This window comes from Cupressus sempervirens, chromosome 4 (assembly GCF_028749045.1).
Source record: "Cupressus sempervirens isolate cs-2001-9-10 chromosome 4, ASM2874904v1, whole genome shotgun sequence".
Lineage (NCBI taxonomy): Eukaryota > Viridiplantae > Streptophyta > Pinopsida > Cupressales > Cupressaceae > Cupressus > Cupressus sempervirens.
The window spans coordinates 321,457,699-321,529,787 of NC_143121.1; the positions used below are offsets into that span (position 1 = coordinate 321,457,699).

General features: G+C 33.6%; 1 protein-coding gene and 1 pseudogene across 1 annotated transcript; one reads left to right on the plus strand and one right to left on the minus strand.

The window, feature by feature from the left end:
* Positions 1 to 13,346: 13,346 nt before the first annotated feature.
* LOC149561330 (65-kDa microtubule-associated protein 1-like) lies at positions 13,347 to 34,494 on the minus strand (annotated as a pseudogene).
* A 3,942-nt stretch (positions 34,495 to 38,436) lies between these two features.
* LOC149561331 (type I inositol polyphosphate 5-phosphatase 4-like) lies at positions 38,437 to 42,145 on the plus strand. The gene is made up of 4 exons (XM_089827798.1): positions 38,437 to 38,528; positions 38,699 to 38,800; positions 40,134 to 40,617; positions 41,999 to 42,145. Exons 1-4 carry the CDS (start codon positions 38,437 to 38,439, stop codon positions 42,143 to 42,145), a joined length of 825 nt encoding a protein of 274 aa, XP_089683924.1.
* The last annotated feature ends 29,944 nt before the right edge of the window (positions 42,146 to 72,089 follow it).

Here is a 72,089-nt window from a genome sequence, read left to right on the forward strand (position 1 = left end):
CACCAACACCATCAAGGGTGACTAGGCAAAGAACTAGGGTAGATACCACTGTAGTTGAGGTTGAGACCAAGAAAGGAGTGGAAAATATCATCAAGCCTACTCAACTCAAAAGGCTCATAAAGAGGAAGATAACAACTAAATAAGAGGCCAACCCAAGCAAGCATTCAAAGAAGCCAAGAAGAAAAGTAATGATGGAAAAAGATGAAGAAGAAGAGAATGAATATAGGATTGAATCTAACAAAATCAGTCAGTTTAGAGTTGTTATACATAAGCCACCAAATATCATTGATGAGTTATGACATAATACTAGAGGCAGTGTTGGCTTATTTGATTTTAAATTTATCAAGTATGAAAAGTTACAAAAAACTTATAAGGTAAAGATGACAAAGCATTGGTTGAGGCAACATTAGCTCAATTTTTGCATGAATTGACAAAGAAGAAAATCACTAAGGCAATGTAGAAGTGTAGGGAAAAATTTGGGCCTAAGGCAAGAGCATTCTTGGTACTAAAGAATAAGATTGAAGATATTATGTAGAAAAGTAAAATAATCTTGAAGAAAATCAATGGATTAATGCTTGAGGGTGATAAGAATGATGATGATGAACATGAGGAGAGTGAACAAGTTGAGTTGGTTAATAAAGAAGGATATTATGATGACATTAGGAATTTGGAAGAAGCAATATAGAGGAAGTTTCAAAAAATTGAGCAATAATAAGAACTTAGTATTGAAGATGAACCTATCAATAATCCAAAGGATAAGAGAGAATTGGCAGGAAAATAATTGGAGGAAACTCTTATTCATATGCCTTCTCATAACGAGCTACAAGACCCCAATCTAGTATTTGTATAAGTCAAAGATTATCTAAAAATTGGAGGGGAAAATGTTACACAATAGGTAAAAAATACTATGTTAGATATATATCTACTATTATATTTATTACACATGTACTATTGGAAACAATTCTTCAATTGTATGTTTCCATTGATGTTCACACAAAATGTCACTATTAATTGAGCAATGTAGAGTTTGTAGTATTAACCTTGTATATCTTAGTATTGACCGAGTCGTTAGGTAAAGAAGAATTTTCCATTATTAATTGAGTAGATGGTTAATAAAGAGATTCATTCTTGTAGAATTGACTGAGTGGTCAGGCATCAAAGGAATTTTAGTATTAACCAAGTGTTGAATCCTAGTATTGACTAAGTCACAACAAAATGTAATTTTCCAATATTTAATTAATTAAGGATAACTATTTGGATGTTTATTAATTGTTTTGGAAGGACATTCAAGATGAATTGTATAATCTTATGATATATAAGAAATCTCATGTGGTGGAGATTAGACGAATAATTAGAATATGAAAAAAGATAGAAATGTAAGCAAATGAAAAGGTAGAGTAGGAAAGTGTGGAAGATAAGCTACAAAGAACATCTAATCAAGAAGGATACCAAACTAAAGCCAAAACAAAGATCTAAATCTGCAATAGAAGTTTCTTCATCAATTAGGTCAAAATTGTTGTTTCTTTCTAATCATTGTAGTAGTAATGAAATCTTTTAATAGAGTTGGATTAACAGTCAATCTGTAAATCCTTTAACAAGGTGAAATTTCAAGATTCAAGTGTTTAAAGACCTCTAACCAAGCCATTTCTAAAAGGGTGATCTAAATCCTCTAACAAGGCCATACTTAATAGTATGCTTTTTAACCTTTAACAAGGTTGGATCCTAATAGGGTTCACTTCAAAAGAGTGAAAAAAAATTGTGACTAGTTGCATGGTGGTTTTTCCCAAATTGGGTTTCCACATTAAATCTTGGTGTCATTTGTGTTCATGTTATTTTCTTATGCTTTATGTTACTAAAGGTTAAAATAGATTAATAATCATAAGATTTCTTTTTTAACTAAGTGCAAGTAACATTCTAGTGTTAATCAAGTTGAACAATATTGCATGATGAGTTAAAGTTTGTATTGATATCTAAGGGAGAAAGGATGTGTTTTTGTGGTAACTAATTCACCCATCACCTCTTAGTTACTCTCTTACATTTCCAACAATTCGTATAAGAGCATTTGATGCCTACAGGAAAGGTTTTAAGGACCAAAGGTCAAGATCAAGATGTCTTATAGAAGGGAGATCATAAGCTTAATAGAGATGACTTTTTAGGATGGTAGGAGTTGATGAAGTTTCATCTATCAAGCATCAATGATATTTTTATGTTTTACTTGAAAAATAGATATGTGCCAACACCTAAACCTATGACTATGGAGTAGATGAAAGAGATAAAGGATCATAATATAATGATGATTGATATAGCTTCCTCTCTAAAATATTTTGAATTTGATGAGGTAAAAGATTTTCCTAGATTGCATTTAATATGTGGGAAACATTGTAGAGTTTCTATGGAGCTGATGAAAAAATACAAAGAGCCAATATAGAAATCTTGAGAGGTAAGTTTGATCAAATGAAAATAAAAGAAGGTGAGAACATTGTCCAATATAGTGAAAGAATCAAGGAAAGTGTGAGCATAATTAGAGATGTGGGAGGGAAAATTGATGAAGAAAAATTAGTCAACAAGGTGCTAAGAACACTTATTCCTACTTATGCAATTAGAATTTGAGAAATTCACAAGATGAGATGAAATCCTAAAAATGATATAACCTTGGATGCACTTGTGGGAAGGTTAATTTCTTTTGAGTTGGATAACTAACTTTTCTCCTACTTTTAGCAATCTTGAATCTACATTCAAAGCCAAACTAACCCTTGATAGAAAAGGAGGAAAGTTAAAAGGGAAAAAGGTTTATAGTGATGAAGAAGATGATTCATATGAAGACCTTGAAGTCATTGAAGCCATACTTGCAAAAATAGTATCAAAAGAGAAAGGAAAATTAAAAGGAAAAATCCCATTGATTTGTTTCTCATGTGAAGAGGTTGGTCATATTGTTGCAAGATGTCCAAACAAAGAAGATAAAGATAAGACAAGGTTTAACAAGCTCAAAGGTAAGAAAGACTTCAAAAGCTACAAGGACTACAAAGAAAAAAGTAAGAAATCATGTTACATTGCAAAAGATTCTGATAGTGATAACGATGAAGATGAAGTAGTTTATATTTTTGGTAAGGATGAATGTGATAATGAGAAATATGAAAAGATGACACTTATCTCTCATTTTAGCAAAAATGATACATGAATCGTAGATAGGTGTTGTTCTCATCACATGACTAGTGACAAAACTAAGTTTGAATAATTAGAACACTATGATGGTGGAGGTGTTAGATTTGGAAACAATAAACCATTTTATGTTAAAGGAAAAGGAATCATAGCATTAAAAGAAGGAATAAAATATGAAAATGCCTATTGGGTTGAAGGATTAAGACATAATCTACTAAGTGTAGCTTAGCTAAATAATATAGGATACAAAGCATAATTCATGAATGACAAAGCTAAACTATTGGATGGAAAAGGAAACCTAGTTGGAACTAGAAATCAAACAAAAGGATTTTTTTTTTTTTTTAGATATCACTTAAAGTACATGTTTTCTAGCTTAGATGGAGGAAAGTTGATTATGGAATAAGAGAATGTGTCATGTTAACTTTGATAACCTAGTTACCATAAACAATAAAAAATGAGTAAGATGCATACTTTATCTGAAGAAACCTGAGATGGTAATGTGCGAACAATGTCAAATTGGAAAGATGAGAAAAATAAGTTTTGAAAGTAAATCCCACAATTCTAAAGAAGTTTTGGAACTTGTCCATATAAATATTTGTGGGCCGATAGGTGTGGAAAGCTATTTTGGAAACATTTATTTCATTCGATTTGTTGACGATTACTCTAGAATGATGATTGTAATTTTTTTGAAAGATAAATCTAAGGGTATGTGCAAGATCATGGTCAACCAAACCATGCCTTAAGTGGCAATGAAAAATTAGCAAATCAAGGTTATGTCAACTTCACGTACAATTTTAAACTTGTTATGAACTTTCAATCAAAAATTTGTGAAAAAAGAACCTATAGGAAATTAAAATTAGTATCTAAACTACTAGGCCTTATCTGAAGAAAGAAAACATTGATTGGTCAACATTTTGAATTTTAATGCAATAGTACAAAAATAAGAAGTAGGTGTATGTCTGAGCACCTTAATCAAAATCAAATGATAATATTTTAAAAAAAAATTCTAGATATAAGAAGTAGACTTATGCTTGGATTTGACACATATTTTTGGGTATTTTTATTTCAAATAAATAAATAATTATAAATTTTCTATTATAGTATTTTTGGAATAAAAGAACTCTCATGTTTGACACCTTAACTAATTGAAAAAATTATAGAATTTTTTTTTCTTTTATTTTCCTTATAGTAGAAGATGTATATAATGTGATGCATCTTTTAGATTTCAAAAATGTTATACCATTTGAAAGTTACATTTGTTTTTAAATTATTGTGTTAATCAAAATTTTATGGGTAACTCCATTAGAAAATGAATAATAATTACTTACTATTTACTCTTTGAATGCGCCGAGTAAACTTTTTAACGTGACCGGTAGCACTGGCGTGACACGCCCACCGGTACCACGGGGATAGGGGAGACTAGAACCCGTGACCAACCCCCTGCAATAGGGAAGATTTAGCCAACCAAGCTAGGGCCCCTGCCCTATAATAATTACTTACTAAACTTGTAATTTGATGGACATTAAATTTATGGAAAGATTAGAACATTCTTAAGAAACCCTTTTTATTTCATTAAATTTGGGCAGAAAAAAGTCATCAGACACATGTTTGAAGTAAAAACACACAAGAATAGGCCAAAAACATGTTTTTGGGACATTTTTTAAGTTGACCATGTAGGGTTGGTATCCAAAGAAATACTAGGCCTTATAAAGATATTAATATTTTGGTTTGGTATTAGGAAGCTTGGAAAAAACCCAGAATAGATTTTGAAATTCTTTGAGGCATTTCATAACTACATATTTTTAGATTGCCACTTTTTGGCATGCCATGATCCTACACACACCCCTGATGCTTTTCATAAGTTCAAATGGCATTTGGGTAGAGTTGAGAAAGAAACATGGAAGAACCTAAAAATCCTAGGATCACATAGAGGAGGAAAACTCATCTCAAATGAATTCAATGAGTTCTACGATGAAAGAGGAATCAAAAGACAAGTATCAACACCAACAACTCTAGAGAAAAATGGAATAGTAGAAATAATGAACAGATCCATCATGGAATGTGTAAGAACACTAATGTCTGAGAAGAATGTTGCACCAAAATACTAGAGAGAAGCAATCATCAAAGTAGTTCATACACTGAAATGAGTTCAATTGAAGAAAGGTACAAACAAATCAGCTTATGAATTGTAGTATGGGTATAAGCCTAATGTTTCTTTTATCTTAGAGTATTTGGAAGAAAATTCTATATCCTAAAAGATGTAAGGAAAGGAAAACTTGATGCAAAAAGTGAAGAAGGTATATTCATAGGTTACTCCAATAAAAGAAAGGCATATAAATATTCGAGTCTTGCTACTCATAAAGTCGTTGAAAGCACACATGTGAAGACTAATGAGTATGCAAAAATAAGTGAAGAATAGAGAAGAAAATAACCTAAAAAATACATAAATTTTGTATACTATGTGGAGGAACCAAAGAATTTAACATAGTCAGTTATAGTCAATCAATAGTTATCAATACAACCCAACTCACAGATACTTCAACTCGAGTTATAGCCAAAAGTACTAGAACTCAAGTCACAAGTAGTACAACCTCAGACACACATAGTTCAAGATGAGTTGTAGCCTTGGGTAGTGCAACCTAATTCATAGGTAGTGCAACCAAGTCATAGTTAGAAGAACCCAAATTACAACTAGATCAACCAGAGGAGCCCAAGTGGAAGACAAAAGATCATGGAGAAGTAAGTGAAATATCCAAGACTTGCCAATTATATTAGAAGACATCATGCAACAGAACAAATAATTAGAGGAGACACATAAGGCATATTGAAAAATTAAAAATGAAAAGGTACATGTTTTCTTAGAGAATTTGAGCCTAGATCTATAAAATATGCATTAGAAAATGAAGGTTGGATAGAGGCAATGAATGAAGAAATTAAGAAAATAGAAAAGAACAAAACCTGGTCTCTTGTACCTTGACCTAAGGATAAGAATTTGATCAGAAAGAAATGGAAATTCAAAAATAAGTTGAATGAGAAATGAGAAGTAAAGAGGAACAAGGAAAGTCTTATATGCAATGGTTATGCTCAAGAAGAAGGTATTGATTATGGGGAAACATTTTCCCTTATTCCAAGACTTGAAGGAGTTAAAATACTTCTAGCATATGCTGCACAAAAGGGATTTAAAGTATATCAAATGGATGTTAAAAAAAAATTCTTGAATGGAGTCTTGTAAGAAGACATCTATATTGAACAATATGAAGGTTTCATTAATCTATGAAAAACATAAATTGTATGTCACTAGTAAATTTGGACCTATTTTTTGATGTGTGGGTAGTCTAAATTTTGACACTTAAACATCAAAATTCAACATCACTAGAATTACATCAAAAGTTTGATGCACTCCACGGTTGTCAACTTGTCAATGGCTCAATCTATCAAACATCATCCCCATATATGTCACATGGAAATGTCAGACAACTAATTCGAAATGTCAAACTATTGACACCAGCTAGAGATGATTTGATGGGTTTTTCATACCATCAACAATAGGCCACATTGAGATATCAACAACAACTAGAGTTTAAAAAATAAAATGAAATAGTCTCATTGTATATCAAGATAATAACAAGCTAATAACATCATTACTAGACATTTTTAATTGCTAACTCTTTTTTTGGTTTTTGATTTATTGATTGTTGTGTTGAAATTGTACTAGTGCTATTATTGTACTATTAATAGGTTAATAATCTATTCCATGAACCAAAACCCTCTTACTCTTTTTAATGATTAAAAAACATGACCTGACTCCTATCAAATATTAGTAAGTTTACTGAATTTTGAACTCCATTATTTCTTAATTTTAAAGTGATTGGAAGATAGTTTTATTAAGTGATATATAAATTTGACGATCTTAAAACACTAATGATATGACTGCACTATGGAATCTCAAAAAATTAAAGAAAAAGTGACTAGTGTGATCAAGTATTCCTCTCATTGTGCTCATATTACCTTCACATCCTTTATATAATAAGTCTATCAAGTAATTCATCTACATATGCAATTTTATTATCTTGGAAAACTATATTTGATCCTGCTAGTTGGGAATAACTGATTGTTCATTTTATTGCACCTAATTTGATGATAGTTCTACAAGAATTATTAATTAACCTAGATAATTAGAAACTAGACCAATTTATCTAAGTTATGGCTAGGACATGTTCTATTCCCATTTATCATATGGTTGCAATGTTGGAGGCAACATTTTTTATTTGTGTAGGACATGGAGGAAGAGAAGTGGTGTTGAAAAACATGACAATTTAATAATGCAAAGTCACCTTGAGGAAGTTGTGTATGATCTTGGAAAATATGTCATAAAAAATGTTCATCATGACCCTTTTTGCTTCTAAATGTTTTTGCATGGATCCTTTACACACCTAGTGCTCATAAATGTCTACCTAAGAATGTATGTGAACTCGCAATAAACTGCTACGTGGTGAAATATGTAGAAAATCATATAATCCTTCATCACCTTGGTGTGCTCATTCATTAAGTTAAGCACCCAAGTTTGCATTTCAAATCATGATTTATCTATTTTGGGCTTAAGAACTAGTACAACAACCTAGAACATTCATCCTTTAACATTCTTTTGCAATAGCACATAAACACATAACATTCAATAACATCTGAAATTAGGCATTTAAACATTCCTCAACCAATTATGATTTAATTTTGGATCACCTACCTGATTAGTTTGGAATTTTTTTCTCACCAAAAATCATAAAATGTAAGAACAATTGTGCCAAAAAAAGTGAAAATTATGATTATCATGCACCAATCATGTTTTTTTAGCTCTTTTGGCACAATTGTTCTTACAATTTTTTTGCTCAATCTCCAAGTGGTTAGTATGTGTTTTGAAAAATTATTCTTGAACTATGAGTTAGGAAAAAGAGAAATATCAAACTTAAAAAAGATGTACATAAATGCAATTAATTTTTAAACTTCAATTTTATAAACTTACAAAGAGAACCATATAATTATAAGAAGCTATTGTGATTTGTACTATTTGAAAATTATAGTTACAAGTGATAATGTTATATACCTTTGATTCAGAGAGCACAAATAATGGAAATGAAGTATTGCCCTCAGATGCCCTCCATCATGTGAATAGCAATGTTAAGTAGATAATAGTGACATCCATACATGCATACACACATAAATACATGGTTAAGTTCTATCTAACTATGTCCAAGGCTACCTAACTATGTCCAAAGTGTCTACACACTAGAGGCATACTTCACCTACTAGGCTGCCTACATACCTATATCCACAAGATCAAAACCCTTGAATTACTCAATCTAACAAATATTTAGTTTTGGTTTCTAATTTTTTTGATGTAGCTATATTCCTATAACCACTGGTGAGCTTTACTCACATAATACAACTCTTCATTATCATACACCCACTTGAGAGAATTGGGTGGTTTTATATAATTAAAATATTGTAATACCTTAGTGCAACCTTTTTTTGTTGTAGTTTACAATTAATGTAAGGTTAACCTATATACATCCTAACTCACTCCTTATATAGTTATGTTTAAAATCTTGTGGCAATAATCAATTGGTCTAAATAGACAAGTCAAGTTAATGCTAGATGGGAACAACTGATTCCTCATTTTATTGTACCTAATTTGATGATAGTTCTATAGGAAATTATAATCAACCCAGCTAATCAACAACTAGACCAATTGAACTAGGTTATGGCTTGTCACTTAGCATGGGTTGAGTGAGTTTTATTATTTTATTATTTGGAATTTCAGAATTTGTATGTAGTTGGAAATTTGTTTTGTTGTGCTAATAACCTTAAAAAGTATCTCTCTCTCTATATATAAAGATTAAAAGTTTTGTAATTTTTCATGTATTGCATTTGCATGGATTTTTCCAATTTTTAATTTATAAGAGTGTTTCAAGGTTGGGAACTATTTCAAGATCCTTTGCATGGGTTAGAGATAATGTCATTGTGCCAATGAGAATAACTTCAATGAAGAGTTGGGTGTAAGGAGTTACTACCCTGAACATTCAAGAAACATTCAATAACATGTGAAATAAGGTATTTAAGCATGCCTCAACCAATTATGATTTAATTTTGGATCACCTACATGATTAGTTTGGAATTTTGTTCTCACCAAAAATCATAAAATGTAAGAACAACTGCGCCAAAAAAAAGTGTAAAAAGATGATTATCGTACACCAATCAATTTTTTTAGCTCTTTTGACACAATCATTCTTACCATTTTTTGGCTCAATCTCCAACTGAATAGTATGTGTTTTGAAAAATTATTCTTGGACTATGAGTCAGGAAAAAGAGAAATATTAAACTTGAAAAAGATGTATATAAATGCAATTAACTTTTAAATTTAAATTTTATAAACTTACAAAGAAAACCATATAATTATAAGAAACTATTGTGGTTTGTAATATTTCAAAATTATAGTTACAAGTGATAAAGTTATATACATTTTATTTAGATAGGAAAAATAATAGAAATGAAGTATTGTAGAAGGTTCAAGCTTAAATGCCATGCCCCCCATGTGGATCGCATTATTAAGTAGACAATAGTTACATACATACATACATACATGGTTAAGTGCTATCTAACTATGTCCAAGGTGTCTCCACACTAGAGGCATACTCCACCTACTAGGTTGCCTACATACCTATATCCATAGGATCAAGACCCTTGAACTACTCACTCTACAGAATATGTAGTTCTAGTTTCTCATTGTTTTGATGTAGTTGTATTCCTATAACCACTAGTGAGCTTTACTCACCTAATACAAGTCTTCATCATCATGCACCCACTCAGGTGAATCAGATAGTTTTCTATAATTACATTCCTATAATACCCTAGTACAACCATTGTGTTGTAGTTTATAGGTAATGTAAAGGTTAACCTATATACATCCTAACTCACACCTTATATAGATATCTTTAAAAGATTGTGACAATAATCAATGGGTCTAAATAGACAAGTCAAGTTAATGCTAGCTAGGAATAATTGATTGCTCATTTTATTATACCTAATCTCATGACAGTTCTATGGGAATTCGTAATCAACCCAGCTAATCATAAACTAGACCAATTTAACTAGGTTATGATGATTCCTAATAGTGCTATATTTTCATTAGCCTTTTACCACTTACATCTCTCACTTTTTTGTCATGAAACACCATTTCTGCCAAATTATTGATAGGAAAGTAAAACATTTGGTACCTCTTTAAAGATGGAAGAATAATTCCTAAAACCTGTCAATTATATGAAAATGATATATTTTGATTGATGGTCCTATAGTAACTAAGGATGCATGAATGGATATGGAGCCAAACACCTAGTTGGAGAAGTAGTTTGAAGGCTGTAGTTTTGCTATGTTATTTTGGGTAATTAGTTTTGAATGTTTAAAAAAATCTATGTAAGGCCTTGTGTTATATTGGCCAAGTTGTTTTGTAATCAAATATTTGTGGCCAATGACCAAAACTGTAATATGGATTCATGTATGTTTAGGATGAAGGCCATCAACCATTATAACTTAGTTATTAGTTAGTTAGATATTTTGAACCTATATAAGCAAATGTTAGGATCAAAAAGACAATGAATGTGTGATATATGAAAAAGCTCTGTTAAAACTATCTCTTTGAACTCTTGGCATTAGAAATGTGGAATTTTTGTAGAAACATGTGTTAATTCAATTCTCACCACATGAACTAGAGGAAGGGCCCCCTCTTGGGAAACTTGGTGATATCATTTTAGTTAAGATGTTTGTTTTACATTTACTGTACAATTTCTTTCATTGAATTATGAATGTGTGGTTATTAATTGCTGTGAATATTATTGCATGCAAGAAATTGAATTATTCCTTTGTCATTAAGATTAAAACACAAGACTTTATTGTTTATTCTTTCCTTTCTCTACTCCAAATGTGTTACAGTCATTCATTCATTATTATACTATCATCCATTGTTACACCATTCTTGATTGCCACAATTCCATAATCTATCATAAATCCATTAGCCATGTTACAGAACAAATAATTTCCTATCACAAACTATCACTCTATCTCACATAACTACCAAGCTCTTGCCATAATTCTTCTTACCTCCTATCACAAATCATTCTATTTCATAGAGTTCCTACCGCAAACCATTTCCTATCACAGTGTTCAAACTTCATTATTGAAGTCTTGATTCCTATGTTAGTGTGAGTATTTGGTTATATCTCTTAAGGAATTTAAGTGTAGTGATTAAGATAGATGTGTGATTATTTTATTAATGATTTAATCATAAATGAGATTGATAATGTTTTCTTAGAATAAACTCTTTATTACATATAGATTATGCTTTCATGTGATGCATGGTTTTACTTATAGTATTCATTCATACATATTTGGTTTGTGTAGTTTCAATTTAGATATTTTCTTTAAATTGCATCTCATCCCCACTTAACTCGTTATCTTCATCCCTTTGATAAATTACCTCAATATCTTTCAACAGTCTACAATCCTAGATTGACATTCAATAGGAGTAAACCGAACATCCAAAGCAAGACCAAATCTTAATTTAATTTGAAACATGGTTTTACCCAACATTTTTGGCACCATTTTCAGGGAAAGATATTAAAGGTGTGAATTTGTAGCAAGTTAAGATAGGAATAGTGTATCTATGGGAGTGACTGATCAAGAGTCGGCCTTGCTTAGCTCAATACCTAGGATTTTCACTACAATAAATCATTTAGGTGCATGACTAGGCTTAGAGATAGTCAAGGTAGGTTTGTTAAGAAAGAATCAGTAGGTAGTTCAAAAATTCAAAAACTACAAAAAGAGAAGAATCTATTGATCATCGAAACCTAACCAAAGAACAAAGTTAGAATCTATCCATCTTCTCAATCCACCTCATCTACTATACCTTCTAAAAATTTTCAACAATTTAAAATTTCATATGACACTAGGTGTAGTAAGCCTCCAAATTCTCAAGAACAACCCTTTAAGAAATACTATACACATTGGGTAACCAAAGTATTAGAAGATATCATGGTTGATAATACTAGAAATAACAACACAAGAGGAAACAATCCTAGAAACAATGGTAATGGTATTATTCAAAATAATATGACCTTTGACTTTCCTATTCAGCCTCCCATAGATAATGCCCCTATGAAAAATATACCTCACTCAGTACTTCCTATATTTCGAGGGTCAACCTTTAAGGATCTTGATATGTTCCTATTTGAATTTGGTTTCCTTTGTGATAGCTTATCAAAGTGATACAAAAAAACTAAAGCTATTTCCAACTATTGTGAAAGATGTTGCATTATGATGGTTTATGAGTCATAGGGACATTAGAACATTGGACTAAATGAAATATTCTTTTCTAGAAATATATTGGGAGTTCTATAAGACCAAGGAAGTATAGGATGAAATCTTTTGCATGACTCAACAAGAAGATGAGTCAGTAGAAGATTTCTTAGAACATTTTGCCTTTAGCTTACAACGCTCAAGGCAACCTAATTTAACTGTAGAAACCATCAATATGATTTTCTTAAAAGGGATTCATGATGAAACCATGGATGCCTTAAATCTAATTGGTAAAGGTGATATTTCTAAAATGTCCTTTGAAGATATTTGTGATATATGTAGGAACTATTCACGGTTTCATTGATCTATTCATGGGAACTCAAGTAAGTTTTCCACTATGGGTAAAGCATCAGGTATCTCCAAGTGTGAAATTTGTAATTTACTTGAAGATCTTAAAATTGACTTATTAAATCATATGGGCAGACAAATCGACACTTTTTATTCTCGCAGGAAATATGAGGAAGTTGAAAAGGCCTTAGAAATATATTTCCCAACTTGTGATAAGAAGCATGGACTAGAAGACTACCCTTATAATTAGACTCATGTAGCATCACTCGAGGAAGCTAGCAAGACTTTGACACTATGACCTCTTCCTAAAGGGATGATTCCTATGGAGTATACTAAAGAGAAATTTTACTATATGGCTCCATGATGCTAGTTTTTACCTAGAGTGTTCTCCAATGAACATTTTTTTGGACCTTCTCAATAATTCTCTAACCAAGGTCCATGGTATGGAGGTTGGCAACAACCCCAACCTTATTAGCAATGGTCCCAAAAGTTTCAGCCTAATACACAACCATGGCATCGAGCATGGAGGCCACAATATTTGTATCCATCTCCACAACCATTGTATCCACCTCCACAATATCATACACAACATTATCTTCCACAATAATCATTTCCTCCATCGCCGATGATAAGCCAACAATTTCTTCCTCCCATACATCCATCTTCCTCAAATTCACCTTCAAATCCACCACAACCACCTAAACCCACATCTATGAAAACTCAACCAAATCAAAATCCTAATAATAATCCCCCTTAATGGCTTTATCATAATGAGATGGCTAACTTTCCATCCTATCCCATCAACACAGTTGAGTTGGATGGTGTACACCTCAGATTTGGGAAGGCTCTTAAAGGACTTACTATCAGAGAGGTCCCTGATGAACCTAAAGAAGAGTTAGAAAAAAAACCTCCCTTTCCTAACTAGTTCATTCATAAACCAAAGCCTAAAGAACTAACACATTCAGAGTTTGAAATTTTAAATGAATTATACAATGTTAACATCAAAGTTCCTCTTTTTTATGCTCTTAAGGATATTTTGGTGTACAATAAAATGGTATGTGAGTTATGCACCTGATGATAGAAAAAGAAGGAGGATCCAAATATTTTTCAAGTTATTGGACAAATAGTAAAATTAATGTGGGAATATCGCCATTCCAAAATATGCAGATCCTAGTAGTCCTGTCATCTAGCTAAGTATTGGTACAATTGTTATTTCTAATATACTTGTAGCTTTAGGTGCTGCTATAAACATGATGAAAAATGAAACAAAATTAAAATTATTCCTGGATGGACTTAGACCTACTCCTACAATGCTTCAAATGGTTGACCAATCCTTAGTCAAACCAGAGGAGGTTATAGAAGATGTTGTTCTTTCCATTGATAGTTGGGATTATCCAACCATTTTATGATTTTGCAACCAAAAGATAAGTTGGGTGGGGTATCCTTTAATTCTAGGGAGACCCTGGTTAGCTACTGCTAATGCCTAAATAAATTATTGGTTTGGTAACATGGTTATTTCTAATGGAGAACAAATAAAACAATTGAAACTCTATCCTCCTAATCAATCCTTGTTAGATACGAAAGATCATGTATGGGTTGAAAGTGATCTAGAATATTTTGCACCAGTCCTTACCATCGAACAAGCAAAAAAACTTGAGGAACCTATTAATGACAACATTCTAATGAAATTTCTTTAGAATGTGTTTGAGTCTATCGATATCCTAGAAACTATGGTTTTCTCTTCTCATGCAATTTTTGATTATCCTTTTGGGAATTTTCCTTTAGTTTGCAATCCTAAATCTATTCAACACTTTCTCATGTTACATTAGCTTCTACCATATTAGTGTTTGTATAGTCCATTATTATCTTTAAAAAAATTAGAAACATCCTCAAGATCCCTCCTTAGTGCTCCTATATTGTTAGAACCTATGGAGATCCTACCCAGCTGTACCCTCAATATTAATCCACAATTAACACCAGCTCAGGTTAAATATCTCATAAGTGTACTTAAAGAACATAAAGATGCATTTGCATGGGAATATAAAGACATGGAAGGTATTTATCGAGACTATTTTACCCATCATATTTACATAGAAGGAAGTTACCCAGTTTAACAACCACTAAAAAGGCTCAATCCTTCCTTGTGCAATATAATCAAGGAAGAACTCCAAAAACTCTTGAATGTTGGTTTCATTTATCCAATTTTAGATAGCATGTGGGTATCTCCTTTGGTTTTTGTTCAAAATAAAAATGGTAAGTGGCATATTTGTGTTGACTATCAAGCTTTAAATAAGGCTACTAAGAAGGATCACTTTCCATTACCTCTTATTGATCAGGTTTTGGATACTCTCGTAGGAAAATGATGCTTCTCTTTCTTGGATGGATTCAACAAGTACCATCAAGTCTGCATTTCCCCCGAAGATCAAGACAAGACATACCTTTACTTGTCCACGGGGAACCTTCGCATACAAAATTCTCCATTTTGGACTATGTAATGGCCCTGCTACATTCCAATCCATAGTATTAAGCATATTTGCTGATCTAGTTAATGATTGTGTAGAAGTTTATATGGATGATTTTACTGTTCATGGAAATACCTTTGATGAAGCTAAAGATAAATTGGAGAAAGTATTAAAGAGATGTATGGACACTAACCTATCTCTAAGTCATGAGAAGTTTCATATGTTAATGACTAAGGGAATCATATTAGGCCATTTAATCTCCTAAAAAGGTATACAAGTTGATCCCAAAAAGATCCAAATAATCTAGGATCTCCCCATACCTTTGACCCAAAAAGATGTTCCGAGTTTCCTTGGTCATGGTGGTTATTATAGGAGATTTATTCAAAACTTTAGTAAGATTGCTTCTCCTTTGTTTTATCTATTATTTAAAGATTTTTTCTTCACTTGGGCCCTTGAGTGTCAAGAAGATTTTGAAACTATTAAGACCAAGCTTGTGATTACTCCTATTCTTAGAGGCCCTAATTGGAAATTACCATTCCAGATTCATACCAATGTTTCTAATTTTTCAATGGGAGAAGTACTTGGAAAAAAGGAAGACAACCTCTTCTATTCAATTTAATACATTAGAAAGAACTTCACTAGTGCTAAGGTAAACTATACGGTAATTAAAAAATGTTTTTATCTATTGTTTATGCTATTAATAAATTTTGACAATACATTACTAGTTATAAATTATTTGTTCATACTGATCACTCGACAATTCAATTTGTAATGAATAAACCCATAGTAACTAGTAGTGTTATTAGATGGTTGCTTTTATTACAAGAATTTGATGTTAGTATACTTAACAATCCTAGTCAAGAAAATATGGTTGTAGATTTCTTGTCCCCATTACAACAGCCTAATAATGAACCTATTCCTATTGATGAATCATTCCTTCATGAACACCACTTTTACATTTTTGCCAAAAGTCTATGGTATGATGACATTGCTAACTATTTTGTTATGTGCAAGTTTCCACTGCACTTTTCTCCTTGAGAGCACTGTAAGTTGGTAGGCCTTAGTGGACAATATACTTGGATCAATGGTCTTCTATTCTATACTGGCATTGATAACATCATGTTTCGATGTTTTCTTGAGGAGGATGTCTTTGATATTCTCTATGCCTATCATACTGAACTTTGTGGTGGACATATTTCTACTCAATGGACTTCTCAAAAGATTCTTACTATAGGTTATTACTAGCCTACTCTCCATAAGGATTGCCAGTGTTATGTTCAACATTGTGACTAGTGCCAGTGCATGGGTCATCCTACATGATCCGATGAAATACCACTCTAGCCTCAGCTATCTTTTGAACCTTTTGAAAAATGGCATCTCAAATTCATTAGACCTATCAACCCACCTTCTAACAATAACGAATATATTCTTGTTTGTATAGATTATGTTACAAAATGGGTTGAGGTGGTTGTGCTTAAGCATGCTTGAGATGCCAAAGTTGTTGAATACTTGTACTCCAAGATCTTCACTCACTTTTTTTTTCCTTGTGACATTTATACTAATCAAGGACTCTAGTTCACTTTAGACCTCATTGCTACATTAATCATAGAATATGAAATTTTCCATAGAAAATCATCACCTTGTCATCTTCAAGCCAATGGACATGTCGAAGTCACTAATTGGGAACTAGAGAATATTCTTAATAATAAATTGTTGTACTTCATAAGTGTGATATGGCCATTTGGCTTCCTGAAGTCATGTGGGCCTATTGCACCTTATGGAAGACCACCACTATTTTGACCCCTTATGAAATTTTTTATGGTAAGAAGGTTGTCCTTCCTATTGAGTTTGAGATTAAGACTCTTCAACTCAAATTGAGTCTCTTTGATGATAAAAAAGAACACACAATGCAACTCTACTCCCTTGATGACATACATCAAGAAGCACTTCTTAACATTGAACTTGTTTAGAATCAACAAGCACAGTGACATGAAAAATAAATTCTTCAACATTCTTTCTAGCCTAGAGATTGAGCACTTTTATATAATTCCCAATTTTTGGATTTCAAAGGTAAATTTCATACTCGTTCGCTAGGTCCCTATGAAATTTCTCATGTATGTGATAATGGCACTATTCAATTCTACATTATGGACTCTAAATGTCATATGCTATAGGCTAATGGTCATCATTTAGAATAGTATCATAAGCCTTTGTCAAAGGAAGCCTTCTTTCTTGTTGTGACCTTAGAATTCATAGTGGCTCCTTTTGGATCCTTTGGACATGATGATCATTAAATTTATTGTAGAGAGAGAGAGAGAGAGAGAGAGAGAGAGAGATAGAGAGAGAGATAGAGAGAGAGAGAGAGAGAGAGAGAGAGAGAGAGAGAGAGAGAGAGAGCAAAAGAAAAACCCAAACTCGATCTGCTCTTCCTTTTCCTTCATAGGATAGGAGCTTCTTTATCTTCTTGTCACTTTTCTCTCCTTTTCTACTTACTTCTTTCTAGTCCTATCACCTACCTTTTTTCAATGGCTCCTAGTCCTACTCTTCATTATTTTTGCAGGCACATGTTGCTTGCTACCTTACTTTTCTATTGGTGCTCCTTGTTTTTTTTTCTCCACGTCTGCCTCCTCTAGTGTACTCTATTTTGTGCATCATCAGTCATGAATGCTCTTTCAAACCATGCAATGTTAGCATCTAACATCATTAGATGATCACCCTTCTACTTTTTAGGGAGTTTTTCTTACCTTCTTTCTAGTTGTACTTTCTATTTCTATTTTTCTTATCTCTAGTTTTGTCAAAATTGGAATGTTTTCATGCTAAAGTTGGGGGTGTCATACCTCTAAGTTTCCTTTCCATTTAATTATTTCTACCCTTACCACTTGTTATTTATGACCTTTCACATAACTTGAAGTCCCATCTCCATTCATCATTATTTTCCTTTCTGTTACCATTAATGATCGTTTTAAAAACACTCCATTCCTCATCTGTTCACATAACCTTTCTAGTGTGGTTCAAACATAGTGTTCTATAAATACTCTATCTCCAGTTTCCATGGTGGAAAATGTAAGTAGTTTGAACTTGATTCCATGGACAAGCTAATAGAAAGCAATGAAGCCTATGAAATTTTTCACCACGCAGGATGACATCATTACTTTTGAAGATTGCAGGGTTATGACCTTGCCATTGGCAAAGAGTTTTCTCAAGCATTTGTCTAGGCCGATGTGACAATAAGGGGCATTACATTTTCAGTAATAGTGTAGATAGTGGCTGTAGTAGCCGATTTCCCCCAAATTGGAGAACTGTATTTTTCTACTGCAAGCACAAGGGTTATAGAATTGAAAACTGGTAGAACCAACTTCTTACAATGCAATGAGTATGTGGAAATCATTAAAGGACAAGGATCTTGATGCAAAAATCTTCCTTCTCCATGGGATACAGTAGCCCATTTCATAGATCAGTATATTACATGTGAATGTCATTTTAATTTCATCCATGCACACCATTTGTGGCTCATGGTTCATCTAAGGTTAGGGCATCTCATTAATCTCCCTTATTACCTATATCATTCCATGAAACAAGCATGTAATCAATTTAGGGAAGGCTATGAGAATTATATGGCACATCATGGTTTGATCAAATTACTAGTTATACATGGTCTTCAACTTCAGGAACCCCCCATTTCATGGGATACATTTGTACAACCTAGTTTTAATACTCCACAACCCCAACTAAAGTAGTTTGGAACTATGGATGAAGAACAACCCTCTATAAATAGAAATCTAAACAAAATCCCTGCTAATAAATTCTTTGAAACACCAAAAAAAACCCAAGTACTCCCTCCAACACAAAAACACCTAGCTCCTCTTTAGTACGTTGAAACCCTCCACGATTTTCTAGTTTCTTATAAAAATTAGCCAATGATGCCCAAGCTACCACAACCATTGAAGTTAAAATCCTAGCTAGTAGTTCCAATAAGAAACAAAAGGAAAAATAGGTAGAGAACACCAACAACAAACCAAACACATGAAGAAACAAAGGAATGTGTCATTCATAGAAGGTTTATCAAACCCTACTAATGAAAAGGACAACCCTAAAAATGATAATACTATTGAATAGAGTAACCCTCTTGATGCAATAGAAAATTCAAAAACAAACAAGGAAGTGGAAATCCTTGTATATACAACTCTAAATTCCAATAAGGAACCTAAATTCCAACCTATAGAACAAGTAAGTCTTGATAAAGGTGGAAAATTTCAAGAGGACAATATTGATAGGGAAGCAAAGAACATTTTTCAATAGACATCTGATGTAAGGGATAAACTTGACCCTAGTGTTGTGTGGAAAGATGATATTATACAAAGTAATATCTAGAAGGCCTATGAAAAAGGTGAACACCATCCAAAAAAAGATGTGGAGGACATTGTTGAAATACCTCAGAAGGAAGATGTTCTAGGAAAAACTATAGATAATAAGGAAAGTTCCTTTTGCCTAGATCTGATGAGGCCATGTCATCATAGTATTTGGTTATTTCTGAAGCACCCCAAAGGAACTTTTAAGTACTTCTAGTATTCTTATTAATCCTATTCCATTGACAATGGAAATACCAGGAACTCCTATGGTTACTATCAATGAATTCCTCCACACTTTTATTTAGCTTCAGCAAGAGCTTCAAAAACTCAAGGCTAGGGTAATACTACATGACAACATTAATAGTTAACCCAGTGTAGCTATTGTTTTAAGAGATACTAGGGAGAAATTAGAAAACAATACTCTACTTGGTTTGTATACATGTTTTGCATGAGGGGATGCAAATCCCTCAGTTGGGGTGAAATTGTGAGTCCTAATAGTGCTCTATTTTCATTATCCTTTTACCACTTACATCTCTCACTTCTTTGTCATGAAACTCCCTTGTTTCCAAATTATTTATAGGAAAGTAGAATATTTGGTACCTCTTTAAATATGGAAGAATAATTCCTTAAAGTTGTCAATTATATGAAAATGATATATTTTGATTAATGTTGCTACAGGAACTAAGGATCCATGAATGGATATAGCACCAACCACCTAGTTGGAGAAGTAGTTCAAAGGTTGTAGTTTTGCTATGTTATTTTGGTTAATTAGTTGTGAATGTTTGAACAGATCAATTTACAACCTTATGTTATTTTGGCCAAGTTGTTTTGTAATCAAATATTTGTGGCCAGTGACCAAAACTATAATCTAGATTCATTTATGTTTAGGATGAAGTCCATCAACCTTTATAGCTTAGTTATTAGTCAGTTAGATATTTTGAACCTATATAAGCAAGTGTTAAGATCATAAAGACAATGGCTATGTGATATATGAAAAATCTTTGTTTAAACTATCTCTTTGAACTCTTGGCATTAGAAACGTGGAATCTCTATAGTAGCATGTGTTAATTTAGTTCTCACCACATGAACTAGAGGAAGGGCCCCCTCTTGGAAAACTTGGTGAGATCATTTTAGTTATAGATGTTTGTTTTATATTTTTTTGTACAATTTCATTCATTGAATTATGAATGTGTGATTATTAATTGGTTTGAATATTGTTGCATGCAAGAAATTGAATTATTCCTTTGTCATTAAGATTAAAACATGGGACATCATTGTTTATCTTTCCTTATTCTACTCCAAATATATTATAGTCATTCATTCATTATTATAACATTATCCATCGTTACACCATTCTTGATTTCCACTATTTCATAATATGTCATAAGTCCATTAACCTCGTTATAGACCAAATAAATTCCTGTCACAAATTCTCACTTCATCTCACATAACTACCAAGCTCTTGCCACAATTCTTCTTACCTCCTGTCACAAATCATTCCATTTCACAGAGTTCCTACCACAAACTATTTCCTATCACAATGTTCAAAATGCATTACTGAAGTCCCATTCCTATGTTAGTGTTAGTATTTGGTTATATCTCTTAAGGAATTTAAGTGTAGTGATTAAGATAGATGTGTCATTATTTTATTAATGATTTAATCATAAACGAGATTAATAATGTATGCTTAGAATAAAATCTTTATTACATACAAATTATGGTTTCATGTGATGTGTTGTTTTACTTATAGTATTCATTCATACATATTTCATTTGTGTAGTTCCAATTTAGATATTTTTGTTAAATTGCATCTCATTCCCACTTAACTCATTATCTTCATCCCTTCAGTAAATTTCCCCAATATCTTTCAACACTCTACGACCCTAGAGTGGCGTTCAATAGGAGTAAGTTGGAAATCCAAAGCAAGACCAAATCTTAAGTTAATTTGAAACATGATTTTACCCAATAGGTTATGGCTTGTCAGTTAGCACAGGTTAAGTGAGTTTTATTATTTTATTATTTGGGAACCACTTCAATGTTGGGAGTCACTTCAACATCCTTTGCATGGTTTAGAGGTAATTCATTGTGGCAATGAGAATAACTTTAGTGAAGAATTGAGTGCATCCAAAATTAAGGAATACAATATGATTATGTCCTCAACGGAGAATTGAAATAAAAAATTTCCAAATTTCACTTAGTACATATTTAGAATGAATGTAGATATTGTTGAAAATGAAGAAACATATAATGCTCTTCTACATGATTAGAAATTATGTCAGAGATGAGCTCAAAAAATTGAGCAATATAGGAGGTGCTCAACTAGATATTCTATCCATCTTGGGTGATTTGGTGAGAGGCTTCTGAAAGGGAATGAGCCTTGTGAGTTAACATATAATGTCATAAAATCGTTAAGTGCTACCTAACTATGTCCAAGGCATCTGCACATTGGAGGCATACAATACTGCATGTAATACCTTGTGCAAACTTTGTGTTAGAGTTTACAATTAATGTAAGTTTAACCTATATATGTCCCAAATCACTCATTATATAGTTATGTTTAAAAGCTTGTGACAATACCCATGGGCATGCTACTTGTTGAGTGAGTTTTATTATTTTTTGTTGTGCCAAGATCTCTCTATTTATATGCATACATACATACATATAGACATATATATACATATACATATGTATATATGTATACATACATACATATATAGTGATCACAAGGGCACAATAATGAAATCCTAGATCTCCACTGATCTCCATAGTCCACATGATCTCTCTCTCTATATACATCTATATCTATACACACACACACACACACACACACACACACACACACACATATACATATACATACATATATAAATACATATACATATACATATGTATACATACATAGACGTACATATACATATACATATACATATGCAATATTATCACCTTGGAAGGCATTTGATAAAAAATATGGAAAAGTTGTAAAAATTGACAAAAAGTTGTCATGCAACAAATTTGTTATTGAGCAACTACTTTTTTTCAAATTTGGAATGTCAATAGTCAGAGTTTTGTTTTGATCAAACAAGTAGGAATGAATATGTAAGGTCAAGAGACATAGCCTATAAATGAATATTCTTCAACCTATGAAAGGGTTGGAGTTGATATGTATAGATTTGAATCAATAAGAAAGCAATTTTGGTGGGAAAATATGTGCAAACAACAAGTACAATTTTATGACCTCCTTGTAGTTTTACAATAGGTACATGCTTATATTATGAAAAGTTGTATTTTTGATTTCTAGAAAAGGTGCTAATTAGTTTGATGCATGTAGGTTAAGCTTGAAGTACTTTTGATCTATTTTGTGTTTCTTGGTTACCTTAATTTATGATTAGGGTTTTAATTGAAATGGAGTCTCCTTCCTAATCCCCATGGTAGAAAACCCTAATTTTTGTTGTGTAGAAGGGCTAATATAGGATGGAGATGAATGTTTTAATTTTTATTTTTAGAACACCCACCTTTTTGGAGTACCTAGTTCAAGGGAAAGTAAGTAGAGATAGTGCAAGAGATGAAGTCACTAAGATGTTTTAAGATGCTAGCTTGTAAAGACTTATAGTTCCCTATAGTCAAAATTCTTATGAAAGGATGAATTGCAAAACCCATTAGTTATAATGATAGATTACTTATATAACAACTAGAAATGAAAACATGTAAAATTGGAACTCTTACAATGTTGTATATGCAAGATATGGCTCCAAAAAATAAACAGTTCCATTATGCACAAAAAATTCACACTACAAAATTGAGGTGGCTAGAGATCTAGACTATTGTGACCAATATGAGTAGATAGAATAATCATGTGTGTAGGGAAACAACCAAGACTAGTCAGGGGCTTCAAACAACCTACGTAAAAATTATCACTTGCCGATAAAATCTCAAACTAATTATGTTAAGATAGCACAATAATTACACCTACCAATGGAACATGTTAATTAAAATGTCAAATGTAGGGATCTAACATTGTGAATGTAAAGTTTACAACCTATAAAAATCCATTTAGGTTTATATATTTTGACAAGTTAACTCTCCAAATCCTCACAAATATGTCTAAATGTATTGTCTAGGTTATTGCATCTTTCCTTGATCTCTTGCAAGTGTTGTCTTCCTTGGGCAATAACTAGTTTGGCCTTTTCATCTTTTTGTGCCTACACATACACATATCTTGTGTCCTTTTAACATCTTTGACAATATGATGAAAAAATCATGACCTTTATGCCTCGAGTACACAATATATATCTCATGTGCACCACTATAAAATTGAGTACGAACATAGGAAGACTCAACCATGTTATTGAGTTCATGTGAGACAGATGCCACCTCATGATCAAAATTTGTTTTTACAAAAATTAGAATAAATGTCATACCTTAGTTACATGTTTTCAACAACTATAATGGGCTAGGCCATGATTGTAATTTGATCCTTTTTTTTATCAACATGAAGTCTCAATTGTGTACTATATGCCTCCTCTTGAGGTTCTTTTTCTTCTTTAGGGATACCACATGATGCTTAATTTTTACATTGATTTTGAAGAGTTGTAGTTCACAATTTGCAAATAGGTGACCCCTTTCCTTTCCTTGTTCTTGCATAATTAATTATTCATTTCTCCCAATGATTCATTTCTATATTTATAATTATGTTTAATTTTTACATTTGATTTGATACCCAAAAAATTGTGTGAATGAAAGCATGTCTTGTATCTTGTGAGGAAGGGAGTGATACTAATCATAACTAGCCACAATTTCTTTATTAGTTGGTAAAGCTATGAGGATTAGCTATTTTTGTAGATGGAGATGAAGCATTACTGTGAATAATTTTATTATTATTATCCTATTATCTATTATCTTATATTTACTAGAAGATATAACTTTATAAACCATTTTAATTTTTTGGCTCATAGCATTAGACTATCATCCTTCAGTACTATTTTGTGGTTGAACTTGTTTATTTAGTGCATACTATGATTAATTTTGTTTACATGGCTAGAATCTTTATAAATATTTGTACAACCATGACCAAGTCTTCAAACATAGGACAAAACCATAAGTTAACCACCATACCATATCCCTACACATGTAACCAAACCCATATAATGACTGACAGCTTAGCTAGAAGAGCTTCACATCATAACTAAGAAAGGTCTCACAAAGTTTGAGGTGTAGGGATGATTCAATATTGTTATTTAAGCACTAAAAAAAGAGGGAATTGGTTGACTCAGCTGATCCTAGATGAAGCTTCAAGGTCTTGTGCATAACTTCTATGATACCTCCTTTTCCTCGTGGTCCCATGCAACTCCTTGCCACTTATTTTTCACTCATAAGGTATAATGTCAAATATTCTCCTAAAAAGTGGGAGAAACAAAATCTTAGGAATTAGAATTAATATTGTGGGTGAATAGGGGCATGTTGGAAATATGTAGCTAGTGCTTAATCATTCCATCCTTTTTTAACATTTCACTCTAAATTTTACTTCCATAAATATAGGTGATTCAAAATATTTACCTAAAAGAAAAGTGTGTACAGATAAGAAGAGAGCCATAAATATTATGGGACCATTGGCACAAAGAATTTAACCAACATCTGCTAAAAAATTCTTTTCTTGCTAGCTAGGCCATTCACTTAGGTTGGCCACCAATGCCCTTGAATTAACAAGAGCATAGGTTATTCCAAGGTTCAAAGAAGGATATTAATAGAGATAAAGTTAACTAAGGTATTGGTCAACCCCTTAATGGTCCCTATTTATCACCCTAATTTGAGCCTAAAATATTGAATCTTGTTTACAAAGTTCCAAACATTTGTATAGAGGGTCTATGGAAACCACTAAATATGGATGGGCTATGAGAGAAATTTAATAATCAGTGAACCCAAAACATTCTAAGAAAGTGAATGTGTTGATTCATGCTCAAAGATATCTGAAAAGTTAATTTTTGTTAAATATTGTAGGGCATGGGAGACATTCTTGATTGTGCTAGTTATTTATTCAATACAAGTTTCACCATTTGAATTTTCTTTTATTGATACACCAAGTTGAAGCTTACAATGTCGTATATGCAAGCTATGGCTCCAAAATAAAATAGTTCCATTATGAAAGATCAAATCACTAAAAAATCTTACCTTGAATGACCCTTTGTCATGTCTCTGAAGGCTGTTACCTACACTTTTTTGCGTGAATAAATGAAGTTTCACTTTTGTTTTTGTTTATATCCCCGACAACATTGAAATTTCAACGATAAACTTAATTGATGTCAAAATTTTGACATTAAAAGGATCTTATTTAAAAAAAAAAAAAATTGACAAGCAAAATTGGTTTGCTATCAAAAATTTAGGTCAAAAATGAAACCCAAATGTACTAGTGTCTAAACTTCACAGAGATTTGTATGGATTGAAGCAAGCTCCTAGAGCATGGTTGGTGTAGGAGCACCTGTGTAGGCTAATGGTAGACACTTAGGGATTCTTTGATGTTTTGTCTTGTAGTGATGCTAGTCATATCACTAGATCGATAAGAGGACCAACTTGGTCCTAGAGTGTGGGTAGATAGGTTGCAAGAGCCCAAAATGGTAATGTTGCCCTAGTTGCTCAAAAATTGCTCATTTGGCTTAATAGAGCATTTTTGGGTTTTGAGGGCTAAATAGGTAAAGTAGGTGTTTGGAGAACCTTATTAGGTGTTCTATACCTATCTAAGGCCTTTTTAATAGTTTGGTAACAACTACAAAAATTTTGAGAAGTAGATATGCAAAATTGAAAAAATTACTCAATTCTTGCAAAAGTTGTCATTGATAACTTTGTGCAATTATTTTCTTGAAAATTGAGAAAAATTTTCATGAGATATCTTCAACCACTTAAATTAGTTGGGATCATTCATGAAAATTCTATATAAGATGAAATCCCACCTGTTCCAAGGGTTGGAGAAAGTGGATTTGCTAATGTCCGACCTATGCAACAACATTTACTATAAGTTTAGTGTTTTTTGTGTTCTTGAATGTGTATGGATTAGATTTAGTTTTTTCTATGTTGGAAGTGATAGTAGAGATTATTTTTCAATTCAATACTTAGTTTTTTTACTACTTTAAAGGGTTTGGTGTGCTCAAAGTAATTATTTTGTAACCTAGAAATCTGTTGTTCTCAAAAGAGTTCACTAGTACATTTGAGACCATTTTTCGACCATTATTGGTCAAAATTTTGACCCAATTTTTGACCAAACTTCGACCAACTTCGACCAACCCATTAGTCAGAATTTTTTTGATCAAAATTTTGACCATCCTTCTGGTTGGTCAAAATTTTGACCAATACGTTGGTCGAAAAACCTCCATAGCCATGGTGCAAGTTCTGCCATGAATTGGTCAAAATTTTGACCAATGAAGGTAGAAAATTTCGACCAATAAAGGTAGAAATTTCAACCAAAGAAGGAAAAAATTCGACCAATAAAGGTAGAAATTTTGACCAATGAAGGCCAAAAATTTTGACCAATAAAGGTAGAAATTTTGACCAATGAAGGTCAAAAAAATTGACCAATGAAGGTAGAAATTTCGAACAATGAAGGTCAAAAATTTTAACCAATGAAGGTAGAAATTTTGACTAATGAAGGTAGAAATTTCTACCAACAGGTAGGTGTAAAATTTTTTTTAGGCATTCTATAAAACAGTCACATGCCTTGCATATGATATGACATTTTGCATGCATCCTGCACTCTCTCATCCGGCTGCTGATGGATTACAGAGAGTAATCTGAAACCATGATGCTAAAAAACAAACACAATCAAATCCAAAACGAACTTGCATTACAAATGGATTGTGGAAATTTGATATTGTTAATTTTGCATGCATGTCTACTAGGACAAATATATGTTTAAGTTGTGATTGTTCTGGTAAACATGCATGCAATTTTACCAATATCAGATTTCCACAATCCATTTGTAGTGAAAGTTCATTTTGGATTTGATTGTGTGTTTTTTAGCATCATGGTTTCAGATCACTCTATGTAATCCATCATTAGCCAGATGAGAGAGAGTGCAGGATGCATGTAAAATGTCATATCATACGCAAGGCATGTGAACTGTTTTATAGAATGCCTGAAAAAAATTGACAGTAACTAATATGAAAAATATATAATTAGTTATATGATTGAGACAAATCATGTACCAGTGAGTTGGTCAAAATTTTGACCAGATAAATTTTGACCAATGGGTTGGTCAAATTTGGTTGAAAATTGGGTCAAAAATTTGATCGATGAAGGTCAAAAAATGAACCCAAATGCACTAGTGCAAGTATGCTCACCAAGTTGACTCTTTGAGTTTAGTCATCAAGTCACCCCACCAAAGTGCCTCATCAAGGTCAATCTTTAGGTCCACTCATCGAGCTTGCTCACCAAGTCAGTTCACCATGTCATGTCTCTAAGTGGCCTTGCTAAGTCGACTCACCAACTTGCCCCACCAAGTTGCCACTTTAAGCCCACTCACCATGTTAGATCGCCAGGCTGACTCCCCAAGTCAGCTTGCCAAGCTAACAATTGAAGTATGCTCACCAAGTCAACTCTCTAAGTTCGCTCACCAAGTTTCCCCCCTAGGCCAACTCTCCAAGTCAGCTCACCAAGTCACCCCCACCCAGTCACCTCAACGAGTTGACTCATTAAGTCAGCTCACCAAGTCTACTATTCAAGTATGCACGCCATGTCGGCTCGCCAAGCCAGCCCACCAAGTCATGTCACCAAGTCAATTGTTCGAGTAGGCTCACAAAGTTGACTCTTTAAGTTCGCTCATCAAGTCACCCCACCAAAGCACCTCATCAAGGTTAGTCTTTAAGTCCACTCACCAAGTCAGCTCGCCAAATTGCCGCACCAAGTTGACTCACCTCTCGCCTCACCAAGTGGACTCACTAAGTCGGCTCACCAACTTGTGCCACGAAGTTGACTATTCAAGTATGCTTGCCAAGTTGACTCTTTGAGTTTGGTCATCAAGTCACCCCACCAAAGTGCTTCATCAAGGTCAGTCTTTAGGTCCGCTCATCGAGCTTGCTCACCAAGTCAGCTCGCCATGTCGCGTCTCTAAGTGGCCTCGCTAAGTTGGCTCGCCAACTTGCCCCACCAAGTTGCCACTTTAAGCCCACTCACCATGTTAGATCACCAGGTTGGCTCCCCAAGTCAGCTCACCAAGCTGACAATTGAAGTACGCTCACCAAGTCGACTCTCTAAGTTCGCTCACCAAGTCTGCCCCCTAGGCCAACTCTCCAGGTCAGCTCACCAAGTCACCCCCACTCAGTCACCTCAACAAGTTGACTCATTAAGTCAGCTCACCAAGTCTACTTATTATATTTTGTATCTCACAATGATCACTCTGTAAGAGAGCATATTGCCTTTGGCACCCATTCAGTGTAGGCATATAAAGTCTACCATCAAAAATGACATCATCTTTGAGTATATTTATAATGTCATATCAGACAACTTATCACAATATTTAGAGCATAAATATAAAGTTATATCAGAGATGGCCTACATATTTGCAAATTCTTACTTGTATATCAGACACAACGAACAGTATAAGGTACTGAAAATTTCCTCAGTCATTGCATGTAATTTATTGTATATCAGAAATAGAAAATATATATCATCTTGATTGTTATGCAATCATAATTATTTTGATCTGAACCATACTGTATATGCATTTGGAATTAAGAATCATTCAAATATTACTTTAATACAAGAAACTATTTCTATATTCATTGAATTGTGAAGAATTCAAGTAGTATCTCATAATAAAAAACATAAGGAAATTGCAACCACCAAATTATGTGACTGAGAAGTGAGTCTATAGAGTCTGCAGTTGCCCATTTTACTATAGAAAACATTTTCCTAAGAAGCTTTACCCCAGTCAGGAATTGATACTCCAATGACACATACTCACAACCACTAGTTTTCTGTCCACCAGGGTCCCTGCCAATATTTGAAGGTTGCATATGATGCATGACTACTACTAGGATTTTCTCCACAAAAAGAAATTCATTTTGTCATAAAAGCTATTGTCTAGTAACATCTTGGAAAATCTCATGCCTTTAAAAATCTAATGATGTCTGTATATGTCAGATCCCAATTGTGACGGTCGCAAATAACACATTACATATCTTCCTAGAATGTTCTTGACAGGAAGAGATCCCCTATTTTAAAATAAGAAAAATCAGAGTCAATCCATTTAAAAGTCAGATATATAAATATAGGTGGCACACAATCTATTAGAAACTTAAGCTTCCACTCTACTTACCAAACATGAGAGTCACAGTTGTTGTTCCGGTTATCGCCCATCACAAAAACATAGCCATGAGGCACATGCTGCAAATGGATATAACATGAAATGTAGAAATTTTAGTTAACTTGTTTATTGATCTTGTAATTAATGAATAACAAAAGGATATGTGATGTGTGAAACCTCTATCTTTATGGAACACATTCACACAATCAGCAAGGTTGGATTTTTAATTAGTTCAATGTTTGGTTTGATATGAAATTTCAAAGTCTGGAAGGAATTACTCTAGTAAGAAGCATAATTCTGATTTTCTTGAGAACATCCACAATCAAAATCAGAACTACAAGGTTCTAGTGATGAATCTTTTGGTTCATCAAAGCTATATGGTGAAAAACTTGTATAGATGTCATAGATAAGCAACAACATCCACTGCAATGTCATAGATGTCTGAGTAAACAATAGTTGATCCTGGCAGTGAGCTCTCCAAGTTGGAGAGAGCAGGTGCCCGGTTTCTGTTGAAGTAGAGTGATGCATCATTTATTCTTACATTGCATGGCCTCCCTGCCATAGCAAGAAATGCTCTATTTTAAGGTGAACATCCCAAGATCGACAACCCTGCTACTATGAACTTTCTAGCTCCAGCATTGTACAGATCCTAGCACGGTTATTGTTAACATTTCCTATATTGAAGAAATAACTAACACCCCAATCAGCATTCCCTGCAGCCAAGTAGTAAAGCGCATTGCTTACAATACTCAAAGCACGCTTTGCCCCAACAATGGTTGTTATTCAAGATGTATAGTCCCTAAAATACTGTACTTGCTTCCACAATGCTCGTTTAACAATACCTACACCAATCAGTAGACACCAAAGAACCAGCAAATTCAGAGCCAGATGTTACAAACACATTGCAGATCTAAGTCTTATATGACAAAGCATTATCTACAAAATTTGTGTTGGGTTCGTTTAACAGAATTTGGAAAGACTTTAGCAAGAATATGATAAGGACCAGACTTTTGCAAGAATGGGACCAAACTTTGGGCTTGCCAATGAAGAATTTGATAACATAGTACTCAATGAAAAATTCCTACAAAATATATTCTTTCAAAAGAAATTTTGACTAGAAAGGCACCTGATAAGTTGAAGGTTCAAGACAAAATGTTGTAGGAAGATCAGAGCGGAAGACACCACTTTCAAGACATTCAACATGGCCTCCAATATATGTTTCACTCTCAAGTAGATGCCCATTGTAAAACTTTTCTGGTTCAGATTGATGCTTGTTGGAACAAATGATGTTTGCCTTGAATGCCTGCAAAGGTTCATACATTAATAAAAATCCAACAATAATACATGCATGTATCATATCCCTGTTGGATTCATGCATAGCATTAGATAAAAGCATCGTACTATTGTAAATATAGAATTGACTATTTGTTATATTATATACCTTGTTATAATCCTCCAGCCAAACCTCCTCTTCACATGCAAATATCCATTTTTCAACTTTCTCAAGGATTTCCTTCTTGCTAAATGCCTCTTCTTTAGTCAAAGCAATCTGTTCTTCAACAGTTTCAAGAAGTACTAATGGATCAACCAACCCTGAAAACATTAAGAGATGAAACCAAAATCACATCAGTTGTCTGAGTGAAAATAGATATCTTTGGTTATATTCTAACATAAGAAGCAAAACAAGCACTACCAAAAATTTACCAGAATCCAAGGAGGCAATTGCTTCATCCATAGCAATATTACTTTCTGAAAAAAGATGAGTTCTTCTACAAATTTCTTCCAACTCTATTCGCTTCTTTAGAACAAGTTCCTTCATCTTGCTTCCTTTCAGCTCCTCTAGCCTTGCAACCTCTGCTTCAACCTGTAGAATCATAATCATATTACATATACAAAAAGAAAAAGTGAGCTTACATGCACATGAATGAAACCAATATATGCAAACATCAGATTGGATATAGGTCAACCTACATACATTTTCAATGAATTCCTCTGACAAAGAATTGGGAGAGAAAATTCCATGCTCTGAAGCTACAATATTACAAGTAACACTCTGGAACATCAGTTGCTCTTCAACAGGTGTGTCCATTAAATTCTAGAGTTCAAGCATAGTAGTAGCCAAATCTTGAAGTTGTAAACATCTGTAGTAGAAGAGTTTTAGCACTGACACAGATCACAAAACACACAACTTGCACAAAACAATACAACAAAATAAAATAAGTTGTGCAATTAAAACAAATGCCCTATAAAAGAACCCACCTTTTGCATTCTATTTCTTTGTTCTTCTCGCAATCTATGAATTGTCATTGCTAGTCTTTCAATAGTATCATCACTAATGCTCTTTGCCTGTTCTGACTCATCCAAGCTTGGATGCACTTCTTTCACAGTGTATGAGAAATCTATTGCAAGGACCGAGCATAATTCATTAAGGGTATTACAATACTCAATTACTTTGAACAAGTGATTATTTTGGGGTAAAAACAACAGAGAGTGAGAACAAGGAAATGTGGAACAGAGACAATGAATGTAATAAAGGTGTCAGGACACATTAAATGAAATGATGTGGTAATCAAGAGGAAGTTTATGGTAAATTAAGACAAAGCACAAGTAGGTTGACATATACAGTTTAAGAAATGGTATTTTGACACATCTTATGTTACTGGCCATCAAAATTCATCAAATGTTAGCAAAAAATAAATGAAAAACAATCAATCTAGCGTCTGAAAAGAAGCCCCTCATAAATGAAAAATAGACATCAATGACAACTACCTCATAATATGTTTTCAAGCCAGAATCAGATAAGAATAACTGGGGTCACATATTAGAACTTTATATGCAATCTAGAGAATAAATATTTTAAAAGGATCTCTACATATAAAACAAGACTTCAAACATTCAATAAGATGGGAGAGTGAAGAAAGCATTAAAAGCCCCTCATAAATGAAAAATAGACATCAATGACAACTACCTCATAATATGTTTTCAAGCCAGAATCAGATTAGAATAACTGGGGTCACATATTAGAATTTTATATGCAATCTAGAGAATAAATATTTTAAAAGGATCTCTACATATAAAACAAGACTTCAAACATTTAGTAAGATGGGAGAGTGAACAAAGCATTAAGATTAAAGCAACATGTCATTGAAAAGTAGGGAACTGTGAATTAATAGCAGGAAAAAGTGATTGAACTGCAATGATTACAATTGATCTCACGAGTAATAATATTACCCAATACTTGCAAACAATAATTCTATATTGCAGATTGGCCATTGGACTAAAGAAAGTCTAAATCCCTTAAAATCGCCGACATAACATAACAAAGCCTAGATGTTTGAGCAAAATATGAAATGAATCAGTCATAAAATCCTTACCTTCTCCTCTTGAAGTGCTTGGATTTGACTCTGGTATTCTTCAAGCTTTCTTATAGATAAATCGCTATAGTCTACACTAACAGCAGAAGGATTGAGCTGCATATATCTAGTAATTTCATTTGAAATCCTTTGAATTTTTGTCTTAACATCCACAATCTGCTTAATCTGGTCTTCCTTTCTCCGTCGCATTTCTTCTAAGTGTGGAGTAATAGCTTAGAGTTGTTCCTTCAAGCTGCCTGGCTTTCTTTCTCCCTACATAATCAAAGTGTGTGCACATGTTCTGCTTCAAAATTTCGACATAAAAGGTAATGATACAAAGACTCATAAATTCCATTAATCTAGAGTGGTCTGAAGAGTCTCTCATAATGCGTTTAGGAGATTGTTTATCTATAATAATTAAGTAAGAAACATTTTATTGAATCTTACAGTGAGTTATTACTGAACTTGCTTGAGCAGAGGGCGATCTCCAAGTGCTAAAATTATGGAAGCAAGCTCTGATTCATAATTTGCTATCATCTGATGAAGCTGAGCCCTCAATCGGTTCGCTTGATCCACTTTGTGTGTGTATACCTCCAAACACTCTTGTTCGAGCTGAAGCAACATTTTATCTCTTTCATCATTCGGTTCCCCTATTTCATCCCATATCAACTAAAATCAACTAACTGCTAGTTAATATCTCACCCAAATCTCTTTCAGGCTATTAAAACATTATGATTCATAAGCTTCATTATGTTATCATCATCATAGATATCATTATACCCAAAAAAAAACCCGTGTAAATCTGCAAATTCTTTTATCAGAAACATATTTCGGCTGAAAGGAAATAGACTCAAAAAGTTAAAAGAAATTCAGCAAGGCGAACAAACTTTAAGATACAATTCCCCAGTGGGAAAATCAGCATGAATTCAACTAAAATAAGCACACAATTTATCCATTTTGTCAACAAAAAGAAAGAATCTCATATAAAACAATTTTACCTGCAACTCGTATAGAAGAGAACCACAAGTTGTTTCCAAATGGTATAGTTGATCCCGTTGCATGCTTGACATTTTGAATACGCTACTAGGTGATTCCAAACTATTCTGTATCTGCCAACAAGAGCAGCTTTATTAGATCAGGAATTTATGTAAAATAGATTTAAACATTTGTAAAATATGAAACCCTACTTAATTTGATTTCCATGAAAATATGCTTATTGTCAGGCCCAAACTTCTGGGTCTGGAAAAGATAAATGCTTGGTAATATTAATTTTCTGCCAAATACTTGCATATTTTTTATTCATTGTCTATAGCTTAAAACATGAATACATCTACTAAACAAAATACAAATCACTCAACAAATTTGAATGTGGTAGAAGAGTGATCAACAACATAGTGAATCGAGTCTATAGGTTTGTGGCTTTGACGATACTTGCTGGTTTGAGAAGAGATTCAAAAGGAGGCCTGGTTGAGGATGCATTTCAACAGCAAGCAAGAGCGAAGACATGATGCATGCATCACTTTGATGAAAAGACTGGCAATGAATAACATGCAAACATATGCTTATTTTATAAACTTCAATGAAATCTATTTTCTCCTGATCAGATCAAAAGACTGCAAGACATCACTCAAGGCATTCGCATCATGATCTTAGCCAAATTACAGGAAGTCATTGTAATCAAATTACTTTCTTTCAATATAATGGGAGGAATCTACTTTCACAACAATTCACCAAAAACAAAAAAATCAAAACATGTAGAAAACAAAAAGTAGAGAATGCCATTTAAAAAACTTTTTCAGTGTGTTGAAGAAAGCTGGTAGGCAATACGTACAGAACTAGATTAAACATATACCCACCATTTTAATCTCAAACAAGACATCCACTGAATTGTTATCCTATCTTAAAACAAAATCAAGATTCATGAAACTACCAATTTAAAAGGTTCATAGTGCATTCTATCCATTAAGCAAAGTGCAACTTGAGATAAAATTGTTTGAAAAGTAACCTTCCAGAACACGTGTAAAATGAAACGTACACTTTCTACCAAGTTTGGATAAGGGATGTTCTACTTCTAGATGAAGAGGTTCTGCAAGTCTAAAATAAAACTACGGCTCCAAAATCAATGACAATTTTTCTGTTTATAGTGTTACTGCTACCACAAACATAGGAAATATACATAAGAATATGCCCACTATTTAGAAACATCAAGACAATAAGACACGAGATCTTGAAGGGAAAAGAAGAGGAGGTTCATAGAATTAAAATTACAATTAATGAAAAAAAATCATTTTGGCATGTATGTGAAAAAGGAAAACTTGCACAGTCTAAGCCAAGGATAAATTCCATTTTAATTTTAGGCTAGGCATAAAATGCATTCACCAAGCACAAATGATTAAATAATATCCAGAGAAAGTCTTGATCTATTTCTCTAAATTTAAGCTCCTTCTAAACATAATATAGAAACTCTAACAAAAAGCTATTTAACTATTAGAAGTTATAGTGTTTTGATAGACAGAACTAACACCTTCAGGCCCTAGCTACGTTGTGGTAGATAACTATCACGCTTGACCCAAGAAAAAAAATCTAGGTGGAATGCAAATTTAGCACGACATTCACCTTGAATTTTATCACAATGGAAGCCAAGTTCTTGCAGTCAACCAACAATAATATTAGAATGATACAATATCTTCACATAATGCGAACAACTTTAGGATAATGATTTACTGGAGATGAAAACTTATAAGCAGCCAAACAAAAATTAACAAATCACTTTGATAGGGTCCAGGTGAGAAATTGCAAAACCTTCTCCTATTTGAAAACATAAATTAAACTTGAATTTTAAACTATATTAGTTTAATGAAAAAGGGGACTAGGTAAACAGCATTAGAGTGCTAGTCTCAAATAACAATCAACTGGAAATGATATAAGAAGAGTTGTTCCTAGAGCAAGAGAATAAAATAAATCAAAAGAGAGAAATATACATACAACATTTTAAGTTTTAATTTTAATTTTAATTCTATCCAAACATAGGAAAAGTTAATTCTAAAGCTTGCACAAGTCCCAGCTAAAAATATTTTTTGTAAAATAGACTTAATTAATGAGGTCGTGAGACTGAAGCCTAAGAAGCATCAATGCATTCAGACCTGGACAAATGAGGTAAGAAAAGAGTAAAACATTCTAACCATAATTGCAAAACTTGTTTAGTACTCACAAGCTAGATTGCTATGCGAGTTGTTATTAAATTCATGTTGATTCTTCCCTATAAAACTGATTTGGCAGTAGGGAAAAACACAATTTTTGTGCTAATACTTGTCCAAATCCACATTAAAACCTTTTTCTGCCTACAGTTTTTAAGAAAAACACTATTTTTCACTTCATTTCCAAACACAATTGGCAACTTAGTGTAATTAATCTTTCATATTTTACTTCATTTATTAATTTAAGTTATCTTGGCCATGCATTTCATATTTTATATTTTAGTATGTCAGCAACAAAGGGTTTTTTATCAACAAAAGTATGAATAATATTTTGTCACATGCTTGTCCTAAGGTCAAATGGGATAAGTAATGGAATATACTTCTTTATACATAAGAACATAACAAACACTAATCTATTAAATAAAGAAATATCAACTTTCATGAATTTAAGATATTAAAATCTCAATTCTTATAATTTCAATTTCAATACACTGCTTACTTACAAATAAATTGTTTACTTTTAAATACTTTATAGAAATTATTAACTCCATTCAAAGTAAGAGATGCTTCTAACATGCACCATCTAGTTTCAAATTTTAAATTGGGCAGCCATTATTCTTCCCATATAATATGATTTCTATCAACTCTTAGTAGTTACTAAATTTGAATATAAAATCAAATGTCAATATGATACTTCCACATGTCAATTTCTAAGCTAACACATGATTTCATAACGTTTGCCCCACTCAACCTATTGCTCAAACTTTTAGATCTTAAACTATAAGAAATCCACGAAAAGAGAAGCTCGGTGTAACCATGTGATTAGTTCAAATCATACTTTAAAATACATAATACTTTTTATAAATTGTAGGCCACGTAAACCTTGACATTCCAACTAATACTTCAAAATCATTCTTCTCCATTGCCAAAGCTTTCTATTCTGGTCTTTTGGTTGGTTGTCAAAATAGTGGTTCTCCATTCTTATTTACAAATATATTTCTTCTTAGCTATGATGTCAGCCCATAGCTAAGCAGAATCTTTGTAAATAAGAAAAACGTTTCCATCCATTCTCTGCTATCTATATAAAAGAGTGGTAGGGTTGCTAAACTCTTAAGACCCACATTTCTGGCTACATCATCATTCTATTCAACTTGTCTCTACTAATGGATGAAAAGAAGAATAAGGCATGTTTCACCGAAACACTCTTTTAACATTACCATATACATTGATCGACCCATATTTTTTAGACAATGAAGTTGATTAAATGATCTTGCTTGGTTTTTTGTATGTGCAGTATTCATGGCCGAAGTTGGTTGCCAAGAAATGGCTAAATATAAAGTCAAAACCTGAAAAGTTTCAAGCTGATGGATTTATTGAAGGTAATCCCATTCTCACAAGGAAGAATGTGCACCTGATTTTTATAACTGTGGTTCAGTTTGTCCTTGTTTTGGATGTTCATGGTCATATTGCACTATTGCTTTTACTTTTGAAAACTTTCTAGCTTGCTTCAATGAAGTGTAGTTTATCCTAAGATATTTCAAATTTCTCAAGGAGACCTCTAATACTACAGATCAGTGCTCTTAAAAAAGGTTAATTTTTCTAGTATAAGGTCAAATATTTTGGTGCTCAAATCACTATTTTGAAAAGAATGATAAGTTGGGTGTTAATTTGATACCTTACCAAAAGACATCAACTCATTGGGAACCACTCTTTCCTGTCTTTGCATTGCTGTCAATTGTTATTAGATTTTCTAATGAGGGGAGGTCTATTTAGTGGCCAAGTAGAATTCAAGTTTTCAAGTTTTCATACTTGATACAAATAAAAATGATAAGTTGGTACAATTAGATTTTGTATTAATCAACATTTTGAATCAGGTTCCATGATCCTATTTGTATATCTGAATTAGCACAGTTGTAATTCTTACTACTTTTCTCGAACATGACAAAAAATTTGGTGACCAGACCTACATATGACACACCAGAAAGACATGAGCCATATATGTCTCAGGATACAAACGTGAAAGATCTAAGGTATATCACTCATTAAAGTGGATTCAGATAAATTCAGCTGAGATTTGATAAGGTGTTACTGTTTTGCCACTGCCTATAAAATCTTTTCTTCTAAAACACTGAGCTATCAATTTAACCCATGTTGCATTACAAGAAAAATATGACTTCAATTTGTTTTTTTGGGGTTGCAGGGTATTTGTGGGAACATGGAATGTAGGAGGTGAAGTGCCCCACAGTGGCCTCAATTTGGATGAATGGGTATCATCAACTCCAGCAGATATCTATTTTTTTGGGTAAAAACAATATCCTCTCATCTCATTCCAAACGTGTTTACTCTTCTTTTTCTAGTCAATTGGGTTTCAATTCATGGGTAAGTCATTTTGTTAGGTGCATACAGGTAATCCTATTCCTGTTGGGCCAAAGTGATTTCTCCTTTGGCTGAGTGTTCATCCAATCTTTTGATTTGCTTGGAAGTGGCCCTTGATCAACTATCTTCTAGAGATTATCAAGTGGACTCTCATCTCACTATCTTTAATTGCAGGTGTAGTATAACAACTGTGCCTGTGTAGTGTGCATTTGAGGTCTACAGCTTTCATTTTACTTTTTTCAGTTTGATTACCCCAACATGCTAGTTAGTTGATTTTACTACATGCTGACCATCAACAGCTAACAATAAACAAATCAAATACAAACTTCACAAGCATAGATAGCAACTGCCAAAAGATTGAATTTCTTGGATAAAAACCCGAGTCAGACTAATCAAAAGCTTGGTGTCTGAACAAAAAGGATATCATGAATGAAGTGTATATTGAAAAATGTTGGCAATAGGAGCTGTATTAAATGTAATTAGCTTGCTGTCAATCAGTTTCAATTAGGAACAACAACTTTCTCCTAAATAATATTCTGTTGCATTTTTTCTACTGTTCATTTTTATAGTTTAAAAAATAACTACTTAAACTTAGAAAATTATAGATTGCACCGACAAAACTAAGTTCTCAATCTCAAAATCTGAACCTTTTTCTCAAAAACTTGGAATCTGAGCATTCAATATACTGATAAAGCAACTAATAAATTATGAAATTCCATGAACCTTAAGAAGTGTCTTCCATAATGGGAATCTTAGTCACATAAAGCCATCAATTTGTGGATAAAAAGGAAAAAGCTAAAAGTCATGGTAATACTCTTAAAAAATGATAGAAACATCATTGATTAAGGCTTCACAATCCCTGAATCCCATATTTTAGAAAACCTCTCTTTCAAAAGTAAAGGATCCATTTAATTGCATTTAGTTACTACGTCATATACATACATAACCAAAACTTTCAAAAGATACTCATTTTAACATTTAATTATTAGTCTATTTATGCTTAATGCATTTGTTATCAAAATTAATTATTTTTATATAACTTATAATTTATATATAATGAATATATTTATATAATTAAAAATCAACTAACTAATTGTTCTCTCCAAACCACTGAAAGTGAAAGATATTCATCGAAAATCAAAAAAGAAGTCTTCCCATGACCTTTTCATTTATTGATATTGATATTATCTCCTCTCAGAGAAGATGTTATATTCCTTAGTTTTAACCCCCTTTTTTGGATATCTCAATTGTTTTTGCAGGTTTCAGGAAATTGTGCCATTAAATGCTGGGAACATATTGGGTATAGAAGACAATGGTCCCGCTGCAAAACGGTTAGCCCTTATTCGCCATACATTGAACAAAGATAGAAATCAAAGCATCAGTTTTACATTTTGTAGAAAGGATGGGTCAATATCTTCAGAGGATCAAATTTACAGTTTTGATTCTGATTTTGAGGGTTCTCAAGGGCATAATAATGTTGCTCCATCTGGGTCACTTTCATCAGAAGATGAAAGTTCATTCAGTGGGAGAGATTCACCATATTCTCTTTACCGTAGCCCAATCTCATACAGTTCTTCATCAGAAAGATCCTCATCCAACTTGGGTGAGATGAATTACAACTTTAATTCAAGTGGGCCAAATTATTGCTTGGCAGCTAGCAAACCGATGGATCTGAGAAAACATGTTAGAGATATAAAAGTTTCTTGTGTTGGTTGTGGGCTAATGGGCTACCTTGGAAACAAGGTATAATTAGAAAACTTGTTTCATGTTTTCCACACTATTCAAATGAACTATTATTGTAGGGAATAGTTCATTTCAAGATTTTAAAAGTTGTTCAATATTCTTGTATCTAAGATTACTCATACTCTAGAGGAATACCTATTTAATAGATATTTTACTTGTTTACAGGGTTTTGTTTCGATCAACATGCTATTCAATCATACAAGCTTCTGCTTTGTTTGTAGCCATTTGACATCAGGAGAGAAAGAAGGTGATGAGATATTGAGGAATTCTGATGTGAGGGAGATAATGAAGAAGACCCACTTTCACCAAACAAACAAGATTCTCTCACATAAAACCCCAGAGAGAATTTTGGAGCATGAGTAGGTTTTAATATTGTATCCTTATACTCCCAAATAGATATTGAATAACTCAATACTATTAAATTTTTAAAGAAAAAGCAAATGAGAAAACTTCATATGAGATCTTACAATTATCTATAATAATTTATGACAAAGGTTTAGGTAATATGCTATCTGTCTGATTTGGTTCTATATTTTCTTTCCTTTTGCAGTTGAATTATTTGGCTTGGAGATTTGAATTATCGTCTTGCACTCCATTATTTTGACAGTAAACAACTCATGGGAGAAAACAACTAGGAAACTCTATTCGAAAAAGATCAGGTAGATACATAATCTATGGCATTGGATTGAAATGCCAGGGTTTACATTAATTTTATGACCCAAATCATAAAAAAATCATTCTTAATGAATAATTCTATTGAACATTCATAGATGTGCTAAGATTTTATTGAAACTTTTTTACAAAAATCCTTTTCTCTGTATATTCAGTGGGATCTGAATATCCAAGGGCGTGCAGTAAGGTGTCTTAGACTTGGCTCCTACTCATGGCCATGATGGATTTGATTCGAGGTAAGTCTTTCGAACCCAAACTGTGGTCTTCGAGCACCAATATTTAAACAGGAGTTAACAAAAAGAAAACAAACTTTGAAAAATATTCAAGGTAAGTCTTTCGAAAACAAACTGTAGGTTGGGGGTCTCCTTGATAGGGGAGGAGAAGAGCTCAAGATCATTTATCTACTCAAAAAATTGAAAATATTGGCAGAGAGATTAGTTGGAGGATTCATCAGAATGAGAGGGAATCACGAGATCATGAAAAATGGAAGGAGATTACAGGTTTGCAACCTAATTCCTAATTCTATAGGTCTCATTATGTGTGATTGTTTATCATTTAGTTCATAACCTCTGCTTTTCCTTGGGTCATGAATCTATGACTAATTGCTATTGATTAGAGGTTTTATGCTTGACTTGGAATTTTAGGTTTATGGCTCCACATCCCTAATTGTGTGGCTGGGTAGAATAGCTTTTTATGGTGGTGGTTCAAGACGGGGGATGTAGAAGAGATTGCAGAGGCATCACTATCTGGCAGGGCCTGGTCAGCAGCAACGGATACAGAGGAGGTTTCAGCAGTTCATGTTTTCATTGTTGAACACACAAGACTTGATATCCATGGTCGCGGCAGGATAAGTTGAATGATAGCAGCGATGGGTATCAAATATTTGGGGGGACAGCCTTATATCATCTAATATGTCCTATCTGCATTCTAGTTTTCCATTCTTCCAATAGCACTCATATACTCGAAGTAGAGTCATGAAAATGGATTAAAAAAAAGATGTTTTTCCTTCCATATTTTGACCAATCTAAAACATTTTAATAGATGGTCAAAAATTTTGGTCGAAAAATAGGGTCAAATGTACTAGTGGTTGCTTGGACAAGTGGGGTTATAGGGCCATTTCCCACTATAGTCATTGTAAAATTTCTTGGGATATGGAACTAGACTCCATGTACTACATGTACAATAATGGAGGGCCCACGGACTGCATAGATGTGGCTTTTAAGGTGATGGCCTAGGCAAGCCATTCCAACTTGGTTAGGGATCATAGAGAAGAAAAGAAGCTATGGAGATGATTGAGAGTACTGAGACATCAATCCAAGCACATGGTGAGTGATAAGAAGGTATGGGATAACCATAATCTTGAGGATAAGTTTTGGTGAGGTTGCAAAACAATTTTTTGAAGCAAACAACACTAAAACCCTTGAAACCCTTAATAATAGGCTAAAATTATGCTTGGGATGTATAAATAAGTTGGAAACTCAATATCTTTAAAATCTTCAAGTTCAGTAAAAAGGGTTTTGGGAATGATAATTTTATTGGGTACTTGTCAAGGTTTTTTCCTAGACATTCAACTTTTTGTGCTTTTGGAGGGCTAATCCTTATAGCCATTTTCCAAGCATTTGAGTGCAATTTGACTTGTGGGTTGCAACTCAATTAGGGTTTCAATATGGTTTTTGGTGTGGAAGATTGAAAGGAGTCCAAAACCATATAAATATGGTTATCCATCCATTTGGAGGTAAAAACAAGAATTTTGGGTTATTTTTGTGCATAAGAAATAGAAGCAAGTTGTTCTACCCTATTGGTGTGTGCCAATTGAATGATTAGGAACTATTGAATATATTCCTAGCGAGCATAGGGAAGTATAAACCCTATATAGGTAAACTAAATGGCCTAAGGAGATGCTAAGATAGCTTGGGGAAAGAGAAAGGTTGGTTTTCACACCATATTGGTATTAGAGCAGGTTAAAGATTTGGAAAAAAAGCGGCCAATGTCTACAGCTACTAGAGAGTCGATAGGTGTAACTAGCATGGTGACTAATGAAGAAATAACCATGGAAGTTGATGAATAGAGGGAGAAGAACAAAGTTCTTGAAGAATCTGTAGCATTGGTGAAGGTGAGATTAGATGTAGTTGCTAATGTAGCTAGCATGAAGGAATAAGAGGAAAATGAGAAGGGTAAAGAGGTGGTAGAGGAGGATGTAGTTCCTGAACTTGACCCTATCTTGAATAAAGAGACCTTATTTAAGGCTATCAAGGCCATAGGAGAAAAATCTTTAGAAGTTGTTATACTTCTTAGTGGAAAGACAAACATAGATGGAGTTATGGATTGGATAGATGGCATGGAGAACCATTTTGAGTGTGAGGGGGTATCATAGGCACAAAGGGTTAAGGTGGCTAAGTTAAGATGTAGAGGTTTAACATGGCAATGTTGGAAATAAATAAAAGATGAGAGAATCATCATGGGCAAGACTATAGCTAATTGGAATGCTATGGTCACTAAAGTGAAGGAGAACTTCCTACCTGAAGACTTTAAGATCCAACTCAACAAAAGAAGGTAAGGACTAAAGTAAAAAGACCTAGATGTAACCTCTTATATTGAGGAATTTTAGAGTCTATGTTTGAGATACAAAAAGCAAGAATATGAACCAATAAAAGTGGCTAGATAAAAAATATTCAAGAGGAGCTTTGTCTGTAGGCACCTACCATTGTCCAAAGGTGTCATCAACTAGCTCTAAAGGTGGAAGAAAAGAAAAAAGGAAAGGGGATTCCAACTTCAAATATAGAGGAAAGGGTAGAAATCAAAGAGAACAAAGAGGAGGCTACGCGGGTAGAGGGAGCAAAAGAATCAAGGTGAGAGAAAGCTCACAGAGAAAACTAGTGAAAACTCATCAAGAGGTGGCTATAAAAGAGGAAGAAGAAACTAAGGGGGAACAAGTAGTGGAAGAGGATTAGGTAGAACCAACTCATACATTGCAAGTATGAAATGTTATAACTATGGATAGTTGGGTCATCCAACCTATAAATTCCTAGACAAGCCTTCTTCCTCAAATCAAGACAAAAGGATGGCATATGTGCAAGAGGAAAATTGTAGCAAAGAATCTGATGTGGACCACATTGAATCTGAAAAAGGTGAGAATGCCATGTTCAGGAGAGTATTGATCAAACAGCCAGCTCGAGATGAACCTAGACATAGAAGGGAATTGCTTAGGATAAAGTGTAAAATCCTAGGAAAAGTATGCAAAGTGATGGTGATTTAGGATCTATTGATAATGTAATATCAAAGGAGGTTATCACTAAACTAAAATTGTAGAAAATACCTCATGAAAACCCTAACAAGGCTACTTGGAATAACTAGGGGTAGATAATCTTAGTGAATGAGCAAGCTTTGGTGGATTTTTCCATAACATGATACAAGGACAAATTATTGTGTTATGTTTTCCCCATGGATGCTTGTCAAGTTTTTCTATGTAGGCCTTGGCAATTTGATAGGGAAGTTGTGTATGATGATAGAACTAATGTTGTTACCTTCAAAAAGGGAGGTAAGACATTTAAAATTCAGTCATTGTTAGAAGGGAAGGAAACACAAGACAAAGTACCTAGTGTGATGTTTTGTAGTGGAAAAGAATTTGTCAAAGATCTTATTGATGAGGAATTTCATAGTTACATAGTAGTGTTGAAGTCTAAAGAAAAAAAAAAATTAGCCAACAAACCTTTTCCAGTTGAAGTCCAAACTTTTCTTGAAAAGTACAAGGACATAGTGAGTGATGGCATGGGTCAAACAGCGATAGGAGGTTGTGTTTTCCTTTGAATATCTTTAAGCTAGAATTTTTTCATGACCTGCCACTTTGGGAGTGTTAAGTGTCCATACCTAAGAACCTATGTTTCATATTTTGAGTTGTTTTAAGTTCATTTGACTAGGCTTTGAACCCCTCAAAGTTGGTAGTTTACTATTTTCATGTTGATGCACATTACACATAATTCTGGGAAGCCCTGTTTGACCTACAATAACTTTGACCTAGTTGACCGAAATGCTAAAATTCCTTTTGTTATGCATTACAGACATTAGAGACTTCCTATGTTTCAATTTTTAAGTCTTGACGAATCCGTTTGATCAGTTTTCAAATGAGATTCCAAATGCAATTTCTATCTTTTTACTGGTGTCAAGAAATGCAGATTATTTGGTACCCCTGTTCGAGATGTTATATCTTAAGATTTGTGATAGGTGAGATCAAATAGATTATAACACTATATTGTACTCCAAAAACACTTCAAGTGTGCCAATTTTAACATCTTGATGAATCCATTTGCACACTTTTTTAGGTCAATTCCATTTGCAAAAATCACTTTTCTGCCATTGTTTCAATCTGCAAAATTTGAATAGCCTACTTTGATCACTTGCCAAATGCGTCCAGTTATTCGTCATGAGACCAGATCGTAGATCCATATTCACCTTGTGACACTAAACCAATGCCCCAGTTTTCATCTTCCCAAGTGTCCATTTGCCTAGTTTTTGAAGCCGATTTCGAACCCAATTTATTGTTTTCTGACATGCTTTCTTGTAGACAGTTTTGAGAGGTCAACTTTCATAGTGAATATCTTTTGAATCAAAATTCATCATGAGAGGAGATTTGATAAGGTGCAATTTTGTGGTACAAAGAATCAATGGGTCAGATTTCAAGGCTTGGTCAGACGTTTGGGTCAATTTTTAAGGCCAGTCAATGGACCTTCTAGCACCAATTTGATAGTTTGCAGATCAGTGATAAAGTGAGTTTAAATTGATGGTTTAGTGATCAAACTTGATTCTAATTAGTTTGAGATGACCAATAGATCAATTCAGCATTTCAGTTGTATGGAAACAATTTTTTTTTTAGCCCGACCCACTTTGGAGTCCGACTGATTTCTCTAGATTGATAAAATGTGAAGGATATTGCTTCAAATAGAGACCGATATTTAATAAGAACTGGATAGTTGACTATACCATAGATATCCTCCTTTGAAGTCATTGAGGGTCAATCAAATCTCATGAAATTCATTTTCTCATATAGGGATCATTTCTACACTTGCAAGGTTAAATGAATTTAAGGACGAATATAAGGAAAAACATGAGGACTCACCTTGTCCCTATGAGCATTGATTTTCCACCTTGGCATTGAATGAAGAATCAAAGGGGATGAATACTACTGCTAGAAGCAAAATAGCTGCACCACGGTGCATATTATTTGAAACTCCAACTAAATCTATGAAGAAGACTCCATTAGAAGACCTTACACCTGTGAGAAAGCACTTTTCTAATCCTAAAAGACACGTACAACATGATTCCATAATTCTTGGTAAGCTATTAACCTATGGCATTAGTGAGATAGAAATCCACTAAGCATCTGAGAGCTATGGTGCAGAGGAATCTACCATAGCTATGGTGAGAGCTATGGTGCAGAGGAATCTACATCTAATCGAGATGAAGGAAATGGGGTGGAGTTCTTCAAAGATTTGAGAAAGGGCAAGGAAAACAAGAATCAAAAAACAAACCTACGACATGAAAAAGACAAGGACCCTGCACATACAAATAGGGAATCAATGCATAAAAAAAAGGACGCCAAGTCTGAATACAAAGTAGCCAGCTAATAATAAGAATCAGAGCATGTTAAAAGGAGCTCCCATGCATAAGAAAACACAGGTCAAAGCCTTCACACAGAAAGTCGTTTGAAGAGTAGACAAAGATGCCTAGTAATAAGGGAGCCATTCATAGAGGAAGTGGCCCACGGCTTGGATTTTGATGGAGTTGCAGAGAAATAGTTGGCAACCATAGTCAATAAATAAGTAGCCAGACTGCAAGAAGTCAGCTTAAAAGGCAGAGAGAACCCGCACGTAGAGGAGGAATAAGTGCATTAAAGAAGAAGTCTCCATGCCAGTTAAAATGAGGCGTCTCCACTCACAAAGAGAAGCTCATGTCCACAAAGAAGTCAGCTACGATAAAGCCAAAGGGAGCTTTGAATATGGCAATTTGGACAATGAAGACCCATGCATCAACATGAAAAAAGGTCGTGCCATGTTAAAAAAACAAGGGAGCAACATGCATTTAAAAGGCAAAGCCATCCACAAAAAGAGAAGCCGCTTGTCAAGAGAAGGAAGATGACAGAGTTTAAAGAGGAAGTCTCATGCATCCAAAGGCCAATGCTCAAGCAAAAAAATAGTCAACACATATTAACAATGGAAATCCCCACGCATTGTCAAGGAAGAAACACATAGCATGAAGTAAAGAGGAGTTCTACCAATGAAAGAACCCATGATGGAACACAATGAAGTATGAGATGCCATCTGCGAACAAGAGGAAATCAGCATTTAGGTACAGAGCAACCGCCCAACAATGAAGAAAACAACCATCAAAAGTAGCTCCACGCATAAGTCTAAAGAGGGAGCCAGCCAAATAAACTCCTAGCAAACAAAGAGAAAGACACCTTCTAGTCAAGAACATGCCAAAACGCAAGGGAGCTGGAAGCCAGTAAGAAAGAGAATCCACAACATAGCATATAGAAATGGCAAGTTGTTGCAACCAGCCCAGGGAACATGTAAAAGGTGTTTCCAGCGGCAGAAACCAACAAGAGACCCATGCAAAGGAGCCCCCACGCACATTAAAAAGGGCTGGAACATGCACAGACAAAGCAAGCAGTAGTCCACATGAAGTATAAAAGCCCACACATTGAGCAAAAAAGACGACCACGCTATGATAGCAACCGCTGAATGCACTGAGAGATTTGTTCCACACTCTTAAAGCCATAAATGGTGTTGGAAACAGTATCATCATTCTCCAGTCTAAGAAGAAATGTTGGAAAATAAAGGAATGCTAGAGCTGAGAGAAAACAACGTGAAGACAATATCCCACATTGGCTGGGTGAAGGAGATTTTATTGGTTTAAATACAAATCGTCACAACCAGCTCAATATCTCAGGAAAAGAGGCTTTCAGAAGCCGTCAACTACAAAGTGGACCCCTCGCGCATTGGATGGATGATAGCCGGAGGTGATGCTAATCCCACTACTTTACGCAAAGATTCATGTGTGATGACATGGTGCCAAGAACGACAGGGCACGAGATCTCAACACGTGGCGAGATGGACGATAGGCGCAAGGTTGCAAGATGAAAATGCTCACCTATTAAAAAGTGCGCAAGGATGATAGCTGGAGGTGATGTTAAGCCACTGTTTTACGCAAAGATTCATGTGTGATGACATGGTGCCAAGAACGACAGTGCACGAGATCTCAACACGTGGCGAGATGGACGATAGGCGCAAGGTTGCAAGATGAAAATGCTCACCTAGGCGCAAGGTTGCAAGATGAAAATGCTCACCTATTAAAAAGTGCGCAAGGATGATAGCTGGAGGTGATTTTAAGCCACTATTTTACGCAAAGATTCATGTGTGATGACATGGTGCCAAGAACGACAGTGCACGAGATCTCAACACGTGGCGAGATGGACGATAGGCGCAAGGTTGCAAGATGAAAATGCTCACCTATTAAAAAGTGCGCAATGATGATAGCTGGAGGTGATGTTAAGCCACTATTTTACGCAAAGATTCATGTGTGATGACATGGTGCCAAGAACGACAGTGCACAAGATCTCAACACGTGGCGAGATGGACGATAGGCGCAAGGTTGCAAGATGAAAACTCTCACTTATTAAAAAGTGCAGGAAAGAAGGATTCTGCCACGTGGTATTGGGTCCCAGCTGGCAGCAAGGTGGTAGTCACAACATGTTTCAGATGGAGGTCCTAGATTTTGCCACGTGTCAGGATCTAATGGTTCCAATGGTTGGCACATGCCCATTTCCCAGAGTTGCTCGAATGATAAGGAATGCAAGGATGCGGTAAGTTGACACATGTCATCGAGGGCACTTAGATGGTGACGTGGTGATGATATGCAAGGTGACTAGATAGAGGTCGACTAATCAAAAAGTGCCAAGAACGACAGTGCACGAGATCTCAACACGTGGCGAGATGGACGATAGGCGCAAGGTTGCAAGATGAAAATGCTCACCTATTAAAAAGTGCGCAAGGATGATAGCTGGAGGTGATGTTAAGCCACTATTTTACGCAAAGATTCATGTGTGATGACATGGTGCCAAGAACGACAGTGCACGAGATCTCAACACGTGCACCTAGTCAACAGAGGTTGACCTCGAATTTGAAGGTGAAGGAAAAAATAAAATATTTTAAACTGTATTTTTAAAATATTTTTCAAATGGGTATACATGTCAGAGAATTTTAAATTCAAAAAGGGTTTAATCTAAAGTTTAGACTTTAGATAATTTTAAATTTTTTGAAAATTTAAAATTTAAAAGATATGGAGTCACAAAGGTATACCAGGGGGTGATTTTCAAATTGAGATTTAAGGAGTTTCTCGTAAACAAAATATGTGATGTTATATATCGTCATAATCAGGAAGAGACAAACTTTCCAAATATGAGGTCAATTTTTGCATAGGTACTCACTAGTTCAGTATGTATATCAATTTGTGATTTCTGGGGTGTTTTGAGTGGAATGACCAAAAATTGTCATTGATTATCAGAATTGGACATGAGGTAGATATAAGGGCTTAGTGAAATGTGAAAGTGAAGAAAATCGATTTTAATCATTTTTCTTGCATTCTTAAGGCCATTCAACTGATTTTTCACTTTTACATTGAGTTTATTTTAACATCAGATATCAGTTAATCTTTCATCATCAAATTCTTGAGATATTTGATGCACTTGAGAGGCAAAATGAAAAGATTTTGATTCACCATGGAGGAGAGAGACTAGAGAGAGTCTTTTGATTGCACAGAGAGGAAATTTCAACTGGACAGATGTCAGATACAAATTAGATCCGGGAATTCTTTCTTTCCTATATCATTCTTTCTCTCTTTCATTGTAAGAGTTCCAGTTTTTGGAGAAAATTTGCACATTACTATGATACCAGATTTTGGTTCCAGTCTTGATGTATTCCCAATACTGAGACACCATTCTTCAACATAATTCTCTTATATGAATAGTAGTAGTGCTGATTATAGATAAGTTCAAATCTATTAATTTTTTTGTGTTTTCATTTCATGCATATGAATGTATTGTTTCAAGGAAATTAATACAAAGAACAACAGGTTGAGTTTCATCTTGAATCTTGTCTCCTTTATTAGTAATCTTTAGTGTTCTATGATCTTTGAACAAAGAGCCTAGGTCATAGTTGCTGATGAGCCTATAAAATGTCATATCTATATCCATTTGTTATAACACTTTAACCCATAGTTTCAATATATATCCAAGCCATTTCCACATATTAACTTGGTTTATGAAGCATTAACTATGATAAATGATGTATTGATTAACAATTGCATGTATAGCTAGTTGATGCTAGAAATAATGATTTATTGTGAAAAATGGTTAACATTGAATAATAATATTCCTGAGGTGGTTAACATGTTGTATGTGAGTTATTTGGGTCATTCATGCAAATGGAAAGAAGGAAAAGAAAGTTGACACTTGTCAATATTCAGCAAGTGCAGGAAATGAAGAAAAAGTTAAAAGCCAGTTCTAGAAAAATAGGCATATCTTGCTCAATTCTTAATGAAATTAAGAATGGCTTATGGTTTTTAAAAGTTAAGAAGAAGGAGCATAATCCCTTTTGAGCATTTGAGTTGGTTCGAAGCAGTTAATGAGCAACACGAATCAGAAGTTGGTTGAGAAAAAAGTGGCACATTTTTAGGCAGCATAAAACCACTTTCAGAAAAATGACCATAACTTCCACATTACTTAATGAAATTCAGATTTTCAAAATGATATAGAAAGATGAAAAGGAGGAGCATAACATGGTAAAGGGGTTGGAACTAATTAGAAATAATGAAAGAGAACCGTGCATTTGAAGTGGACTGCTGAAAATGTAGAACTGAAATTCAGCCCACTTTGTCATTACTTTTGTAATAAGATTCTTCCTTATTTAAAAGGATGATGGGGGAAACTTGTTAAGTAGTTAGGGGTTGTTAGAGGTAGAAGTAGAGGTAGAGAGGTAGAGAGATGCAGACATGCATAGAGATGTAAATAGTTTAGATAATATACAGTTCCTACAGCAACTATTGTGCAGTTTCATGTAGCCATTACTGTGTATTTAGTTTATTTCCAGCATTGTTATTTTGCAACGATAGAATAACTTAGAGAGTTTCATGGTGCATATACTTTGCAAACTTTTTTCAAGTATACGTCCTCGGGTTGATAATTTAAATGAACCTCATAATGGGAGAAATAATCCTTAGTTTGAATATATTATTCCTAAGCAAGGCCTACACCTATTGTGAGGCAGACAGGATAGTACTTTGGTAGTGAAGGATGTCCAATCCTGCAGCTAAAGAGGTATTGTTGTGAGGCAGTCAGCATAGTACTTTGGTAGTGAAGGATGTCCAATCCTGTAGCTAAAAAGGTATTATATTGGCCAATCAGTTGCAGTCCCGTAAGGTTGTATGTTATTTTATTGTTGTGTAGTGCCTGCCCCTAGTTCGCATTTCTATTATCATTGTCAATTTGCTTTAGGTTGATTTTGTGCATTGATTAGTTTAGAGATATTGGATTTACAATATTATGATATTTTATCATGTCTTTGATTACAAATGTATCAGTTATTATTGCTTAGTTGATTTCATTCATGACGTTAATAATGTTTTGATGATTCCTAGTTAGTAAATGTGGTTTCTTTCATAAAAATGTTAACATGATGTCTTTAATGATGATTATGTTGTATTGATAGAGATGCATTATTATATGTACGCATTTGATCTTAGATTTGTGATTTTATACTTACCCCGTACTTGCATGTGTATGGTGTGCGTGTTTATTTTATCTTTCTGTCTGACGTGTTTGATGTGGTGAAGGGAGGGAGTCATAGTCACCTGCTAGTCGGGATCTACACGATGAACCATTCCTTGCCATTGTCTGTTTAGTTTAGATATATTATATACATGTACATGCTCGTCTTTTATGCAGGATGTAGGTACCGGGCATCGACTTCCCTGAATTGCCAGGATGAGCGTGCCCTATTACAAATACTCAAATGGTGAGAATGGGAAGATAATGATCAGGTCCAATCCTAGCCATAAGCCTATAATACTTGTCCTGCAAGGAGGACTCGTAACAGACTGTCTACCCTTTTTAAACCTGTGAGTATTTTGTGCATATGTTGTTTTGTGAGTCTTTGATGAATTTCTATTAATTAAGTCTAATTAATAGATTAAATTAATAATTTAATTTAAGGGAGAATTATTATGATATTATGAATATTTAATTATATTTAATTAATTGAAAAATTAATTAAATATAAAGAATTAAATTGAAGATAAAAGTTTTAAGATTAAATTTAGAACATGATAATATTTATTTAATTTAATAATAATATATTTAGAGTTCATTTTTAAATAAATACTAAATATTATTGTTATTTAAGTTAATAAATATTTATCAAATTAAACGTTCTAAATATATTAAAAAGTTAAATAAAGTTTAAATTTAGAACGTGATTATATTTATTTAATTTAATAATAATATATTTAGAGTGCATTTTAAATAAATGCTAAATATTATTGTTATTTAAGTTAATAAAGATTTATCAAATTAAAAGTTCTAAATATATTAAAAAGTTAAGTAAAGTTTAAATTTAGAACGTGATTATATTTATTTAATTTAATAATAATATATTTAGAGTGCATTTTTAAATAAATGTTAAATATTATTGTTATTTAAGTTAATAAATATTTTATCAATTAAGTTTCTAAAAAAATGAAATTAAAAGTGAAAAGATATTTAATTATCATAAAGATTTAAGTTTGCATGAATGAGTTTAAAATATAAGAGATTAATTAAGGCCCCGTTTGGTTGGGGAAGATGAATTTTTGACATAACCAGGTTATCTTATAACCAGGTTTTTGAAAACCTGGTTTTGTGGTTTGGAAAGCCAATGGTCCGTTTGGTTGACACGGAAGATGAATATATTGTGGACTCCACAATATTATTAAAAAAACTGTCATAAAATTCAAAACCTGGTTTTAATTTCGAATTCCACCTTTTTACTGGAAGAAACTTCTTCCAATTTTTGACCAAAATTGGAAGATGAAATTGAAAACCGGGTTATAATTTTAACCAACCAAACAACAAAGTTTTTTTGCGAAACCTGGTTTTGCCCCTGATAACCCAGTTTTGGCCCTCATCTTCCAACAACCAAACGGTGCCTAAAAGATAAAAAAACATGTGAACTTGAATAAAGATAATTTAATAATGTGCACATGAGATTAAAGTTAATAAATTAATTTAAAGTGAAGTCAAGTGGATAGTTAAATAAAGTAATTTAACAATTCACTTAAAGTGCATGAAAGAATAATAAAAGAATATTTTAATTTAAAAAGGAAATTAATTATGCATGAACGAATTAATTAAATAAAATAATTATAATTTTAGAGTTGTGGAGATAGAAACCCTAAAGGGTAATTAGATTTCTTATTAGAGGGTTTGGGGTCATTATTGCACACACAGAGATTGGAGGGCACACATAGGTTTATGGAGGGCAACTTGAAGGGTTTGGAAAGAAAAGAATTTTACGTGGCCTGAAAGATTTTGCTTGCGGTAAGAATTTGTATCTAGTTGTCAGAGGTTAGCATCAGATCCAGGTAGGATCTCGTGGCTTGACTGTATAGTGGTTTTCACTTTTCAAGTTTTTGTTTGCTCTGTGTCTTTTACACGTGTTGTTTTCATTGTATGCGATATTGTTCTTGTTGAGAAATATTAGTACATGGCTTCGTTGAGTTTATTTTAGAGGATTGTATTTGAATAAGAAATTAGTTAAATACGAGAATCTATTGGACATTGAAATCAAGCTTGAGTTTTAAAAGATACACGCTGTCCTTTTTCAATACATCTTAAGAACGAAAATTAATTTGAGGAATAGTTTGAAATAAAAAGAAAATTGTGAATTAGAAATTTGAAAGGTTAAACTTAGTTCTCTTGTCAGAATAATAATGTAAATGTTATATATATATATATATATATATATATATATAGATATATATATATATATATGGGGTTATTGTAATGTATTTCATAAATTGTTAATAAAATTTATAATAAAAAAATTATAAAATTTAAATTGGGGAGGGGCGGTTAAACCAACCCCAACCCCGCCTTACCTCTACGGCAGCAGCCTGCTACGGCAGAAGCTGCCGCAGATTTAAGGTTGCGGCCGGTGTTAAAAGCCACGCGGGCTTTAAACGCATGCACAATGTGTTTTAAAGTTTTTATTTATTTATTTATTTTGAATTTAGTTGATATAAAATTTATTAATTATATTAATTTTTGTTAATGGTTATGTTATATATCAAATCAAATTTAATATATATATAAATATTAATAAATTTTAAATTATAAAATGTTAATAAATTATTATTAAAATTGATAATTAATTAATGATAATATAAATGGTTTTTAAAATAAACAATTAGTATGTGATTCAATAATGCTTAGTTATTAATGTTAATTAAGTTATTATTAAAAGAAAATTTAGAATAATAGATTGTGAATTATTACGAATATTAATTAATTTAATTAGATATAAATTTAATTAGAATTAATTAATAATGGAATTTTTCCAATTAAGTTTTAGATTTATTTAATTATTATAATATTGATTATAATAAAGAAAAAGAGAGTCATAGATTATATCTTTGAGAGAAAAAACAAATATTATTTTAATAATTTAAATAAATTACTCTTGGATTATTTTTAGGATATTGACTTAAATCGATAAGAGTAAATTTAGACTAAGAGTGGGTTAACTTGTAAGGGTAATTGCAAAACCTATTACTTGAAATGTACATTGAACACAAAACTGAAACTTTACTTTTTACCTTATTGTGTATTATTGTAAATCAAACGTAAACTATGAAACTATACTGTGTTGCTTATACTGTCTATGCTTTGGGATTTTGGTATTGATTAGGTGTTGACTAGTCTAGGATGTACACCAGAGGTTTTGTGGGATTTCTGTTATACCATTTATGTGGCTAGTTGTCATGATGTGTTATGTGATTCAAATTGAGATTATATTTGTGAGATTTACTTGTGGAGAAATTATGTGTACTTGGATAGAAGAACCATCTTGTTTTCAGGTTGCCTGCTAAGAAACCGAGTTTGATCTTTATGGGTGTTGTGGTATGGGACACAACTATGGATTTATATGCTTAGGAGAGGTTGTCTAGGTACGTGACTTGGGAGTGGCTTGCATAGGGGTCCGGGACCCAAAGTGGTCAGTACCAGGGTAACCTAATGCAAGTTATGTAATAAGTGATAATCTAGTAATTAAAATTTATGGAGGGGAAACACACTAAAAAGATAAGTTAGAGATTTTTGATCTACCCATGCCTTTAGTGCTTGTATAGACTAAGGATGGGAATGAGATGAGTGCCTCGTCTTCTTGAGAGGGCTTTCTAGTTTCCATATGTGTGATGTTGAGGGTCCAGGGTTCAGAGTAACCAGTCCAGGGTAACTCAACGCTCGAGGGTCCGGGGTCTATTAAGAGATCAGTCCAGGGTAACTCAAGCAGCCATGTGATGACACTCCCTAGTATGTAGCCTGAGTCTCCTCTGTAGATTTTGTGTATCTCTGGTGGTGTACTTATTGTTGGTGGTGTATCTATTGTCAGATGTGTTTATTATGGTTATTTACTTTCATTGATGATGATTGGTGATTCATGGATGTTGTACTTTTGACATGTGGCTTTTGACTTGAGGTGATTATCTTTCATTGACTTTATCTTATGATCTTGGTTTTTGGTTTATACTTGGTTTGTGTATGATGTTTGGTTATGTGGTGTCGGTATTGGATTGAGTGTTCTTACGTTTGGATTATTTTATCTTCTTGAGTAGTATGTGTTAACCTTTGAGGTAGTTTTGGCTATTAGGGGTACCTTGCCTAAGAATGTTTTATGTTTATTTTACCGTATGTGGATCATTCATTATCTTCCCTGCACGGTGGGAGTGGAAGCCTGACTAGGTAACCACGCGGTTGGGAGGTAGTGCCTTCTTACCATTTGGGTCCCCCTTCACATTGCTAACTGTTGGATGTTTGTTGCAGAAGATGTACCTTTATCATTCTTATTTCTTATCTTAGAGACTTCTTTTCAGATGATGTATATATATGTTATCATGCATTCTGATGTATTGTATCTTTTCTCACATACCCTGCGACATGTGCAGTGGATGTACTTTCATTGTGTTAGATGTACTTATGCATTTTCTTATGCGATTATGTATCTATTATTTCTTTATGATCTTGAGACATTGTACTTGGAACTTAAACTAATTAATTTAAAAATTATTAAATGTGACTCAACGTAAAAGAATCCTTGAGGAATTGAAACTGTATCTATAATTGCAAATGTGTATTTGATATGTATGTTCTTATTGCTTCCGCATTAATGTTATCTTGATGTTGTTTAAACTTCAAAAAAAAAAAAAATCTGTAAACATTGTAACATGTTAGGTTTAATTCTCTTGGGTTCCCGAGCGGGGCGTTACATATGGTATCAGAGCCAAGTTTCAACATTGAGAACTCTGGGCATTATGTACGCCATCACTTGAGCAATTAGTAAACTTACAACGCATTTAAACGACAAACTTATATTGACATCAAACTTGAAACCAAATTGTTGAACAACAAACTTTGAAATGAGACAGATTGTAAACATGGAACTAGAAAACTTATAAAACTTTTTGGATTATTGCTTTATGTCAGTAAGTTATGACCTTATGGTTATGATGGATTCTTAGATGTCGTTGTTGTGTTTGGGTGTTGTAGGAGAGATGACTTCTAGTTCTAGATCCATTGCTAGGGGTCGTAGCTCAGGACGTGGTAGAAGTCGTGGGAGAGTTAGTCCCCGTATTCCTTCCTTGGTCCATTCAGGGGACCCTATTCAGGAAGAGGCTAGAGAGGATGCTAGTGTTAAGCAAGATGATGAGACAGAAGGACCGGTCACTAGAGATTTGGTCAAGGAGATCCTAGCACACCTACCGTTACATGATAGAGCTCATCATTCAGAGCATGGAGATAGAGATAGGCCCATGAGTCCTAGAGGGAGGATCCTAGAGAGCAATAGGCGGTCTAGTCAGTCCATCCAGATGAAGGACCTATTACGGGTCAAGATTAAACCTTTTAATGGAGAAGGTACTGGATATGATACTGAGAATTGGTTGATTTCTCTAGATAGATGTTTTTCCATGCAAGACTTTGAATCCAACGTCAAAGCAAGATATGCCATCACCCATTTAGAGCTCTTTGCAGCGATTTGGTGGAATATGGAGGAGAAGAAACTTGGGATAAATATGCAGACTGTTACATGGGAGTTGTTCCTTGAACACTTCCATGAGCGATTTCTATCAGAGCAGTGGCAACTTCAGAGGGCAGATGAGTTTCATGACTTGAGACAGGGTACTAAGACTGTGGTGGAGTATGAGCGTAAGTTCTTCGAGCTTATGTCTTAGGCGAGAGTTAGTGATAGCTCACCATTGATGGTCCAACATTTCATTAGAGGACTTAATGCTAACATCATTGGGGGTGTTAAGGTTTTCCAACCTAAAACCCTTAAGGATGCTATATTGCGAGCTACTTTGGTTGAGGTGAGTGTGACTTCAGGCCAAGGTGGCCTACCAGGTGTTCTGGCTAGTGGGGCACTTTATTCAGGAGCATTGAGGGATAACCAGTCTCAAGGGGCTGGAAGTTCTAGAAATTCTCCTAACTTCTCTAAGGGTAATCAGGAGAAGCCGGGAAGAAAGTTCTTCCATGGTTACAGTGGTGGTTCACAGTCAGGGAACTATCGCAACTGGAAGCGTAGTATGCACAATAGGTTGGATCGAGTTCCTCAAGCTCTCAGTGAGGATGCTAGTGTTGGTAGTTGTGATCAGTCGCGTGCACCTGGAGCTCAGGGAGGCTTTAGTGGAGATTTACTTTTGTGGACAATATGGTCATAGAGCAACCAAATTCCCCGATCGTGGACCTTAGTTTTGAGTTTTTTGAGTTTGATTTATGTTTCTTTGTAATGGGCTTCCAGGAGTAAGCATAATTCTAGGGGGGGTGGATGTAGTGCCTGCCCCTAGTTCGCATTTCTGTTATCATTGTCAATTTTCTTTAGGTTGATTTTGTGCATTGATTAGTTTAGAGATATTGGATTTACAATATTATGATATTTTATCATGTCTTTGATTACAAATGTATCAGTTGTTATTGCTTAGTTGATTTCATTCATGACATTAATGATGTTTTGATGATTCCTAGTTAGTAAATGTGGTTTCTTTCATAAAAATGTTAACATGATGTCTTTAATGATGATTATGTTGTATTGATAGAGATGCATTATTATATGTACGCATTTGATCTTAGATTTGTGATTTTATACTTACCCCATACTTGCATGTGTATGGTGTGCGTGTTTATTTTATCTTTCTGTCTGACATGTTTGATGTGGTGAAGGGAGGGAGTCGTAGTCACCTGCTAGTCGGGATCTACACGATGAACTACTCCCCACCATTGTCTGTTTAGTTTAGATATATTATATACATGTACATGCTCGTCTTTTATGCAGGATGTAGGTACCGGGCATCGACTTCCCTATATTGCCAGGATGAGTGTGCCCTATTACAAATACTCAAATGGTGAGAATGGGAAGATAATGATCAGGTCCAATCCTAGCCATAAGCCTATAATACTTGTCCTGCAAGGAGGACTCGTAATAGACTGTCTACCCTTTTTAAACCCGTGAGTATTTTGTGCATATGTTGTTTTGTGAGTCTTTGATGAATTTCTATTAATTAAGTCTAATTAATAAATTAAATTAATAATTTAATTTAAGGGAGAATTATTATGATATTATGAATATTTAATTCTATTTAATTAATTGAGAAATTAATTAAATATAAAGAATTAAATTGAAGATAAAAGTTTTAAGATTAAATTTAGAACATGATAATATTTATTTAATTTAATAATAATATATTTAGAGTTCATTTTTAAATAAATGCTAAATATTATTGTTATTTAAGTTAATAAATATTTATCAAATTAAACGTTCTAAATATATTAAAAAGTTAAATAAAGTTTAAATTTAGAACGTGATTATATTTATTTAATTTAATAATAATATATTTAGAGTGCATTTTAAATAAATGCTAAATATTATTGTTATTTAAGTTAATAAATATTTATAAAATTAAACATTCTAAATATATTAAAAAGTTAAATAAAGTTTAAATTTAGAACGTGATTATATTAATTTAATTTAATAATAATATATTTAGAGTGCATTTTTAAATAAATGTTAAATATTATTGTTATTTAAGTTAATAAATATTTTATCAATTAAGTTTCTAAAAAAATGAAATTAAAAGTGAAAAGATATTTAATTATCATAAAGATTTAAGTTCGCATGAATGAGTTTAAAATATAAGAGATTAATTAAAAGATAAAAAAACATGTGAACTTGAATAAAGATAATTTAATAATGTGCACATGAGATTAAAGTTAATAAATTAATTTAAAGTGAAGTCAAGTGGATAGTTAAATAAAGTAATTTAACAATTCACTTAAAGTGCATGAAAGAATAATAAAAGAATATTTTAATTTAAAAAGGAAATTAATTGTGCATGAACGAATTAATTAAATAAAATAATTATAATTTTAGAGTTGTGGAGATAGAAACCCTAAAGGGTAATTAGATTTCTTATTAGAGGGTTTGGGGTCATTATTGCACACACAGAGATTGGAGGGCACATACAGGTTTATGGAGGGCAACTTGAAGGGTTTGGAAAGAAAAGAATTTTACGTGGCCTGAAAGATTTTGCTTGTGGTAAGAATTTGTATCTAGTTGTCAGAGGTTAGCATCAGATCCAGGTAGGATCTCGTGGCTTGACTGTATAGTGGTTTTCACTTTTCAAGTTTCTGTTTACTCTGTGTCTTTTACACGTGTTGTTTTTATGGTATGCGATATTGTTCTTGTTGAGAAATATCAGTACATGGCTTCGTTGAGTTTATTTTAGAGGATTGTATTTGAATAAGAAATTAGTTAAATACGAGAATCTATTGGACATTGAAATCAAGCTTGAGTTTTAAAAGATACACGCTATCCTTTTTCAATAGATCTTAAGAACGAAAATTAATTTGAGGACTAGTTTGAAATAAAAAGAAAATTGTGAATTAGAAATTTGAAAGGTTAAACTTAGTTCTCTTGTCAGAATAATAATGTAAATGTTATATATATATATATATATATGGGGTTATTGTAATGTATTTCATAAATTGTTAATAAAATTTATAATTAAAAAATTAAAAAATTTAAATTGGGGAGGGGCGGTTAAACCAACCCCAACCCCGCCTTACCTCTGCGGTAGCAGCCTGCTACGGTAGAAGCTGCCGCAGAGTTAAGGCTGCGGCCGGTGTTAAAAGCCACACGGGCTTTAAACGCATGCACAATGTGTTTTAAAGTTTGTTTTTATTTATTTATTTTGAATTTAGTTGATATAAAATTTATTAATTATATTAATTTTTATTAATGGTTATGTTATATATCAAATGAAATTTAATATATATATAAATTTTAATAAATTTTAAATTATAAAATGTTAATAAATTATTATTAAAATTGATAATTAATTAATGATAATATAAACGGTTTTTAAAATAAACAATTAGTATGTGATTCAATAATGCTTAATTATTAATGTTAATTAAGTTATTATTAAAAGAAAATTTAGAATAATAGATTGTGAATTATTACGAATATTAATTAATTTAATTAGATATAAATTTAATTAGAATTAATTAATAATGGAATTTGTCCAATTAAGTTTTAGATTTATTTAATTATTATAATATTGATTATAATAAAGAAAAAGAGAGTCATAGATTATATCTTTGAGAGAAAAAATAAATATTATTTTAATAATTTAAATAAATTACTCTTGGATTGTTTTTAGGATATTGGCTTAAATCGATAAGAGTAAATTTAGACTAAGAGTGGGTTAACTTGTAAGGGTAATTGCAAAACCTATTACTTGAAATGTACATTGAACACAAAATTGAAACTTTACTTTTTACCTTATTGTGTATTATTGTAAATCAAACGTAAACTATGAAACTATACTGTGTTGCTTATACTGTCTATGCTTTGGGATTTTGGTGTTGATTAGGTGTTGACCAGTCTAAGATGTACACCAGAGGTTTTGTGGGATTTTTGTTATACCATTTATGTGGCTAGTTGTCATGATGTGTTATGTGATTCAAATTGAGATTATATTTGTGAGATTTACTTGTGGAGAAATTATGCGTACTTGGATAGAAGAACCATCTTGTTTTCAGGTTGCCTGTTAAGGAACCGAGTTTGATCTTTATGGGTGTTGTGGTATGGGACACAACTGTGGATTTATGTGCTTAGGAGAGGTTGTCTAGGTACGTGACTTGGGAGTGGCTTGCATAGGGGTCCGGGACCCAAAGTGGTCAGTACCAGGGTAACCTAATGCAAGTTATGTAATAAGTGATAATCTAGTAATTAAAATTTATGGAGGGGAAACACACTAAAAAGATAAGTTAGAGATTTTTGATCTACCCATGCCTTTAGTGCTTGTATAGACTAAGGATGGGAATGAGATGAGTGTCTCGTCTTCTTGAGAGGGCTTTCTAGTTTCCATATGTGTGATGTTGAGGGTTCGGGGTTCAGAGTAACCAGTCTAGGGTAACCCAGGGTCTATTAAGAGATCAGTCTAGGGTAACTCAAGAAGCCATGTGATGACACTCCCTAGTATGTAGCCTGAGTCTCCTCTGTAGATTTTTTGTATCTCTGGTGGTGTACTTATTGTTGGTGGTGTATCTATTGTCGGATGTGTTTATTATGGTTATTTACTTTCATTGATGATGATTGGTGATTCATGGATGTTGTACTTTTGACATGTGGCTTTTGACTTGAGGTGATTATCTTTCGTTGACTTTATCTTATGATCTTGGTATTTGGTTTATACTTGGTTTGCGTATGATGTTTGGTTATGTGGTGTCGGTATTGGATTGAGTGTTCTTACGTTTGGATTATTTTATCTTCTTGAGTAGTATGTGTTACCTTTGAGGTAGTTTTGGCTATTAGGGGTACCTTGCCTAGGAATGTTTTATGTTTATTTTACCGTATGTGGATCGTTCATTATCTTCCCTGCATGGTGGGAGTGGAAGCCTGACTAGGTAACCACGCGGTTGGGAGGTAGTGCCTTCTTACCATTTGGGTCCCCCTTCACATTGCTAACTGTTGGATGTTCATTGCAGAAGATGTACCTTTATCATTCTTATTTCTTATCTTAGAGACTTCTTTTCAGATGATGTATATATATGTTATCATGCATTCTGATGTATTGTATCTTTTCTCACATACCCTGCGACATGTGCAGTGGATGTACTTTCATTGTGTTAGATATACTTATGCATTTGCTTATGCGATTATGTATCTATTATTTTTTTATGATCTTGAGACATTGTACTTGGAACTTAAACTAATTAATTTAAAAATTATTAAATGTGACTCAACGTAAAGGAATCCTTGAGGAATTGAAACTGTATCTATAATTGCAAATGTGTATTTGATATGTATGTTCTTATTGCTTCCGCATTAATGTTATCTTGATGTTGTTTAAACTTCAAAAAAAAAAAATAGTTCAGTAAACATTGTAACATGTTAGGTTTAATTCTCTTGGGTTCCCGAGCGGGGCGTTACATGTTGCTTATAGCTCAAGGGGTTGTGTAAATGCTTCAGGGAAATCAACAGGGTTGCAAGTTTATTGATGGGGATATCATGTAAGAATGGGATTTAAATGGAACATGAATGTCTATTCATAAGGAGAATGGATAGATCAGATATTTGAATACATAAATAAGTATTAGATATCCATATGTATGTATTTAATTCATAGAATTGTCCAATGGATTAGGCACCGATTAGTTATAGGATCAATTGTTCATGTTGCTACATATTAGGGGTTTTGTTGAGTTCAACATTATTAATGAAACATTTTTCCTTTTCATGTTGAAGAACCTAAATGTGATGCCCTAACTCAGCTTATGAATGTGGTAGATTTGCATTTGGCTATTATAGATTTGTGTCATTACATGAGTTATTAGGAGAAATAAGGGCTTTTATCTGTTTTGAATAGATTTAGGGATATGTTTGTTTGCACTCGTACCATATTGATTGAATATGAGGTCCACCCACCTAGGTCTTACAGAGCCTAAAGTAGAAGAAGGGTCTAGCCTTATAGTTGGCCCAGTGTCTGAAAAGATATGCCAATAATGGGAGTTAGCTGCCCTTAGATATGTCTAGTTCTCATCAGGGTAATTGGAAACCTACAACATTTCCAAACACCAACAAAATGGTGACTCTGTTGGGGATTGTATTGAATATGAATAGTAGACAAACCTTGAGAATTTAAAAGAAGATTCAATACAATAGGAGAAGGGCATGAAAAATTTGCAACAGTAAGTTCTCTTATGTGTTTTTTCAAATTTCTTACTTAAATGTCATGCACCCCTGTTAAGTTTTATCCATTACAATAGTATTTTTCAAGGTTGAATATAGATTGTGTTGTTAAGAGTGTTCATCTTCAGTCATGTCAACTAGTTGTTGTTTTCAAAATATTGCTATAATTTAGAGTTAGAATTGTTGAAAAAAGGTTTCTCTCTTTACAGTGTTTAAAGTTTTGCAAATTTTACAAGTTGAAACTCCAGTTCAGATATGTCATGTTATGAATCATGCTTTAAATCTTTCTCACATTTGTGAGTGGCGACTCTCTAAAAGGATCTCTGAACCAGTGTGGATCGGTTATGTATAAGTGTTTTCAAAGAGTTTTCAGCTTGGTAATGCATATCTAAAGGTGAAGTTTTAAGCAAGAAGAGAGTATATGAATTTCTGACCAATAAGTTTTCAAGTGTTGTTGATTTGTTTTCATAAGAGTTTTGAATGATAAAAATGAATCACAATAGTGATTTCATTTAGTTCTCCTCAAGGACATGGTGACTCTACAAGAATTTGATCAGTGGTGTAAACATTTGAAATCAACACCTATGCCAATCAGCAGATCAAAGGTTTCATTCAGCAACACTAAAGGTATTCTCCACTTTCATGTGATTACATTTCCATGAAAGTAAGTTTTACAAAAGATTCTTTGTCACATGGTTTTCAGCATTAATTAGGAGAATGGTGTAACACATCTCAACATACTTTGTGAGAGGTAGATTCAGTAAGAGTGTTTTATATTTCGAAGTATGTTTGAATTTGAAATTAGTAGAAGGTATTTTCAAATCTACTGCAAGTTGTGAATCTAAGTATTAATGATGAATGAGTTTTAAATTTTAAGAATGTTAAATTTCTTTTCATCAAGTATGCAGCCAGTTAGTGAGAATTGTAGGTCTGTTTATACCAAGAGATACATGCAATTAGTTTTTGATGGCATTCATGGTTTCTCGAATACTATGCCCTATGCCTTCAGAAAATATTTACCTAAGTTTAGTGGGAACCATGAAAATTCACCTAGTCATCATGTTCAGATATTCAATGACTTGGTTGGTGATTTTGAAATTTCTCATGAAGACATTTTTATGAAGTTGTTTGTTTAGACTTTAGAAGGCAATGCTAGGGATTGGTTTTCTTTCCTACCAGCATGCTCAATTTCATCTTGGGATGAATTACTTTCAGCCTTCATGATGCAGTTCGGGGAAAGAGTAAGCATCTCTGATTATTTTGATAAGTTATTGAATATCCAAATTGGGAATAGTGAGTTAGTTCCTAAATTTAATATCAGATTTGCAAAAGTTCTGAACGATATTCCTAAAAGTTATAAGTTGGATGATCAAGTGTGTCTAGTCATTTATCTCGGTGCATTTGATAAAAAGATGAGCTATTTGTTGAGAGATAAAGAACCAAGGACTTTGCATCAAGCATTCATGATGGTAATGGAGATTGAAAAAAATATAAAATATGGTCTAACTAAGAGTCACTTTTTTTGGAATGTTTCCTAGCAAGATGAGGTTCAAAGAAGAAATCAATGTCATGTAGAATGTTCAAATTCAAATCAAAAAATAAGTACCCCTACTGTTGTAGAAAATATTGTTGAATCTTTAGAATTAGAAACATGTGTAGATGAGGTTTCTTTGTTGCAAAGAAAAGATGATTCCATTATGGTTGAATTGAATGCACATGTTTCCAGTATTACATTAGCTGAAGATAGAGTTAGTTCACCTAATGAATTGCATATGCAGGATTTAAGTTTAGTTGTTCACTCTTCTATTGATGATTTTCTTTATGTTGAAAACATAACGAATCATGAAGAAGAAAAGTGTTCAACTCAGTATAAGGAAGAAGGAGCTATGAGTAATGTGTCCATATTGTGAAGAAGCATCATATGAAGCTCATGATGAGATTTGTTGCTCAAGTCAAGAAGAGGATCATGATAGCATATGTCCATCTTCATGTGGATCAGATGCAAATTGGGAGGAAGAAAGTAATGATGGAAGTGAGTACTATCTTGCTAGTTAAGGTATGAGTAATGTTCCTAAATCTGAAAATGAATTTCCAGTTTAGAATTATGCAAGTCAGCTTAAGGTTGAAGGTTGTGAAGAAAAGTTGTCTACACAATCCAAAGACAAAGAGATTATCTATAAGGATAGATTGATTGAATGTGTAGAAGAATGTCTTGAAGATATATGCAGTGATAACCAGTAGTATACTAATGATTTTGAGGTTAATGCATCAACACCTATTGGTAAGATAAATACTGATTGGTTTGCAAGACATTTGAATCACCTTCATGAAGACAAGGGAAATAGTATTGATTTAATTTCTATATGCTCCATTGATGGAGAGGAATATGAGTCTTCATGTAGCTCTGAATTTTCTTCACATGCTGAAAGTGTCCATGACAATGATGTTAGAAATGATTTTAAAATTTTCACTAACCTGTTATATAATGAGGAGTTTGATGTTGATCAACATATCACTTGTCACAATGTCTACAAAGGTGCTTTGCATGGAGTTATCAATCCTCTTTTTGAAGAACACATGGAGTTTTCAGATTTGATTGAGGATGGTCTTAGTGATGATACCCTATCTTACTGTTGCAAGAGATCATATGTATCTTTTTCTGAGTATAATGATGAAAGTATTGATGAGATTGCATCTCATGATATGAATAACAAGGTGTTTGACAAGGTTGTTAATGAAAATCAGTATGCACCTTGCAATGAGTTTTATGATGAACTTTCTAATGCGAAGACTAATCTGTTTGCTGATTATGAAGAACCATTTGAAGATTATGGATTAGTTGCAGATGCTAATATTGATGACATGTGTGAGTATAAATCTAATTGCTCATTTGAAATTCAGCTAGCAATATTTGAGGAGATGCAAAGTTAAGGTATGAGCGACAAATATAACTCATTTGATGAAGTTGAGTATAAGGCCTTTGTATTTCCATTTGATGATGTTCATGAATCAGTTTATAAGGATTAGTTTTAGTTTGATGTTGATGTTAATGAGCATGTTGATGTTCTCTTTCATAGTGAGCAAGAGTTTGAAGTTATGCCAAGTTTTTACATGCATTATGAAAGTAATGGTGATGATTTTGTTTTGCCAATTGAAGAAATTCATGATGCTAGTATGATTGGTGAAACTGAAATGAATGTTATTTCTAGTTTACCTCATGTATGTTCAGATGAGAATCAGGTTTTTGACAGAGGTAAAAGTTTGTGAGAAAGTTCGATGGCCCGGGGTCATCATTTGTATATAGTAGTTGTAGTTTTTTTTGCTTTCAATAAGCTATTCAAGAGAGAATATTTTATGTTTCGGGGTGGTCTACTTCTCCTAGAGATCTGAATCCTTGCCATTCCCACAAGGGACATGCATCCCCAGATAGAGCCATTGTTGGGACTCAAAATTGTAGCCCTGATTTTGAGTACCATTGAAGAAATTGAGCCCCATGAATGCTTTTGATGAGATTGTACTTGGCTATACTTTTGAGCCCCAAGAGGTGTTTAATGCTTCTAACACTTTGCATTCAACTTTTCTAAGCATTCCATGAAGTTAAATTGAGATTTTGAGCCATTTCGTGAAATCTTGTTTTGAGCAAGTGTCAATTCTGCATTTTCACCAAAGTGTCAAATAGTGATAGGAGGCTGTGTTTGCCTTTGAACATCTTTAACCTAGAAATGTGACATGACCCGCCACTTTGGGAGTGTTTAGTGTCCATATTCAAGAACCTATGTTTCATATTTTGAGTCATTTTGAGTTTGTTTGACTAGGCTTTGAACCCCTCAAAGTTGGTAGTTTACTATTTTCATGTTGATGCACATTGTACATAATTCTGGGAAGTCCTGTTTGACCTGCAATAACTTTGACCCAGTAGACTAAAATTCTAAAATTCCTTTTGTGTTGCATTATATACATTAGAGACTTCCTATGTTTCAATTTTTAAGTCTTGATGAATCAGTTTGATCAGTTTTCAAATGCAATTTCTATCTTTTACTAGTGTCAAGAAATGCAAATTATTTGGTACCCTTGTTCGAGATGTTATATCTTGAGATTCGTGATAGGTGAGATTGAATGGATTGTACCACTATATTGTACTCTAAAAATGCTTCAAGTGTGCCAATTTACAAATCTTGACAAATATATTTACATACTTTTCTAGGTCAATTCCATTTGCAAAAATTGGTTTTCTGCCAGTGTTTCAATCTGCAAAATCCGAGTAGCCTACTTTGACCACTTGCCAAATGCGTCCAGTTATTCATCATGAGCCTAGATCATAGATCTATATTCACCTTGTAACAATGAACCAATGCCCCAATTTTCGTCTTTCCAAGTGTCGATTTGCCCAGTTTTTGAAGTCGATTCCGAACCCAATTTATTGTTTTCTAACATGTTTTCTTATAGGCAGTTCTAAGAGGTCAAATTTGATAGCAATTATCTTTTGAACTCGAATTCATCATGAGACGAGATTTGACAGGGTGCAAGTTTGTGGTACAAAGAATTAGTGGGTTAGATTTTAGGGTCTAGTCAGAGGTTTGGGTCAGTTTTTAAAGCCAGTCAATGGACCTTGTGGCACCAATTTGACGATTTGCAGATTAGTGATAAAGTGAGTTTTAATTGATGGTTTTGTGATTGAACTTGATTCTAATCAGTTCAAGATGATCAATAGATCAATTCAGCATTTCAATTTTTTGGAAACAAATTTTCTTTAGTCAGACCCACTTTGGGGTCTGACTGATTTCTCTAGATTGATAAAATGTGAAGGATATTGCTTCAAATGGAGACTGATATTTAATAAGAACTGGATAGTTGACTATAACAGAGATATCCTCCTTTGAATTCATTGAGGGTTGGTCAAATCTCATGAAATTCATTTGCTCATATATGTATCATTTCGACACTTGCAAGGTTAAATGAATTTAAGGACTCACCTGGTCCCTATGAGCATTAATTTTCCACCTCGACATTGAATGAAGAATCAAAGGGGATGAATATTTCTACTAGAAGCAAAGCAGCTGCACCAAGGCACATATTATTTGATTCTTCAACTAAATCTATGAAGAAGACTCTGTCAGAAGACCTTACATCTATGAGAAAGCACTTTTCTAATCCTAAAAGACACACACAACTTGCTTCCATAATTCTTGGTAAGCGATTAACCTATGGCATTAGTGAGATAGAAATCCACTAAGCATTTGAGAGCTATGGTGCAGAGGAATCTACATCCAATCAAGATGAAGGAAATGGGGTGGAGTTCTTCAAATATTTGAGAAAGGGCAAGGAAAACAAGAATCAAAAAACAAACCTATGGCATGAAAAAGAGAAGGACCCTGCGCATACAAACAGGGAATCAACGTATAAAAAAAAAGGATGCCAAGGCTGAATGCAAAGGAGCCAACTAATAATAAGAATCAGAGCATGTTAAAAAGAGCTCCCATGCATAAGAAAACATAGGTCAAAGCCTTCACATAGAAAGTTGTTTGAAGAGTAGACAAAGATGCCTAGTAATAAGGGAGCCGTTCACAGAGGAAGTGGCCCATGGCTTGGACTTTCATGGAGCAATAGAGAAATAGTTGATAGCCACAGTCAATAAACAAGTAGCCAGACTGCAAGAAGTTGGCTTAAAAGGTAGAGAGAACCCACATGTAGAGGAGGAATTAGTGCATTAAAAGAAGAAGTCTCCATGCCAGTTTAAGTGAGGCATCTCCACTCACAAAGAGAAGCTTACGTCAACAAAGAATCCAGCTAAGATAAAGCCAAAGGGAGCTTTGAATATGGTGATTTGTAAAATGAAGACCCACACATCAACATGAAAAAAGGTTGTGCCATGTTAAAAAAACAAGGGAGCAACATGTGTTTAAAAGGAAAAGCCATCCACAAAAAGAGAAGTTGTTGGTCAAGAGAAGGAAGATGACAAAGTTTAAAGAGGAAGTCTCATGCATCCAAAGGCCAATGCTCAAGACAAAGAAAAATCAATGCATATTAACAATGGAAATCCCCACGCATTGTCAAGGAAGAAACAGGTAGCATGAAGCAAAAAGGAGTTCCAAAAATGAAAGAACCCACAATGGAACACAATGAAGTATGAGATGCCATCTGCGAATAAGAGGAAATCAGCGTGTAGATACAGAGTGGCCGCCCAACAATGAAGAAAACCACCATCAAAAGCAGCTCCATGAATAAGTCTAAAGAGGGAGCCAACCAAATAAACCCACAGCAAACAAAGAGAAGGATGCCTTCTAGTAAAAAACATGCCAAAATGCAGAGGAGTCGAAAGCCAGTAAGAAAGAGAATCGACAACATAGCATATAGAAATGGCAAGTCATTGCAACTAGCCCAGGGAACATGTAAAAGGATTTTCCAGTGGCAGAAATCAACAAGAGACCCACAAAAAGGAGCTCACACGCACATTAAAAAGGGTTGGAATATGCATAGATAAAGCAAGCAGCAGTCCACATGAAGTATAAAAGCCCATGCATTGAGCCAAAAAGAGGACCACGCTACAATAGTAGCCGCTGAATGCACTGAGAGATTTGATCCACACTCTTAAATCCAGAAATGATGTTGGAAATAGTATCATCATTCTCCAGTCTAATAAGAAACGTTGGAAAATAAAGGAATGCAAGAGTTGAGAGAAAACAACGTAAAGACAATATCCCACATTGGCTGGGTAAAGGAGATTTCATTGGTTTAAATACAAATCCTCACCACAAACTTAATGTATCAAGAAAATAGGCTTTTGGAAGCCGTCAACTACAAAGTGTACCCCTTTTGCATTAGATGGATGATCGCTGGAGCTGATGTAAGCCAATATTTTACGTAAATATTCATGCACGATGACATGGCACCAAGAATGACAGTGCACGAGATCTTGACACGTGACAAGATGGGTGATGAGTGCAAGCCGACAAGACAGAAATGCTCACCTATTAAAAAGTGCAAGAAAGCGAGATTTTGCCACATGTTAGTGGTCCCAGCTAGTGGTGAGGTGGCAATAATGAGAAATTTATGATGGAGGTCCCAGATTTCACCACGTGTCAAAATCTGACGGTTGGCACAGGCCCGCTTCCTAGAGTTGCTCAAAAGATAAAAATGCGAGGATGCGGTAAGGTGACATGTGTCATCAGGCCCGCTCAGATGGTGATGTGGCAATGACATGCAAGATGACTAGATAGAGGTTGACTAATCAAAAAGTGCCACATGGCACCTGGTCAACAGAGGTTGACCTCAAATTTGAAGGTGAAGGAAAAAATAAAATATTTTAAACTGTCTTTTTAAAATATTTTTCAAATGGGTATACATGTCAGAGAATTTTAAATTCAAAAAGGCTTTGATCTAAAGTTCAGACTTTAGATAATTTTTAATTTTTTGAAAATTTAAAATTTAAAAGATGTGCACTCATAGAGGTATACCAGCGGGTGATTTTCAAATTGAGATTTAAGGAGTTTCTGGTAAGAAAAATATGTGATGTTATATATCGCCAAAACTAGGAAGAGACGAACTTTCCAAATATGAGGTTAGTTTTTGCACAAGTACTCACCGTTTTAGTTTATAAGTCAATTTGTGATTTCTGGGGCATTCTCAGTAGAATGACCAAAATTTGTCATTGGTCATGCGAAAGATATAAAGGCTTAGTGAAATGTGAAAGTGAAGAAAACCAATTTTAATTAGTTTTCTTGCATTCTTAAGGCCATTCGACTAATTTTTCACTTCTACATTGAGTTCATTTTAACATCAGAAATCAGTTAATCTTTCATAATCAAATTCCTCAGATATTTGATGCACTTGAGAGGTAAAATGAAAAGATTTTGATTCACCGTGGAGGAGAGGGACTAGACAGAGTCTTTTGATTGCAAAGAGAGAGAATTTCAAGTGGATAGATGTCAGACACAGAACAGATCCTGGAATTCTTTCTTTCCTATATCATTCTTTCTCTTTTTCATTGTAAGGGTTCTAATTTTTAGAGAAAATTTGCACATTACTATGATACCAAGTTTTGGTTCCAGTCTTGATGTATTCCCAATATTGAGACACCATTCTTTAGCATAATTCTCTTATATGAATAGTAGTAGTGCTAATTATAGATAAGTTCAGATCTATTAGGTTTTTTTGTGTTTTCATTTCACGCATATGAATGTATTGTTTCAAGGAAATTAATACAAAGAACAATAGGTTGAATTTCATCTTGAATATTGTCTCCTTTATCAG

What these genes read in the sequence shown, in the direction of transcription:
- LOC149561331 (XM_089827798.1), top strand. Translation starts at nt 38,437, where the DNA reads ATGACAAAAAATTTGGTGACCAGACCTACATATGACACACCAGAAAGA. An exon ending in GCAGATATCTATTTTTTTGG is followed by an intron (nt 38,801 to 40,133) that starts GTAAAAACAATA and finishes TTGTTTTTGCAG; the next exon opens with GTTTCAGGAAATTGTGCCAT. An exon ending in TGGGCTACCTTGGAAACAAG is followed by an intron (nt 40,618 to 41,998) that starts GTATAATTAGAA and finishes TGGTGGTTCAAG; the next exon opens with ACGGGGGATGTAGAAGAGAT.